A 71,547-nucleotide genomic window follows, 5' to 3' on the forward strand; every position below is an offset into this window, starting at 1 on the left:
TGAATATTCGTATACATTCATTGAATTAAAACCCCCACAACTCCACATTTACCTAAGAGGAGAATGAATCTTAGAGAAGATGAACACCTTGTCCTCAAACAATCCACCTAGCAAATGGCCAAACTAGGTTTCAAACACAGGTCAGACTCCTCATATTTTTAGTCACTGACCGATAATGTCTCTTGGGGACCAGACAAGGCGGATATTTTATTTATTGGGCTCCCTCGCTTTTCCCTTTCCTTCCTCTGCCTTCACCGGGTCTGGGTTGCTTTGTCTTCTGTCTGCTGAGTTTTCCATGTTCTCTCAGCCTTCTCAATCTCTTTTCTCTTTTACATTTCTTTCCTTCCCTCTCCCTCCGCTATTCATCCCTCTTAGTCTTCTCCCTCCCCGGCCCTCTTCCTGCATGCCAGCCTCTCTGGGTGAACATTTCTGGGTCGTTTCTGCTTTTATAAAGATGTTGCCCCATATTCCTGGGTGAATCTGTGGTGAAACTCCTGGTGAGGGCAGGAAGAAGGTGTCCAGGGGTGGCCTAATGACCAGGGTGGTGTTTCCTAGTCTAGTGCAGGAGTGTGCAAGCGTCAGGTGGAGGATGGCTTGCATTGGAACCACCAGTGGTGGGAGACAGGTATGATTCAAAATGCAGATTCCTGGGCCCCAACCCAGAGACTTTATTCAGTAGGATCAGGGTCAACACATAGCGCTGTGTAATTTTGAAAAGCTCTCCTGAGATAATTATGAGGAGTAGTAAGGTACCTACCTTACTGTTGGGACCTGTGCTCACAGGCCCTGTCCCTGGGGGTGAGCCACTGAGTGGCCAAGTGGCCACAGTGGTACCCGGAGGGTGGCCTCTGGTGGAGGAAGCCTTCCTTGTAGGTCACGGAACATTGTTGAGCACCTGCTCTGGATAACCCTGTAGCGATATGTGTGGCCCAATAGGGGGAGCTCCTTGCTTCCGTCACATTTGGGCAAGCAGAGTCTTCTGAAGTGCATCCCATCTATTTTTGGCTATAAGTCCCCAAACCAGAAATATGTCCATTCCTTTCATCCTTTTAAATAACACTTCCCGCTCTTATACAGTTGTCACCCCCTGTTATTGGCTGGAGAGGAGTAAGACGAAAGCAATTTTCACTCAATGCCTCTAATAGAATCTGAGTTTCCTCCTTAGTTTAATTAAATTAAGTTCCAGGACTTTCCCCCATGAGCTCTGTGGGGTCTGACGGCCACACGTGCAGAATTTGGTAGAATCTTTGAGGCCATCTAGTCTACCCCACACTAATGAATCCTTCTTGCCGATTATTAAAAGACAGACATTCTTTGAAGATAAGCTCTGTGCTGCATCACCAAGCTGTTTGCCAGTATGACGCTCTGCCCTTGGTTTTACACCATGTGCCTCAATGGGGACAATTTCACCCCCAAGAGGGTGAAAAAAATTGTGATCTTAGATATTACAATGGTTTGTGGCCCTCCAAAGGGCAGTATATCTATGGTATTAAATTTTCATGGGGGAAGGTAATGAGGGAACAACACATGCTGGAAAAGTTTCTTAGGGAGGACAGAAACTAGAAAGGGATTGAGAAACACTGGTTTATGCAAAGGAACCTGGGTCTCTCTGGCTGAGAAGTTACATGATGCCAAGTCATCCACATCCTTTCATTCTTCCTCTCCTGTGTCCAAGGACAAAGGAGTCAACGATAAAATTCTCTACTTGCATAGCTCTGATCATTTGTTCCCCTCGTTTAACTTCAGCTCTTAGCATTAGTGATCTTGCATCATTTGTATGTGTCTGTTCTGTCTTCATAACTAGATTATAAAGCATTTTAGGATAGAGACCACACATTCATTTGATAGTCCATTTATGTATTCAGTCTTCCATCCATCACTCATTGAGCATCTCTAGGCCTGGGGCTAGATTCTAAAAAGAATACAGGATATGGTCTCCAACTTCAAAGACTTCTCAGTAAAATAAAGAATGGTGAAACAGGGTGACAAGTGTGACAATAAAGATGTATATAAGTTGCACATCTTGGGAGGAGGCAGTGCTTGAGCTGAGGCTTGAAGGAGAAACGAGTTCCCCAGATAGAGAAAGAACGTGGAACAGGAAGACCATTGCAGACCAAACTGGAAGCTTCTGATATGTCTGGAGACAATGGTACATTGTGGGAAGGGACTGGAAATGAGGTTGAGCCAAAGCAAGAGGCGTCTAAGGGCAATGGGATGCCACTAGAGAATTGATCAGCTCTCTATCGACTGCAGTGTGGATAGGAATAGTTGAGGATTGGAACCCAGTTAAGAGATGTCACAGCAGTGCAAGCTGGTGATTCCTGAACAAGGGCAGTGGGTAGGGCTGGGGAGTCCAGAGAACTAGTTGATTCACAGGCTGTGGGGATGAGTGAAAATCGGTATCACCATCTGGAAGGGAGATTTATCACTACCTGTAAACTTAAAAAAAGGAATATTTATCACTATCTATTAAAACTAAAAAAAAAAAAAAAAAAAGGAATAGTCTTATGACTCAGAAATGTCATGTATGGTTACCTACCCTAAAGAAGAATATTTGTTCGGCATTGTTGGTTTCAAAAAGTCAGATGCACCAACATGTCCATCGATAAACTATAGAACATTAAAAGGAGCAGCACCTCTATGTAACAAAATGGTTCTGTCTCCAACACATTCTCTGACTGAGTGAAAAAAAGCCAGTTGTAGAATGATATATACAGTGGTTGATGTCTTAAAGGACAACTCATTTTGGCATTTGGGAGAGCCCCTCTGCAATCAGCTGCCTTTCCACCTTCTTACCCCAAAGTACACTTGTTAGATATTGTCTCACTCACCCACGCAACACTTCTGCTTCGTCTTCTTATTTCTTAACAACTTAATGTTGAGTAGATATAAAATAACATTTATAGAATGCATGTAGACTATACAGAGCTGGTATACAATCAACACTCTTCCTGTGCTCCCCACCAACTGTAAGAACAGAAAAAACATTGTCATTATTTTCAATGTCTTGTGAGTCCCTCCCAGATCTATCCTTCCCCTCTCAAAGGTCACCATTTTCCTGAATTTTGTTTGTAGTTCCACATATGTGGTCACGTTGTTCGCGTGTGTGTTTCTGAATTTTCTCCATTTGGAATCATGCAGTATATTATTATTTTGTGACATTCTCTTTCCATCTACAATTATATTCTTGAAGTGCTGTGTTTGCATTTGTCAGAGTTCTTCGGAGAAACAGAACCAGTAGGACATATGTGATCTACTAGGAAGAAATGGTTCGTGTGATTATGGAGACACAGAAGCCCCACCATCTGCTGTCTCAAGCTGGAGACCTGGTGCTATCATTGCACTCTGAGGCTAAAGACCCGAGAACCAGGGAGCTGATGGTATAAATCCCAGTGCAAGGGCAGGAGAAGACCTGTGTCCCAGCTCAGTAGACAGGCCAGAAGAAAGAGGGTCCAATTCCTTCTTCTCATGCCTTTTGTTCCATTCAGGCCCTCAATAGATTGGATGCAACCCACTCATGTTGGTGTGGGTAATCTAAATGCATCGATTCAAGTGCTAACCTCACCGATACACCCAGAAATAATGTTAAATCTGGGCTTCTCAGGAGTGAACATTTTTCTGGCAATCCTCAGATAATTGGGCCCTGTGTATGTTTGTTTACTTGGGGCTCTTAAGCCTGTTTATACCCAGGGGAATACATTTGTACCTTGTGTTTGTATGAGGTTATATGTGAGGAGTCGTAAGGGAGGCACCCTACCCTGTGTGTTCTCCATGCTTTCTCCGATTTCTTCCTTATGTTCTGTGAATTTGGGAGGGAAGTAAGAAAGGTAGCATTGTTGTCAAGGGCACGTGGGAGGAGAGGAAGGGAGGCCTGCAGCATAGTCTGTGAGGATGGCAGATGCCCAGGCATTGTGCTGGAGAATATTTCATTATTTGGCAACAGTTGGTTAGTTATCAATGAAGCAGAGCCGAAGACCAGAACGGAAACCATGACACCCACCCCACCATAAGTTTGGGTTTCCTCCAAAACCATTTCCCTTCTGTATGTGGATGCAGTGAGCTGGATAGAGGATATAAGTCGGCTTCAGGAAGCGCTCTGCACATCTAGAGTCTGAGGTGACCATTCCCGGGCCTCTTGCCTCCACCTTGGGTCAGCCCTACCTTCAGTTCCATGGGAGGCTTTGAGGGTCATCTGTACCCAGGGCTGTCTCTCTTCTTCTACGGACTTTATCACGCACGACTCGTTTTCAGGGCCTTGATCTGCAACTGCCCCATCCAGTCCCTGCCACACCATACCTGGAGCACAGGAAGATGGGCCAGGCTGTGGCAAATACACTATGTGGGGTTGGTGAAGATACTGAGCGCCTGCATTTTGGTAGCCCAAGAGCTGTATGCCGTTCATGGACAGTTCGTGCTTATTAGCAAGATGTACCATCAGAGAAACTTTTTGTACCGCAAACAGTGGCAGCATCTCACTCTCTATGTGACCATCTTCCTGAGTGGGTGTGTGAATGTGGTGAGCCAGAACCTGCTGTCCCGGAGGTTGGGCGCCGCTCTGGAGCGAGGCGCCCAAGCCCTGGGCATGTTTCTGCTTCTAACCCTGATGGTGTCTCACGTGCAGGACTCAGAAGGCGTGGAACTGCAGTCTCACCTCCTGCTCGTCCAGGCCATCTTCCTGCTGACACTGGTGGTCACTGCAGAGCTGTGGGCCCCCGACACGCCACAGCTCGGTGTGATGAAGGCCTTTTGTTATATGATGATAGGCTCCTGGCTGATACAGATAGGCTTTATGCTGTACAAACCAATCTCGGGCCATAAGTGGATGGATGATGACAAAAATGACATTATGTTTGTCACCACCTTCTTCTGCTGGCATGTGGCTTTCGTTGCCATGTTGATGATTTGGATCTATGGCTTCTCCTGTCTGTGGTATTGTTACATTTGTTGATGTCTGAACCTGAGTGAGCCCGGAAGGGTCCCCGTCACCTGCACATTCGGGAACACTTGGTGGAGAAATCGAGGGAGGTGGAGCTGTCAGAGAGCAGGAACGGGCGACTTTTCTTCAGAGGTCCCACCTGAAGCAGCAGACTCTGCTGGAGCAGGCATGCCCCTCTCTCCCCTTCTGGCTTCTCTCAGTGTCGTGTGTGGAGCAGAGTGCAGAGGAAAGGTGAATGACACACAAGAGGCATGTGACTATGACCTTCATCTCAGCTCCCCGAGTATTTCCCTGCCTCCCTCACTCTCCTCAACTCCAGCCAAGGCGATCTGTTCGCCCAGCTCCTCTCTGCACTGCTGACTTCCCTCCAGGAGAATGTAAACTCAATGCACTATATCCCACCTTTGGGTCTTTATAAATACCCCTCACCCACCACGGAATACCAACTAGTCACCTTTAGTACATCGCGCACATTGGCGTGCTTTCGTGCACCACCATCTTTTACCTATTGTAACAACCAGCTCCTCCTCCTTTCTCTTTCTGGGTCTCTTCAATACTCATACTAAATCTGAGCTGCTATTTTGAATATATGGAACTCATGGAACAGTGGCTGAGTTCTTTCTGTTGATTACTTTATGATTTATGCAGAGAAAAGTCAGATCCTTTTTCCCTGCTTTATGGAGGTACACTCAATATACAAAGCGTTGCACATATTTAATGTATGCATTTTGATGAGTTTGGACCTGTGTGATGCTGTGATGGCATCACCACGATCCTTAGAGACCATTTCCTCTGCAGGGTGTACTAGAACAGAGCAACACCCTGCACATAATGGGGCTCCAAAGGGCTCATCTGCTTCCAGAACGTCTCTGTCTCTGAGCCCCCGAGTACAGCCTGTCACGTTCTTCTATCTTTGCTCTGTACACACCTTAATCAATTTCTAAGTAGTAATCTCACCTGGACTCTTTCCAGTTCTCATGTATAATAAAATCCAACGGCTTGTTTATTCCATATACTTTTCCTTTTATTCGTACAACTACCCCTTCTGGTTGGTTTATAGATGATAATCTAAAACTCAAAAAGGATAAGAAACTGGCTTAAAGTGGCTGGACATTTTGCTATATCACATAACGCTATAGCTGGATGTCAAGGGAGGTGGAATTCTGAAGAGTGGAGTTAAATTGTGGGGAACTCACAAAAGAGGGTCTTTGTTACCCATTCTGCTTCTCTCCCTGCTGCCCCCAGGAGATGGAAAATCTGACAGGCTTCCCTTACTCCTGGTCACGGCTAAAATATCTGGGCTTAGGACAGAGTGAGGCTGGGGCAGGAATTCTAGAGGATCATTATCCTTCTAGTTCTTCTCTTGCGTCTAGTTCTTAGGAGAACTCTGTGTATCCCTCTTCCTTTGATTCGGGCCCTACTCTTCCTTGTTAATTTTCTGGTTCAAGAGTTAAGGTTCAGGAGAGGTGAATTATTGTCTGGGGCTCTACCCTCTGGTTTGGGGGGCTGGTGCGCGTTCTGAGTTATTGCAAAGGCAAGAGGTGCTTCCCAGTATCATTTAGATGGGGCTCAGCAATGTCTCAGAACGCGGGGTGGCATGCATGTGCTGGACATCCGGTGTGTGGCCAGCAGGCAACGCTCCACGGAAGGCTTACGCTTTGTAGCAGTGAGGCAATCAGATAGCAATGCTACTCTTCCCTGGAGATGAGCTGTGGTCTCTGGGATGGAAATGAAATATTCCTCAGGCCCCTAATCATCTGCAGAGCCTCTCGTGTGGAGGGAGCCCACCCACTGAAAATCGTTCTGAGGTCACAGCTTTGAAATAGTGGCATTCAGTCCCCATTTGGACTTGCTGCCTGATGGGGTCCCAGGATTCTCCAGCAATCAAGCCTCCCAGTTATCTCTTATTGGAGGAGACCCTGGCCAGCCCTCCTGGCCCTGCCCTTGCGACGTAGTCCAGATTTCTCCAGCTCTGCCTTCAGTGGGAATGTGTTTATTTGTGTAGGTTAGGGCTTGGAATTAGGAGATCCCTCATACCCCAAGAGCCCACTCCTGTGACGCAGACACTTGCCCTGCTTCTGGTCCCTTCCTACCTTGAGCTGCTCGGCCCTCGCATGCACAGTATGTACCTTGTCTGCCAACCTTGGGAAGCTGGGGCCTCCAGCCTGTGGAGTTCAGACCCTTAGTTCAGCATCTGTGCTTCACCTTGGTCCTGGTGACCAGAAGAACTCAGCAGTGTCCCCTGCTGGTTCTGCTCTGTTCCTGGTTGTCCCTTCTGGTCCCATCTCCTTGTTTCTCCCCCACAACCTTGGAGATCTTTCCAGGCCTTGCCCTGCCTTGCAACTCCCCCTTCCTATAGACCAGTTGATCCTCCTCTAGTGTCTTGAAGTTGGGGTGGTAGGGAATCTGGTTTTTTTCTACAGCCTTTTATGGCAAAACTGGTTTTCTACCTCACTCAGGCCTCCTCTTTGATACTAAGAACATATTTATTCTTTTAACCTAAAAATTGATAGTTTTTAGCATCTTGAGGCAATATCTTTCATTAATTAGAGGAAGTTTAATGCAAGGGCAGAAAAAAAAAGCCAAATATTAATCTTTCAAGATAGTCTCTCTCTACCAAAGGTAAACATGGAAGAGTTACCAAAGCTGCTTGTTGACAGATCTGTCCCATTTCAGAGTACTTTTGAGGTTCTGTTAGATACTAATGAACTCAGGCTTGTAGTAAATTAATGCCTCCAAATATTATTATACCTCACAACGTGTATCTTTCAGGAAAATTAATAAATATTAACAGGGGCCTACAAAGCCGCAAAGGATTATTACTGAGGCCTGATATAATGTGGCATGGACAGGCTTGCTGTTTAGATGACGCGGCCCTTTCTGTGTTCCGACTTCACAGTATGGATGAGTATTCTGATAGCAATCCTAAACTTTGAAATGTAAAACCAGCTGAAGATAAATTGGGGGAAAAACAAAAACTAAAAAACCCACATCGAGTTTTGGAGAGAAAGGTGTAATCTTCACCATTATCCACCAGAGGGCACCATCTCTACATGAGCCTGGAAATGGCACTCGTTCTCTATTTGATATTGAAGTACGTATTAATTTAATAGGAATGGAGGAAGGATGACGAGGAGGGCAGAAAAATACAGAAGTAAGTATTGTCCAAGCATCCAGTAAACATAATGAAAGTCTGTTTGTTTCCTGCTAAACTTAGATGTGTGCGCATGAATCAGCACAGTATTCAATTGATAGATACAGCTTATATTTATAGATCTATATACACAGACACATATATAGATCTATATTATATCTATGTATAGTACATATAATAGATAAATAGACAGGTAGGTAGATTTGTGTGTGTATCTCAAAAACACAACAGTGTCAAAATGCCCCTTGAGCTAAAATGGTTGCTTTTTAGTAATTTTATGAAAATTATCAAAAAGCTCTTTTTAGCTCATCACATAATAAGCAGGCAGTAAATGGTTCATGAATGAGTAAATAAAGAATCTATTATAGGTGTAGCACAAGTGAAATGTAGGTTAAATTCTGATCTGGGCTTTGGAGGATAATAAGAGTTTGTTAGAGGAGTTCAGAGCAGGCATTCTGAAATCTTCTAAGTTCCTGTACTCAAAATTGTTTTATGGAAAGTTTGATAATTTTCTTTTCACTTTGAAGTCTGAGGATTATTAATGGTCTCTTATTAATTGAGGGGGAAGCTTCTGCCAACAACAACAAAAATGCTTGCAGTTGTTTGGATTATAATCAATATTCAATATATTATGGTACACATTTAAAAACCTAATTATGGAGCTTTTAAACTTGACACATAGCATTATTGATAATGTAGTAATTTTATTTAAAGTTGTTCCACTTGTTCATTATTTTTTAACGAAATCATACATTTGATAAATCAAGTTTTCCATATTTTGTGAATGAAAATTCCTTAGACATTTGATATTATGAATTTAAAATATGATTCTTTTAAAGAATTTAAATATCTAACAATGCGTATTTACAAACCTAATTAAAATTCTCGTAAGGACTTAAAATGGTTTTGAATTAGACCTGAGTTCACATCTCAGCTCTGACGCTTACTATGTGTTGGGTCAGATCCAGCATCCAGTGATTTCCCAGAACTCTGGGCATCTCCTTTACCCTGGAATTGGCAGGAGATCTCTTTGACAAAGATTAGGAAGGAGACTCACAATAAATACTTGCAAAAATACTGCAAGGTATTCCCACAGGGCAAAATGCTTTTCTTTTTTTTTTTTAATTTTAATTTTTTTTAAATTTTATTTAAGAGCTTCTAGGTGAGACTCAGGACTGAAAATAGGGTGAAGGACCTGATATTCTACCATGATGGCTCATTATAGCCTCCTATTCATGTCCATTCATTCACTTAACAAATATTGATCGAGCACTTCCATGGGACAGAAACTGCTCTAGAATTTCAGGATGTGTCGCTGAATAAAATACTCAACAATCCCAGCCACCATGGAGCTTCTGTTCTCAAGTAGAATCTTAGTGGACTGTCCACACATCCTTTTTCCAAGGGACCTTGTAATTAATAGCCACAGCAACGGATCTGTGGATTGGGTCATCCTGATACCTACAGTACCATAGCTGCTAGTGTGATATCTACATAGACTTTGTCTTTGGTAGTTAGTACCACCTCCCTTTGAAATCATGCTCATTTTCAATGACAGCATCTTCTTTCAGCCTTGTGGCTGTCCCCGCTGTGTCACTACTGCTGGTACCACCATCACTGACCATGTGTCGTCATAGACACCACCTTGTATAATCTCTCATTTCCCCTGAGCTTTGAGTCACCCTTTCAAGACAAAAAGTTCTGGGGAGGGTCTGCTTGCTGAGTCTAGGACAGGTGTCCATGTCCCTGCTGCCAGAGCAGGGAGAGGGACTGCCTGGCCCCCTCTGGCATCCATGGATGGGAGACTCACACAATATTTTACCCCAAATAGAAGGGTGGTTAGAGACCACCAAGACAATGTAAAACAACACAAAACCCCAGTGAGTGCACTTAACCCTTACGGAATCAGTGTCCAGCAGCACCCTCTTTGGGCTCATTTACATACGTCCTATGACATTGCAAGAAGGGATCCAAATGTGTATATCAGACCCAAAGCCTGGACTAACCAAAAACGATGGACCTATTTTTGACGTGAACAAGAACTTAATCTTCAAGACTGTTTAAGTTAATAAAAAACGAATAACAGAAGTTGATTTCCATGTTAAAATATTCTGAACATCTTGCCACAAGTCATTCTCTGTGAGCCACTCGTGCTGAGTTCCAAATTGCCAGCTTTCAACAGATGTTTTAGGCCTTGGTAAATTGGAAATATTCTACAAAATTTTGTCTCCTTGTCATTTATGGTTGTTCTTCATTTCTAGGACTGTTTCTCTGTGGATAAAACATTTTCAGGTCTTTTCTTTGAGGTGGTCATGATAACCCATTAACTAATCCTGGCCCACTTAACTAACACTGTATCATCTTGAGAAAAATTAAAATGGAAGACAAATATAACTTCTTTCCCATAATTGCTTCTATTTTTTCTAGAGTGACTAGAATGGAGGCCTGACCTGGATGAGAAAAATTTTGGTCAGAATTGGTCACAGAAAATCTCCAGTTGTATATCCTATGGTTTGATGAAAATATTAAATGGCTTTGTTTCTGTCTTCAGGTAAAATTCTTAGATATGTGGGATACCTTTTTTTTTAAAATAGCTCCTTTCCATATAGATATTGTTTATTTCTTCTTTTATACCATCTGTGGGAAAGTAAGTATAATTAAACATATAAGGATATACACAAGAAGTGGTGGGGAAAATTACACAGAAAATTAGATTGTTGTGAGGAAGTCCAAGAGATTTAAATTTTAAGTCCATTAAAATGCTCTTTTTATGTGAAAAGAAAGTTTTCATGTGATTTACTGGCATATTTGAAATGACATGGGCTCTTGAATCAAATAGGCGGAGCGAATCTCTGTTGCATTTACTATCTTTCAGTGGAAAGGAGGTAATAATAACTTCTATTTTGCAGCGCTGAATTGAATGAGGACAAAGTATAAACACCTACTCTAACTTCATTGAAGACACTCAGCTATTGTTTATTCCGTCCCTTTTCAAAGTCAATGGAAAATGAAGTAATCCACAGCCAACCAGAGGAAACTATCTGGGATGGAAGAGAAGGGGTGGAAAACAAAATTGGATTTTAGGTTGAACTTACCAGCTTATCTGCAAGAAAAGTCAAGTTATTAAATATTCATTGAGTACTAGTTAACTTTCTAGAAGGATGTTATCTCCAAAAGACACATTAGAAAGAAATAAACAGATCCCTCGTTTCCCGAAGCATAAAGTCAAATTAAAGAGACAGAACTTAAACTTGGGATTTATATTTGGACAACAATTATAAAGAAACTGTCAATGCTCATAAAATAGTGTGGACTACGGGCCTAAGTATAGGAAGAGTCTGGTACGTTGAAGGGGATCCTGGAGATCAGGGAATGTAAGACTGATGGAATCTGGAACCCCTAGAGGAGGTGTCACTGCGCATTCACAAGGAATGGGGTTCTGTTGACTGCGGGTAATTCTGCCCCAAATCAGTCACAGTGGCAGGAAGAGCATGGCAACATGAATGATGTCGGTGAGTCTGAGAGGGAGCTCGGAGGCTTTGAGCCTCCCAAAGAAGGTAGACCTCTCATCTTCCCAGGGAGTCATTTGGGGAAACCACATGTGGCTCTTCTGTGACTCATGCCCTTTGTTTTCCTTGTCTCTTCTTGTTCCCACCTCCACCCCCACCTTATGCCACCATATCTTTGAGGATAAGATAGGACCCCACTCATACGACAACTAAGGGCAACTAAGAGGGAGGAAGTAAAATTCTGCTCACATCATCGTGTGCCACACCTTGTTCAGGGAGAAGGCTAGTGTGAGGTTTGGGGTTATCCAAGGATTTGTTTTGTTCCCAAGTCAGTATTATTATTGTGTGGAAAGAGTGTTGAAAGCCTTCCCAACTTGTTGGGAAGTTTGAAGGCAGAACAGATGGGAATGGAAAAATACGAATGAAGAACCAGTAGGATGAGGAAAGGGAGGTAGTGGAGAGCCTTGTTGCTAGACCCCATGAAGACTGGCTCGTTAATGGCAAGCCCTGTCACAGTTGAGCCCTTTATTACCAGCAGTGTGTGTAGCTATGGAACACCATCAATTGGGAAATTTCTGCCAAATTCTACTTTCTTGTACTCAGATGTCTTAATCATCTTATTAAACAAATCCATGCCAGGCTCTGTGAATGACCAACCAACAAAAGCCCTAAAGATTGAAGATCTTCTCTTGAAAGAACAATTCATTCAACATCTCTGGAACTTAGACATTGTACAAACCCTGTTAGTGCCTAGAGGAAGAACAAGGAAAAGGCCAGCTTCCTCCTGTCATAGAGTTCAGTCTGGTGGGGAAGACAGATACATCAATGGATGAAAACAATGACTTGTCAGTTATAATGACGGGAGATATACATGATAGTGGGGGGGTAGTGATCAATTTCACCATGGCCGTATATTCTACCGTGCTTGGTTCCCCTTGAAGATTTTATGTAAATCGGTTCTTGATGGATGACTAGTAATTTGTGAAGCTGACTGGGGTTGAGAGGACATTTCAGGCAGTGGAAATGCAAGAACAAAGCCATGGAGGTTGGAAGTGAGAGTACATAACGTGAGTAAGAGCGGGCAGTGTCTTGGCTGGTAAACGGGAAGCAGCACAGTGTGGGGTGCTGGGAAATGAGCCTGGCAGGGAACTCAAAAGCCAGATCTAATGGTGGTTACCAGAGGGGAAGGGAGAGGTGGGGAGAGAGCAAAATGGAGGGAGGTCAAATATATGGTAACAGATTAAACTAGACTTTTGGTGGCGAGCATGCAATAGAGTATATAGATATCAAATTATAATGTACAGTTGAAATTTATGTTGTTAACCAAGTTTATCTTAATAAAAAATAAATTGATTAAAAAGGAAAAAAAAAAGCCAGATCTGGCGAAGCCTCAGGTACTCTACTAAGGCGTTTGGACTTCAATGGACCTTGAAAAGTCTTTGAAGGGTTTTTAACAATAATAGCATCAAAAGATTATGGTGGTCGTGAGTGGAGACTGCTTGGGAAGGAAAGAGGCTGGAGCTAGCGAGGCCATTTTAAGACACTGATGTAATAGTCAGATGAGAGATGACAGAGGTCTGAGATAAGGGAGTGGCTTTCTGGATGGGTAAGAGAGGACAGATTCCAGAGGTGTGTAGAAGGAGAAACCACAGAGCACAGCCCTCCGTTGCACATGGGAGTATTGGAGAGAGAGAGGACCAGAGAGAAAGAGAGGAATCAAAGATGACTTTCAGGTTTCTGGTGTAGATAATTGGATGAGTTGTGGTCCCATGAACTGAAATTGGGGATACAGGAAAAGGAGCAGGTTGGAAAGAAAAAAAAAAAATCAGATCAGCTTTGAAAATGCTGAGATGAAAGTGCTGGTGGATACCCATATGGAGATGTCCCATAGCTCCTTGGATATTTAGAACTGGAACCAAGGAAAGAAGTCTGGACTAAAAACATAGATTTTGGAATCATCCATGTGGCATAAAACCAGGGAATGCTTATAACAAGAAGAGCAAAAGGCTGAGGAGGGAGACAGAAAAAAAAAAACAAACAAACAGAAAAACACAGAAAAATGTATAACTCTAGACAGCAGAAAAAAAGCAGATATCTGTGGAACAGAGGGCAAGAACTGACATCAGCTCTGTTACAACTGTGTTTGATTGTCTGGGTTTCTATTGCTTTTACACAAAGACAGTAACCACCAGGTGTCATCAGGAAAAGTGAAGGAGACTTGCTTACTTGTCATATTATCATAATGACCTGTGAGTGACACTTATTCACATCAGACGTTCGACTAGACTGACAGATAGGACTAATGTGTGGTATTTAGGTTGCTTATTTCATAAATCTTTTATTATAATTCTGGGTATGTCGGGAAAATGTTGGGCCATTGATAAAACAATTCGCTTATTATTCACTAGTTGAACAGTGTGCTCTAAGAGCATGGACAGTGAATTAGAGTTCACTTAGAGGGGTCACCTAGTCTACCTGTGGTCTCTATGCTTGGCTTTGTGACATTCAACATTTCAACATTTATCTCCTCAGAAAAACTCAAGTAACACAACAATGAAGCCTGAGGGGAATAACAAACCCTTTGCATGACCAAAGCAATATTCAGAAAAGCTGTTGTTGGGTTCTAATATTGGGCCCACACCAACAAGATGAAATCTGATTGGAATAAATGTAGATGCCTGCCCTTGGTTTCTGAAAAGTGACTGCATAAATAAAGGATGATGGAATTCATACCATAATGAGAGACTACCCAACGCTAACCCCATTTCTGGCCACAAGAAAATACAGGCAGTAGTAGGTTGTGCTCTTCCCTGGGGAGCGTGCAGAGTGTTTGAGGTGTGGGTGCCACTCCAGCCAACAAGAGAGGAACCGGCTGGCAGGGAGGCCATGCGAGGAGTGGTTGAAGAATGGCTTAGTGCTTAATTAGCCAGAGGAGTTGGAGGGAAACAAAAGGCTGTGATGTCTTTATAAATACGGGAGCGTTGTCCCACTTAGGAGCACTTAGAAGAATTCTGTCAAGCTTCAGAGGGCAGAATTTCTATAAATGGAAAGAAGAAAAAAGAAGGCAGTTCATAGTAGGAAACATCTTTCGAAACATTGCGTATCTTCATAAATGGGACGGGCAGCCCTGTGAGGCAGTGAGCCCCCCACAGCTGGGGGTGTGTACGCAGAGTGATATTGCAAAGGAGAGTTCTGGAGGGGGGCGGATTGAGATAAATGACCCACGCTGAGATTTGGCCCTGGGGAATGACCTGCTCAGTTGCTGCATTTTCTCATCCTGAGTGCAATCCTGGCTCATGAGAGTTTTTTGTGTTTTGTTTTCCCTCCTCATATAGAGATAATCAGATCTACAAATCTCATAATTCTGCTAGAGGATGAAATCTTTGCCGATTTTTTCAACACATTTCTTTCTCTCCCGGTAAGCATTCTCAGACTTAGATGTCCCTGTGTCATCAATAGCTGAATAGTGACCCTCACTGAGCTGAGTGCCTTTCAAAACTAAATAAATAAACTCCTCACCAAATCAAAACTATTTCAATTTGAGCAAAGATGACTCCGAGTCTCCTCTAAAATCTCTAGGAACTTGCCATTATCCCAAATCCCCAGCCTCTTAAACTGCCTCTGCGGGCCCGTCACCCCCTCTGCTGGGACCCAGTGCCCCACCTGGCGGGAACACCTGCCATTCTCCCACCTCCGCACCTTTCCTTGGCAGTGTTCTTGGTTTCCACAGTTCCACCTGCTAATGTTTTAACCATTTTTCTCCTCAAATCCTGTTCTCCTTAGGAATTCCTAGGTCCTCCCAATCCAGCTTACTTCTCCCTCCGTCTGTGCCCCTTAGCACTTTGCAGCTCCCTTATTCTTTACGTGTGTGTCTCCCCCACTGGAGGGTGAGATCGTAAATTCCTGCTGGACAGGGACTGTGGTTATTCAGTGTGCTCTAGCCCCTCTCACCAAGTGTTTAGCACGTCACAATTCCTGACTTATTCCCTGGAACCAAACCGATATATTTTCTCTATATATACAGCGAAAACAACCCAAAACACATCAAAAATATTCTTTAAACCCAAACCTAGACTAATAGTGTGTCTTTTTGGATTCATCTTTGGTTATATCTTAACATGAGTGCCTTATAAATTGTGGCTCATTTCAGGGCACCCTTTTCCGTGGAATGCCACCTGTCAAAAGGTGTCATTTTCTACAACTGGCAAAAAACACTCTATTATCCCACAAACACTTTTTGGGTAGTCACTTTGTGCTAGCCGCTGGGTTTAGCACTGGGACACGAATATTAATGATATCATCTTTGTCCTCAAGGAACTGCCAGTCAAATACCAGAGACCGATATTTAAGAGTGACATGACAGAAGTCTCTAGCAGGCTTGGAGGGAGAGGCCACTCCTACCGGAGAGGGTCAGGGAAGGCTTCAGAAAAGAGGTGACACAGGCCAAGTCTTGAAGGAAGACTAGGTATTTGAGAAGAGGGGCGAGAATGTGGGTAAAGAAGTAGGAGGGAAAGACTGAGGAGTTGGGTAGCAAGAGAAGCAAAGGCATTACAGGTAGAACAGAGCAGGTCAAGGCAGCAGGGAATCCAATCCTATGGCATTTTGGGGGAAACCGTACATAACTCAGTAAGGCTGAAGAAAACTGTGAGAGGCAGACAGACAACTGTTGTGAGAGCAAGAAATAAGGCTGCACAGGCAGGCTAAGCCAGGCCTTGGAGAGCAGGCAGGCTGCTTAGGCGTTTGGATATCATCCTGAAGGCGATAGAGAACCGATAAAGGGTTTTACGTAACCCTTCATGATTGGACTTTTATTTGAGGAAATTTATTTATGCAGGAGTCTGGCCGTTAGAAGATTGTCTCAACAGTCCAGGTGGGAGGTGATAAGGATCTAATGGCAAAAGGTGAAGAGGATGAGACAAATAAGAGAGTTTTTTACAAAGCAAAATACAAGACCTTGTCACTGTTCGAATGTTGGGGAGAGGTGGTAACAAAAAGAGAGGAGACTGGGGTAACAGGCTTGAGTGCCTGGGTGTCAGATAGTGGTGCCAGCAACATGGTCAGAAAAGGAAGGAAGAAGAGGCCTCCATGACAGAAGAGAACAGTAGCCTAGAATTATCTATCAGTGTTGGACCCACTTAATGCCCCCATAAGTAATTTGTACCCCTAATCTTCATCTCCTCAGTCTTCTCTGCTTTCTCCAGCTCAAGAGTGTAGACAAATCCAAAGTTGTTTCTCTTTATGAAAGGGTTTAGGCCTTTACTTTGGCTCTCTAAGTCCATGGAGAAATGAATAATGCAATACACGAAGTAAACACCTTATAATATCATTGTCTTTGGCCTTTGTACACACAGGCAAGGTAACGCCCAGGTCAGGGCAGGGCGGAGCCAAATGAAATGAATCTTGCAATTTAGTCTAGTTTGGGTGTTTTTAAGCAAGGCAAGTTGACTCAGTGGAATAAATTTAAGAATTGATGTCCCTTGAAATAGGAAAGCCATGGAACCTTTCTTCCCCTGTGGCTGCAGATGGACCGTGACATGTTCGTGAAGGGAAACTCTACCCCTTTGGCTGTTTCCTAGCTTTGTTTTTCAGGTTTTTGGTCAGACACCATTTTACACAGTTGAAAATGCACAGTGGAGCTTGTGGCCAGAAATACCTCATGACATGGTGAGTAAGATTCTTGAATGGTGGAGTGTTCGGGGTGGAGGCAGAGGGAGCTGAATTGGAAGTGCGATTGGGAGAGGGAGGAGGAGAGGCCCAGAGGAGGACTATGGAAGAAACTATAAACAGAGCCCATAGAACAAACAGTATCAAGCCAGGTAGACATGTCTCCTTTTTGCATTTTTACCACTTGGGCAAGCAATGCTCGTGAATTCTTCCCTTTATATTCTAATCCACGGTTAGCAAATGGGATTCATTTCTCATGCCCCCTGTGACTGTTGGGTAGTAGATGCTTGGAGCATTGTGTTGAGAAGAACTCTGAGGCCACACCTAAACCAGGAAGAGTCTGGAAATTGATGGACAACGCCTGCCATGGCAGTGACATAGGAAGTGGCAGCCCCTGGGCCATGTAGTGATTATTTTGTCTTATAAGGTATAGCTCAAAGAAAGATGCCACTCTGCAATTCCTAATGATTACTCGACCATTCTCCTCCAGAGACTGTCTTTCTCTTTATATCTTTCTTCCTTTGTCTGTGTCCATTGTCATTCTCCTCTCCTTCTCTCCCTTCCTGTTCTCCTTGTCCACTGTGTAGACCTTCGATTTACAAATGGCTTCCACATTCCCGACCCATGTCATGTGGGATCAGAAAGATCACCGTAAACCCTGCTCACAACAAGCCTTTGTTTCTCTCTGGAATCTGGAAAGCTGAGAAAGACACTCCACTCTGATTCTTATATCTGGTTTCCCTAGGAGAACTCTGGAACTTAGGAATTTTATTTTTTCCCCCTCTCTTCTCTTGTGGTTTCAATCTCTCAGGGATCCATCCCATATTCTAAAGGGTGTTATGTGTGGCTTTTTGTACATGTTGTGTAGTTGATGTGAACTGGGAGCCTGTGAAAAATGATGTGTGCTCACAAAGAAGCAAGTCTCATAGAGTTATGATTTGACACCACAGACCCAAACCTTTTCTGCTTCTCTTCTATGACTCAAGACTTAGATCTTTTTAAGAAAAATTTCACCCAGGAAGAAGGAAGATTTTTTTTTTTGACAAAAGACCAATGCTGTTCTTTCCTACCAATCCATTGACTCCTTTGGGAGACTCAGCCTGTCTCCACTCCCCTTACATACTATTTTCAATCAGCACGTTTCTCCTCTGGGCCAGGTCCTGTGAGTGTGAGGTTATCGACTGCCTCTTGCTCAGTTGAATTTCTTAGCAGTTCAGTTCCATTTCTGTTTTCTTTTCCTATTTTGTTTGGACTCTAGATTGCAAAGTACAAAGGATTGTTGACCTGGTTGGAAAAATACCGGTTACCTTTCTTCTGTAAAACCAACTTGTGTTTCCATTACATTCTCTGTCAGGAGCTCCTCAGTTTCGTTAATTCCCCAGAAGGAGGTAAGCATGGGGGTGTACCTGTGGAGAAATATGGGAAGCCAGATTGCATAGCAATACAGTAAGGTACAAAGACTAGCCATCTTTGTAGCCTTAGACACACAGGTGGTTCAGCCTGTGTTGTGTCAATAGGTGACATCTTAGGCTGAAATATTGATACCTAGATCAATAAGCAAGAGTCAGAAGGGCTGGCTGTTTGTCTCATTGCAGCCGGAAATGAGAGAGTTAATGGTGGCCATAGCACGTGAGAAAATTGCCTGACATATATCCAGAATCAAACATATCTCTCCACCGTCATTACTACCACCTGGTCTAAGCCACCGTCATTTCTCACCTGGCTACTGAAATCATCTCTTAGACTCCTTGCTTCGGCTCTTGTTCTGCTGCTCAGAGCAGCCATGTGAGCCTTTTAAAATTTAAGTCAGATCATGCCAATTCTATGCTCACGGCCCCCAACCCCCACACCAATGGCTCCTATCTCAGTGGGAAATCCAGCACCCCTGCAATGGTCTTCAAGGTCCTAGAGACCTGGCTCCATTTCCTTTCTGACCTCCTCTTCTCCTACTTCCCTCTTGGCTCACTCCATTCCAGCCACACTGGCCTTTTTGACTTCCTCAGACATACTGAACACATTCCCATTCCAAGGCTTTGTACTGGCTGTTTACTCTGCCTGGAAGGCTCTTTCTCCATATATCCACATTGGCTCCCTCTCTCGTCCCCTCAAATCGCTGTGAAGACCTCACCTCTTCCATGAAGCCTACCCTGATGACCCTAATGCCCACTCGTCCAACCACTGCCCTCACACTCCCAACCCCGTTTACCCTACTCTATTTTTTCACTATTTTCTACAGTGCTTATAACTTTCAACTTTACTAGATAATGTACTTATTATGCTTATTGTTTATTGTTTGTTTCCTTCACTAGAATATTAGCTCCTTGAGGGCAGGGATTTTTGTTCTGTTTGCTGATGTATCTCAAACACTTACAATGGTACTTGACAATTAGTAGGCGTGTAATAAATATTTGTTGAAAGAATGAATGAATAAAATTTTGGTCTAGAGTTAAATTGATAATTTGACTTTCAGCTCAACCAACCAAAGGAAACTAAATGTGTTCCACCTAGGGAAAGTTAAGATTCAGGAGATCCCACTGAATGAAATGTGATAACAAATCACTCGCTACTTGTCTTTCTCCTGCAATATATGTATTGGGAAAATTGGATTGGCAAAATCACTGTCGTGTGGGGACTGTAGAAGGCAAGAGGCCTTATCAGGAGGATGTTTTTCATCTGGGGATTGTACGTGTACTTTTGCGTCCCTCACATGTCATTTGGTGCATGTCACTAGAGAGCCTGGTGCCTGGCTTCAAAAGTACCACACTATTACATCAAACTAAAAAGTTTTTCACAACAAAGGAAACCATCAATAAAACAATATCCTATTTAATGGGAGAAGACATTTGCCAATGATACATCGAATAAGGGGTCAATATCCAAAATTCATAAAAAGCTCATACAGCTCAACATCAAAAAAAAAAAAACCAATTAAAAAATGGTCAGAGGACATGAAGAGACATTTCTATAAAGAGGACATACAGATGTCCAACAGACATATGAAAAGATGCTCAACATCACTAATCATTAGAGAAATGCAAATAAGAACCACAATGAGATACCACCTCACCCTTGTCAGACTGGCTATCCTCAATAAATCAACAAACAACAAGTGCTGGCGAGGACGTGGAGAAACGGGAACCCTCGTGCACTGTTGGTAGGATTGCAGATTGGTGCAGCCACTATGGAAAACAGTATGGAGGTTCCTCAAAAAAATTAAAAATAGAACTACCTTATGACACAGAAATTCCGTTCCTGGGTATTTATCCAAAGAAATCCAAAACACTAATTCGAAAAAATATGTGCACCCCTATGTTTATTACAGTGCTATTCACAATAGCCAAAGTATGGAAAAAACTGAAATGCCCATCAATAGACGACTGGATAAAGAAAGTGTGGTACATTTATACAATGAAGTATTACTCGGCCATAAAAAAGAATGAAATCTTACTATTTGCAACAACATGGATGAACCTAGAGAATATTACATTAAGTGAAATAAGGCAGACTGAGAAAGACAAATACCGTATGATCTCACTTATATGTGGAATCTAAAGAACAATAAATGAGTGAACAAAACAAATAGACTCAGATATATAAAGAGAAAAAAACTGATGGTTGCTAGATGGGAGAGGGTTGGGGGATTGGGGAGAAGGTGAAGGGATTAGAAAGTACAAATTTGGTAGTCACAAAATAGTCACGGGGATATGAAATACAGTATGGGGAATATAATCAATAATGTAAAGATTTTGTAGGGTGCCAGATGGGTATTGGACTTATCAGAGGGATCACTTCGTAGACTGTGTAGATGCCTGACCACTGCACTGTACCCCTGAAGCTGAAGTAGAATAATGTTGAATGTCGACTATAATTAAATATATATATATGGTCATGGGATGTGAAGTACAGCACAGGGAATAGAGTCAATTGTATTGTAACAGCTATATATGACGTCAGAGGGGTAGTAGATTGGGGGTTATCACTTTGTGAGGGAGGTAAATGTCTATTACATAGCTTTGTACACCTGAAACTAATAATAATGATGATGATAATGATGATAAAAAGTACCACACAATCAGGACCCAACTCATTTAACTGGGCACGTTTCCTCACTCACACTGAGCGAATGGGGGTCTGCCTGTATGCAATGCCGAGAGATAGAGCTCACTGTCTCTCTCTTACCATGGACTTTTCCTGGCAGCCAAGATGATGAGATGGATAAAGGCAGACCAGTGGCTACTCCAGAAATGCATTGGCGGGGTCAGAGGGATGTGGCGCTTCTGCACCTACCTCAAGGGCACTGCAGGTGGGTTCTTAGAGTTCCTGGGGCCTTTGCATGTTCTTAGCTTCCAGGGGGCCCCCGAGCATTGATTGACAGTTATGTATGTCTATGGCAAATACTATAAAAATATTTTATAATCCAATTTGGGTAGAGTCTTGAAAACTGGGATCCATAGTATAAGTTAGGGCACAAGCAGTCAGAGTCCCATTCATTCATTCATTCATTCATTCAACAATGTTTATTGGCAGCCACTGTGCTGGTAGGTGGGGAAGCAAAGGTGAACAGGAGCCCTACATCCCCGCTTCACAAAGCTGCCACGATGGTGGGGAGACAGACGAGGAACAAGTCCATAAATAAATCCCTGTAGCAAAAGGGTTGGGATGCACTGCTTTCTGTTCTGTTGGGCCCAGTAGATGAGGAGGGCGGGGAGGCCAGCAGCTGGCACTGGCTGACACTCCAGTTTGGCAATATTAAGTTTTACCCAGGGACAAGCCCGAGTTTAAGGGTGAAATCCTGGATCTCCAGGGAGCCGGTAGGGAAGAACTAGACAGACTAGCTTTCAGTTTGTCACAAAGACTTCAGCTCTGGCAAAGTTGGAACACAGAGAATGTAGGCTTTGGCAGCTTTTGGATCCAGCATCTTTCTGCAGGCTGCTCTGGGTCCATGATCTAGGAAATGTTCTTTTTCCTCTGACATTTATTTCTTGGACAAAACTCAAATGTATCGTGATCCATCCTCAGAGTCTGGCAGTTTCCCCTGAAGTGACAGCTTTTCCAACAACAAAAAAAGTCACAAACGATTCCTATCCATTCAGTCCTTTCTCCCCATGCCTCCCATCTGCCCCCACATTAGGACATTTCTGGAGACGGTGCTTTCGCCCACAGGAGTGATGAATGGTGATGTTTGAGGCAGTAACACAGGCTGCTGGGGTGGGGGCATCAGCTGCTACACTCAGGTGCGACCACTGAAGGAGCAAGGTTTGTGGTGTAGCTCTGTGTCTCCTCTGTCCGATCTGTAGGTGAAGAGCTGGTGGGTTTCTGGATCCTCACTGAGGAGATGCTGAGCATTGATGAGATGGACCTGGAACTCAGAGACCACTACCTGTCCCTCCTCCTCATGCTGAAGGCCACCCATCTTCAGGAGGGCTCGCGGGTGGTAACTCTATGCAACATGAACATCAGTAAGAACCATAAAGCATATCTGAGATGGGACCCCAGGGACATGAAACCAGAAACACAATCCGGTGTCTGATAGCCCTCAGTCTCTTGCTTTGCAAACTGCCACCCTTTCCATCTTCTATGTATCAAGGATGCCAGTGGGAACCCCAACCCCTACCCGGGGAGGGATGAGAGAGACCAGTTGTCCTTAGGCTGGTATGGGCCTCTTCCTGAGCGATTACTTGCCAGGGACGGTTGGCTGGGTGGGATAAAGAGGAATTAGGACAAGGTAATTAAACAGCTCTCCATCTTCTGGGCTTATCTTTTGGGGAGATTTTCTAGAACAAACCATAGCTCACAGGCTAATTGAAGTCCATGTAGCCTGTGAACTAAGAATGTGTTTTATATTTTTAAAGGAGACTGTGCAACACAGACTGTGGCCCATCAGGCTTAAAATATTTATTAGCTGGCCCTTTACAGAAAAGGCCTGCCGACCTCTTCTCTAGAACATCAGGTTCATCCAAATTTATTTATTTATTTATTTATTTATTTATTTATTTATTTATTTATTTATTTATTTATTTATTTCCTGAGGAGGCATTGCTAACCCAAACACAAATGTGTTCCAGAAGATTTGCTCTTTGGAAGCACTCACACTCTCCTCTATTCATAGAGATCATTGAGTACTGATGACATTAAAATCAAGGCTAGTAAGGACTCCTCGATCCAGTCCAAACCGTTTCCTCCTGTCAGATCTGCCCCTGAGAAATCCCAGTCAGAGCTCCACGTGTCCTTTTCTTAAACACATTTTCTCGTGCCTTTTGCTTTTCTTTATAATCACGTTCAATAGTCTATAGAATAACTTGAAGTATCCCATAAAATGACTTCTTTCTATGGGGAAGAAGGAAAGTCATCAGAAAAAGGGATCACTCTGTGCTGAACGAACCCTAAAAACATGTCCATGATATATTTGACCTGTTCACAGCCCTGGATTGCATGAGGCATGAAGGAAATGCAATCCACAAAAACATTTGGAAGAATTAAAAAAGCCTCACCACATCATGTTCATCTTCGTCTCTCTGTATTCTTTCCAGAGTCCCTCCTGAACCTCACCACCTGGCATCCCAACAAGTCAACCACCAGGAGGGAGACCCTGAAAAACATGCAGAAAGTGGCTGTGTTCAAACTCCAGAGCTATTGGCTCCCCAACTTTTACACCCATGCCAAGACGACTTTAGCTAAGGAGGAGTCATGCCAGGGTCTGATGCAGGAATACGAGACTCGCCTGTGCAGTGTTTGCTATACCCACGTAGGGGGGCTCCCTCTAAACATGAGCATCAAAAAGTGCCACCACCCCCAGAAGCAGTACTCGAGCAGGAGGAGCAAATGGAAGATGCGGCAGTTGATAGATCATGCCTCTCGGTCTCTAGAGTTGGATACCAAGCCAGATGCCCACACTATGTCCCCCCAGGAGATGTGTCCTCAGGAGAAGGTGGTTATACAAATGGCTTCCCTGAAAGAGGCCTCTTCGAAGGACAGAATAATCGATTCCCTGGAAAAGGATATGTTCTGTGCCAGGAAGTCCGACGTGAAGATGAAAGCCAAGAACCACCTCCACATGGAGGGCCTCTTTGAGCCAAAGCTTTCTACTCACCTGAGGACTGCGACCCCCATCATCAGTCACTCCCCCCAGATGACAATCAAGAAGGCCCTCAAGCAAAACCTTTCCTTGGGGTACACCCACTGGGCCTTGTGTGCGGACATCTATGCAGGCCGCCCCTTCCGGGACCACCTGAAGAAGCTGAATTTGAAAGTGGAAATCCAACTCCTGGACCTCTGGCAGGACCTGCACCGTTTCCTCGGTGTCCTGGTGACTAATAAGACGAGCGGGAATGCCGTCTTTCGGCACATAATGGGCAACCGAATCTGTGAGCTCTACTTGAATGAGCAGATGGGTTCATGCCTACCACTCAAATCCCAAACCACTGAAGGCCTGAAGGAACTGCTGCCTTTGGGGGTTATGAACCCCTGGATTCCCAGAGCCCAGAATGAGATCTGCCAGGTAGGCGATGCCTCACAAAAATGGGTTAGTACCTGGAGATTAGGTTAAGACTGACCCCAAATCCTACTTGGTCATTTACGCTAAGTTAACGATAGAATTATCCATAGAATCCTTCACATAGTGAAGAATTGGTTCATCTCTTAGGAGCAAGCTGTACAAATTCCCAACAACCAGCCAAAACTCCCAAGTAGAATGGAGGTGGGGGAGTGGTCAGTATCCCCCTTTTAGTCCTTCTTCAATTCCCCCTTATGTGGAGTCTCCCAAAACCATGAACCTCAGAGTGTTCCATTGAGGGAAGTCTCAATAACTCTGTCCTAAACATTATGCATTGAAATGCAGGGTCTTCTTTTCCTATACTAGCCATCAAGGAAATAACCGGTTGAAAAGTGTTTATTCTTATCCCAACACATTAGATAAAAGCATGAGACTATCCTGAAGCCTCGCATGAAGTAAGGCCCCTAGCTTCACTATAGTATCAAGCTCTTGGCAGAAAACAAATGGCAGAGTCAAGTAATAGATGAGAAAGCCCAATAAAAGGGACTACAGACAAGGAAGTGGGCATGACGGTAGGGAAACCACACAGGACAGCGCAGAGATCCCAGGGCCACTATGGGAGGGTCACCTTTTTCATTTCTAGGCCTGAGGAGTCAAGGAGAGAGATTAGTTACCAGAACCAGGAGAGAAAGAGCTGTATGGAATGGAACACTTGGCAGGAGCTGTAATTGTCAGTATGTCAGTAGAAGGTTACAGCCAGTCCACAGTGATCTGCATGGGAGCGATCGGGGGGATAGATACCCCAGGCTCACTCTATTCCTGCTTTTCCATCTTCTGTCAAGATTCCTGACTGGATCAACCCTACCAGAGATCAAGGGAACCTCTTGATATGGTCCGTACAGGTTAATCTCCCTCCCAAGGCATGAGCAGGGTGAAGAAGGGTAGAGAGTAGATGTCAAGGGACAAGTGGATATGAACAGCAAATTATGTAGTGCATTATAATATAGTTACTTTATAGAGCACATTCACGCCGTTATCTCCTTGAGGCGTCTTAGCAACTCCAAGAGGCAGACAGGGTAGTGTTGTTGCTACTGTCGTGCAGTTGAGGAAAATGAGACTCAGAGAGGGTAAGGGGATTAGCCCAAAGGCACACAGCAGGCTAGTAGAGGAACCAGGGTCAGCACCCAAGAGGACTTGGTTCTAAGTCCAACACAATTTCCATTACATCATAATTACCCAGGGTTGGACATCTGGGTAATCTAGGACCACATCAGTCCAATGGATCCACAGCCAAAGCTGTCCTTTGCACAGTTCTTGAGTAACGGAAGCCCAAAGGCCCCTTTGTGGAGGCATTTAGACTGGGGCTGTGCTTCCTGGATGAGCAGATCTGGACAGCAAAGCCCTGTGCCTGGGCCTTGGTTTTCAGCAAAGATAGTGGAGGTATTTGTATATAGATGAGACGGGCCTCGTACGGTTTCACAGATGAAAAATCTGGGTATCATCCATGACTCGCCTTTGCTTCACACCCATGTCTAATCTATTGGTGAATCCTGTTGGCTCAACCTTAAAAACATATCTGGAATCTAGCATTCCTCCACTCGCCTGTGACAACGACTCTAGTCCAAGCCAAATCGCATCTCCCCTGATTCCTGCAATGGCCACCTCACTGATGCATCTGGGTCTGTTCCCTAGCCGTCCGCAGGCTCATTTCCACACCGGCCGCAGGGATTCTGCCAAAACATAAGTTGTGTAATTTAACTGAAAATTAGTAAAAGGAAGTCAGTGAGGACCTTGAAAACCGATGGCTTTCTGTCTCCAGGAAAATTCAAAGTCCTCGCTAAAACTGACAAGGCCTCCACGGCCTGTCCTCCACCTCTCCCCTCTGGCTTCATCTTCAGGGTTTCCTGAACTCAAAAGAAAACTCATTTTCCCTCCTCTCTGCTCCCAGAGAACTTTGTTCACACCTCTTTGGTAGCATGTGTCATCGTGCCTTTCACCATGCTAGTAAGGGAGCTCCTTGAGAACCAAGGTTGTCGCATATTGATCTGTCTGGCACGTGGGACACAGTAGAACATATTTGTCAAATCAATCAATCAATGAATGACTGTGAGAGAACAGATATATAAACCTAGCTAAGCACCAACCCATAGGTTTCTGTTATTGTTATTGTTGTTTCGTTGTTTGTTTGAAGGTAATGAAATATTCTTCACAAGTGGGTAAGGTCCTCAAGGGGGAGATATTAAGTGGGAGATGGTTGGTTTTCAGGTCTATGTTGAGCATCAAATGAGACAGTACTTTTTGAAGGGAACAAAGAAGTATGAGACGTCAAATAATTGTCCTTCTGTAAACTGTTGTATTCGTCTTAAGTAAGTATCAATCGCTCTTCTCTGAGATTCAGAGGCTTGGGCCACCATATTCAGAAAGGCAACCGAATGCCCCCTGGTTGGCCATAGCTCATGTGTGCTGTTCCATTATATTTCCAAATTAGAGAATTCAGAATCTGGAGCCTACTCGTCTCCTCCGTAAAATTAGCAGGAGAGATGCAGCCAACTGAGCACCTCCTCCTGACGCTTGCGTCGTGTTTGATTTTCAGATCCTCAGCCCCTGGTATGATGGGTTCCTGGATGAAGAGGACTACTGGTTTCTCACTTTTTCAGTAGGACGGGCTTTGAGTTGGGGAGGAATCATGAGGTTGAGGGGAGAAAAGAGAGTAACTGCTCTTTCAGAAGCTTTATTTGTTAAAGTAAATGACATTTTGGTTTTTTCCCTAGAGGCAACCCGGTGGTAGGGGGAGGTTGACATGGTCCCCGAAGTTCTAAATATAAACCTCTCAAGGAAAAAGACTCAAGTGCATAAGATGACTTTGAAGACGTTTCATTCATATAGAATTTCTCCCTCGTAGAAAATGTGTTTCATTAGAAGTGGAAGGGGAATGGTGTGTCAGGGAGCAATGGTTCTGAACAAATTGAAAAGGATCAGCCTATGTCTGTGTGACAGGAGGAGGCGGTGACAAAAATCTGGCCTCTGGTCTAGTTCCTGTAGCAAATATTGCTTGCCCTCCTCCCCACTTCTCTTAGACTCAAACCAAGTACCTCAGGACCAAATGGCATAAAAGAGAATCTATAAGCCAAAAAGAGAACATTCTTCTTTATAAGAGGTTTGAGGAATCGCTGGAGTTAAGCCAGGGTTTGGCAAACATGGAGGACATGGATTCTATGCAGTGGCAAAAGATCGCTACCGAGGACCTCAGACAAGGTGGCTCTCTCTGGGTAGAACTGAAGTCTCCAGTGTTTCTGGCAGGTAAGGGCCATCGCCACTGTTTTTCTGACCCTTACACGTAGGCAACTGAGAAAGATTAACATTTAACATTTCGTGATCATTTACTACTGTGTGTCAGCTGCGTGCAATGCAAAGATGACCTCATTTGATCTTCGAAATAACCTAGGAGGTAAGGCCTGAGACAGAGAGGATAAGTGACCTTCCGAAGGTCACACAGTAGGTGGCAGAGCCAGGATCTGAATCCAGACTGAGTGCAGAGGCCCCTGCTGGCTGTGAAGGGAGCCAGAGCACCAAGTTTGGCCAGACTCCTGGTCCCCAAAGCATCACCACAGCTGAACTGAATACTTCATTTCGTGCAGCCGATAAGCTTAGTCCACCTCAGCACTCATCCCCCAGAATCGGGTCCAGAGCATTTTTGTGAATATATTTTTGACAGCCACCGTCCTCCCCCAACGTAACACACCAGCCCCCCAGACAGGCGTGAGGGGGCACAGGCTCTGCTGTCCCAGAAGTCTGGGTCATATCCTAGCTTTACTAGTGTCTGTGTAAACGTGAGCAATATATTTAACCTCTCTTTAAGCCCCCGTTTTCTCCTCTGCAAAGTGGGAAAAATAACAGGCTTGTTGTGAGATGACTGGAGATCAGCTATGAAAGCTATGTGCACAGTGTTTGGCAGTAGTACGAGTCCGGTACATGTTCGCCACTCTTATTCTACGTGAACAAGCTAATGCTGTTTGCTGACGCAGTCAGAGTAATGCCGGGTTTCTCAAACTTCAATCCACAGTAAATATATTTGACTTCAGGGCACCTATACCTGTACATATGCGCGTGCATATAGACCAGACCAAACTGCGGCCAGTGGGCCAACTGCGGTCTGCGATCCATTTTTTTATTGGCCTGCAGCAAATTCCAAAAATATACTTAGTTTACTTAAATAAACCAGGTGAGGCAATACGTACTTCACCTCGAGTGAGTGGCCCGGCTGTTTGTGAATTTTACCACATATGGCCCTTGGTGGAAAACGTTGAAAAAAGTTTGGCCACCCCTGAGAAAAATATTTTCACAAACCAATACTTGTCCTTGTTACATAAGATGATGCACTCTAATATTCTCTATTCCATTTCATTTTGTAAATGCTGGCAATGATTCCATTTCGTTTTTGACACACTGTAGAGTCGTGACCTACATTTTGAAAAAACGTGGGTAGGGTAGGAGTCGGCTAGAGCTCTGAAATTCCAGTTCCACCACTCACTCCCTCTGTGAACTTAGGCAAGTTACCTCCTCTCTCCGAGCCTTGTTTCCTCATCTACAGTTTGGGGAAAACGGCCCCTACTTTTGCAGGCCTGTTGAGGGGACTGGAGGTACTGCAAGCACGGCAAGCAGATGCTCAGCAAGTAGCACTTGTTAGATTACACTAAAAAAATGTAACACTCAACTCTTTTAAAACTTTGACGCACACGCCATATACAGAATGAGGTGCCCTGGATGCCTGCCCCTCGGAGCCATGCCTGGGCAGGAGTTATTTAAATGGATCATGAACAGGCCCTCTGGTGTACGTCAGGGTTTCACCTTCTCTCTAAGTTCTGAACCGCTCCCAGAAATCAAGAGAAAAGTGGAAGAAAGAGTAACTGGTAAATTTCACCGCACATCCACTGGGCAACAGGCATTCCGTTGGGGGCCATGGAGTGTCATGGATGGCGAGGAACAGTGGGAACCACCCTCCACGGAAGCGCCTCCCCCCTCCGTCCAGCACACATCATGACTTTCTCTACCATTGCTCTTTCGGAACACAACTATGACCTGATACAGGTGCCACCTGTGTGCATTGGCCCAACCCAGGGCCCTGACTGCCGGGTAGGCGGGTGCCTCTGCTCAGACTGCACCATAAACTCACAGAGCACAGAGCATTCTAGAATGCTCTCTGCTTTCACCTGGGGAAAATTTGTCCCAGGGAGGTGAAAAGACTTGCCCAAGTTTGCTCAGCAAGAGAGAACTAGAACCCTGGATCCATTGCGGAAATAAACCACTGCTCTTACAACTTATAGCCAGATGATGCCCTTGGCAATAATGGTGACAATGGCAATGCTGGCATACTGGGCAGTGCACATTTGTGTGTCCACACCCTCGCATTCCTTCCAGACTTCACCAGTATAACGTCAGAAAGCGCGGGACTGCCCTGGACGGTTCCAGAGCAACCCTGTGTGACTAAACTTACTTGAAACCATAGAACTCCAAACCTAAATGAACATTTTCACCTGGGTAAGAGGTGAAATGTGGCTACTCTGCTTTCATTTCCTAGTACCTGGTGAAAACTTCTCTTGCTGTGTCAGCCTCGCTGTCTTACCTCAGTTTGGATACAAAGAAAAGCGACTCCTTCTCCATTCACCATGCTTGACTAGAAACAATGTGTGGCTATTTCTAGAAAACATAGTTCTCTCTCAAAGGACAATTATGTGCACCTATTGATCATATTCAGATATATGAGGTGTCAATTCTGAAAGTAATTCCCAAAGACAGAGCCAAGAAGAGAAAGCTCCTTGCATCAAATTCTTTGAGGCAAAAGCAGAATGCTTGAAATACATTTGCAACTGCTCCCCACAACAGATGGCTGCTTGGGAAAGGTTGATATTCATTTGGATTAATTACTTCTTGTGTCTGTGTTAACAATTAGTGCCTTTTTCAAAGCCATACATATCTCAGTTACCCGAGTGTCCCCTCAGGCAGAAAATCTCCATGCGTCAGGTGTCCCCAAGGAGGGCAGAATCCTCGCATGGGGGGTGGGGCATTGTATTTCCTTCTAACTTGGCCTGGGGAACTTGTATTCCTTGTGTACACACATTCTGTTAAAACACTACTTAACATTTCAAAGGCAACACCTTCAACAAAAGTATATGAATTTTGAACCCAGAGTGGACTACTAGAATCTCCCCATTTTTCCCTACTTGATAGACACAGAGAAAATGACCTTTGAGGAACTCTGCTATAAATATCCAAAGATGGCCATAGAGAAGATCAGTGATGACTACAAAATATATTGTGAAAAAGCACCTAAGACAGGTAAGTGTTTGAACTCACAGAAAGATTGGAGACAACCAGCTAAGGGAGAAACTCCAAACTCAATGGATTGTAAGCCAAAAGAGGAACCATGCCCTGTTTGAAATGAGGAATAGTCAGACCATGTCTGTTTTTTAATCCTACAAAGCTATAAGAAGGCATCGTGAAAATGAGATGCGATTATACATGAATGAGGAGGATGATGAAAATTGTTCCTTACTACTTTCTTACCTAGTTATTACTTTGAGGTTTTACATAATGCAAATTTGTCTTCTTCGAAGTGTCCTGGAGTCAGAGATGTGTGAAAGGAGGTTTGTTGGGGCGTGTGCTTAGGTATAACACCTGTAAGGGAATGAGGAATGTAGGATTGGACACACACAGGTAGACGCTGAGCTGCGAGGCAGTTGCAAAAAGACCTCAGCAGATCCCAGAGGAAGCTCTAAAGCCAAGGTGGCCCTCCAGTTGTCCCTCATGGAGTCAAGGGACCTTTGTACCTCCACATTGACTTATATGGGATGTGGCTCCCCTAGGGAGGATATAACCTTGGGTAGGGCAGTGCCCTTTCATGGCGGCAACTCCCAGAATGAGTTTCAGGACTTCTTTCTTGCATTTATGACTTGATGTACTTTGTTAGTTGTAGGAAAATTTCAGTTATTATCTCTTCAGATATTTGTCGTGCTCCGTTCAATTTCTATCCTCCTTCTGTTAATCTTACCACACTTATTTTCGACATTTCAGCCATATGCCATATGTCTCATATGCTTTATTCTGTATTTTCTATTCTGTTCTCTTTGGATCTTACTCCTAGTTCAGCAGTTCTCACTTCAGCTATGTATAGTTTGGCATTCTACCCATTTATTTATTCTTAATTTTCCACATTTCAGTCATTAAACTTTTTGTTTGGGGAATTTCTATTTTTTTTCTTTTTATGAAGTTCAATCTTTGTTATATTTTTTCCTCTTTTAATTCCTTAACCTATATTAATAATAGTAATTTTAACGTTCATATTTGGGTTTCCTGTGTGTATTTCAAATGTCATATTTTTTCGCCTTGGTTTTTGGTCAAATCTTTTTAAATACCGTGTTATTTCAGCTTTATCTGTGAACATTGTCAGTACAAATTTGTAGAAATAATGTGAGGCTTGGGTGATGGTTTTTCCTCCGGAGAGGGTATCATTTACTTCCACCATGCACTGAACTAAGAGCATTCAGAGAGCTTTAATGTATTTAGGGTTTGGGTTGGTTCAAAGCCAGCGTTCATTCCCTTTAATGGATGAGCTGGCTCTGGTTTTCCTTACTTTTTGGGGTCCTATTTGAAAGGCTGGGGTGCTTCTCTTTTATTGTTTTGCATTTTTGCCCTCTTCTGCCCTGAGAGTGTGCCAAATTTGCTGTATTTCTCGGTAGCAATGATCATCATTGTCAAATACTTTGGAAGTAAAAGCAGTGCCCAAAGATTTTTTTGCCCATTTTCTAAGTGCCTGTGGCCTTATCTCCTGTCGTGTTGTGGCTTTGACACTGCAGATGCCTCAAGGGCAGCATCAAGTATTGGTGGCAGCTTTACCTTTCTGGTTTTTAACCTTCTCTTTATTTAGAATCGCTGTGTTTTTATTTTGTTTTGTATTAATTTCTTACAGGCTTCCTTCTGAGTTTAAAAGTGTGTTATTTTTCATCCAGCATTTCTAGGTGTTTTTTTTTATTGGGAGGTTTCTTGGGTTTCTTTTGGGGTTCTTTTGATGTCTAGTCTTCCATAGCCTGGATTTTATTTTGTCACCAATTCAATTGCATTTATCGAGCTCCATTATATATTGTTTTCGATCCTTTTTGTATGCTATCTGTCACTGAAAGTATTACCAAACCATACAAAAATTTCCTGTGGAGGTACATTCTATTTAAGAAATAGTTTAATGCATTGACTATACACCTAGGCCACGTTCTAATTTCTGGAGGTGAGATGAATAATATACCATCCCCCCCTTTAATGAGTCGATAGTCTATATTTTCTTCTATAATATTAACCTCAAAGGGCTTTTCAAATAGTAAAATCCTTAGACTTTATCATTCTTCAGCAGTAATGTTTTAATATATTTTTTGAAATAATCGTTTCTGAGTGGCAACAGGGAGCCAGACACCCACTCTAAATTGTGTACGGTGTGGTAGAATACCACTTGAGAAAACTGCAGTGGAATCAGGGTCCGCAGGAAAGAGAATGGTTTTAATTAAAGCAAGAAGAGGGAGGGAACTCTTAACAAAAAGATCAAGAATCTGTGAGAGTTTGCTGATTCCGAAAGAGGAGTTCCAGAGGGCAAGTGGAAGGGTTTAAGATGGGACAGCAGAGGTGTATCCAGGGGGACTGTCATGTGGAGTATGGTCCAGTAAAAATGGCTGACTGGGGGATCAGCACCAAAATGACATTTGGTGTTGAAATGATAGGGAGACGTATGATGGACTTGGTTTCAGCAGTCTTCTAAGGAAGGTAGGCTGTAGCCCTAATTGCCAACAGACTTAAATAGCACAGCCTGGACTGATATTAGTGTCAGGGATGAAAATCATCCCTACGTCTCTTCTTAGCATGAATGGACTGAGATGACAGCAGTTGTGGGGACTGTGGTTTTCCCACATACCCTTAGTGTCTAGTAAATGTCCTTGCTACTTTGCTCCTTATTCTCTGCAATGTTCTTTGTAACATGGTGTTGCCCAACTGTGTGATTTTTTTTTCCATTAGATTTTACAGTGAAAATTGTCAGAGAACCAAAGATACCTTCACCCCCTGTTAGGAAAATGTCTTTGAAAAGGACTGGCGTAAGGAAGCCTTCGTTACGACCCAGGTAAGACACAGGATCTGGCTACAGCAACGTCTCTTGGCCTAAGCTCTCTTTAATCTCAACATGTGTAATGCTGCACTTATTTTTCTATGTGTAGGTTTCCATACTCTTTTCCGTATATCACACATACAAGCACAGGCATACTTTGTATTTTAAATCATTGTTTAGTTTCTCAGATTGGCACCATGCAATGTATATTATACAATAACTGTTTCTTCATAACAAACTAACATGAACATCCTCTCATGTCAGTGTGTGTGAATCTACCTCCTTCCATAGTATGGATGTAGCGTGATTTAATTAACTACATCTTTTTATGGGCATTCACATTATCTTTCATTTTTCATTGCTATCAATAGTCCCACCATAAAAATCTTTTTACATGTATCCTTGCCTATTTGTGTTTTTCTGGATTCTGTACTTCTGTAGTAGCCTCCTAATTAGGAGTAAGTAAGTTCCTTACTTCATGTTTCCCCCCTTGTAATCAATTGTAGAGTCAGCCTCTGATAAGGTTTCACTGCTCGGCAAAGACTCTGTCACCCTTTCTTTCAGGAGTGCCCACTCACCTTTCTTTCCATTTACCTTAGTGCTACCTCTATGTAAAAAGTTCTCCTAATGTATGTCTTCTATGACTTCCCTCTCCTCTGAAACACTAAATCCCTAAGATACAGCACCAAGCACTTATCACATACTAGTTTTTACTGTTCTTTATTTTTCACGTATGTTTTCTACCTTTTTGACTGTAATTTTCTTGTAAGCCATGCCATTCATTCAGTAATTCCTTGTTTTATTCAGTAATTATCTATTAATGACTCACTATATGGAAAGTTCTCTTCTAGAGGATAGAGAAATATTAGCACATACAAATTCGGTAGTCAAGGTCACTGGCAGAATATTTGCATATAGAAAGCTCCCAGAAGTATGTTTTTAGTTACCGTTAACATTCATTGGGAGTGATAAGTCCTCTGTCTCTTCTAAATACTCTAGATAGATCTTCCACCCTTTCAAGGAACTGACATTAATCCCCGAGGTTCAGTCATCTATCCCGTTTGCTGTTCCAATTTGTACCACCCATCGCTTTCCACTATGTCTACAGATATACCTGTTTTCCACGTTAGTTGAGTATGAGTATCACAGAAGTCTTTTCTAAATCATATATTCACAAGATCATTAAATTCTAGAGGGAATTTGCAGGATTATATAGTCCAGTTTCATGTCCTCAGTTAAAGCCACAGCAGAATGGCCTAGATATACCACAGGTGCAACTCTCTTAAACCTTGTCCCTAGCCCTCGTTCAATGTAACAAACAGTTATGGACCATACACGGTGTCCCAGACATTCTTTGGGTGCTAATGATACAAAAAGAAAAAAATAAGAGATGGTCCTTGCCTTTAATCTAATACATACTAAATAAACTACAAAGCTCGCCTTCAAATGCTACTGTAAAATATTAATTAATTACTATGAGAATATTGTGGAAAGAGGAAGTTTTGAGTGAGGATTCGGAAAAGTCAGAGCATCAGAAGAAGCTCTGATCTGCATGTAAGAATTCAATTGCAAAGAAATGGGAGTATTTTGTTGGTAGGGCTAAACCTTCCAAACTGGAGAAGTGACACAAAGATATAAACTCAGAAATATGAATGTGGTATTTAAAGAGCTGAAAATAGTTTGGTGGTATTAAAGTGCAGAATGCATGGGGAGAAGGGCCGTAAAACATAACATTAGAAAGCTAGACCGAGACCAAAATAACTGAAAGAATTCTTGAGTCTTGAGTGAATGATTAAGGAATTTGTATTGATTAAATGGTAATAAAGATTCATAGGGGTTGTTGGAACAGGAGTAGCAAAAATATCTATTATATGGATTTTAAAAATATTACTCTCACAGAAAAAGAAAAAGTATGAGGAGTCAAAAGACTCAGAAACAGAAGACGGAAATAGTAGTTAGAAGGTTGTTGCAGTTTTTGGACAAGTGATCTTAAAGGCTTGAAGTAAACAGTGGAAATGGGTATATAAGGGAAGATACAGATTTTGAAAACACTGAAGATAAGGAGTTAGATTTCTGGAACAGTGGAGTAAGAACCTCCCAAATTGTCTCCCCATAAAAACCATGATAAAACTGGACAAACCTGTCAAAAAATTTTAGAACTCTATAAATTATATTACCTAAAATTTCAGTTAAAAATATTATGGTACCTTACCCCCACACCCCCAAAGAAAAAAAGAATACCCACAGGAAAGTATGGCTCGTACACAGAGGGAAAAAGCAGTGATTAGAAACTGTCTCTGATGTGATTCAGATATTGGACTCACTAAAGACTTCCACATAATATGTTCAATGAACTAAAGGAAACCATGTTTAAAAAATTAAAGGAAAGTATAATGACACTGAAAGACTGCCAATTAGGAAGGGGTTTGAATCCACAATGTAAAAAGAGTGTTTCCTTAAGAAAAAAAAAAAAAAAAAACTATCCCCTTTAAAATACCTCTCTGTCTCCTCTATTGGGGTTATCCAATGATTGGACCAAGCTTAGGATGGATCCATAAAAGTTTCTCTCCAAGGAAACAGAGTAATCAATTCCTTCATCTTGATCTTCACACACGGTGAAGACCCCCAGCCTGGGAGAAGCCCTTCCCCATGGCCTAATAGGAGCAGAACCCATGGTCACCATCCCATTCTCTCCACCAATGATGCCGTTTTGTTTTCCAGAAACTTGGCAGAAGTCCTCCTAAATCCTCAACACTTGGAGTTTTTCAAGGAGTTCCTCAAAGAACGGAAGGCTGATAGCCCATTGCAATTCCTGATAGCCTTACAGAAGATTAGCACTGAGACAAATGAAAAGAATTACAAGTCTCTCCTTGAAAATATAATCAATACTTTCTTCCATGGCAAAGTCTCTCCCGGTATGCATCGTCTTCTCCTGATACTGTTGGCTTCTCCCTTTACTACCTTCTCGCGTCTGGAAAAGAGCCTGTCTTAACGTGAGCCCCCTGAGAGAGCAGAACAGAGCAATGGCCACACGAGGCAGTATTGAGACAGAGACGAAGGGGGACCATGAAATCCGAGTACAAAAATAAGTCCCACGTGTGTTACTAGTAAAAGAAGCCGAGTGCAAGACACTTGCACTTGTATGTGAAATACGCTCATCTATCCTCTCATTTAGCTTTACTCAACCCTGAAAATAGGATTTTATTTCATCTTTATAAGGTATGGATCAATAGCTCTATTTTATTAATGACGAAGGTGAAACAGAGAGGCTAACTAACTTATCCGACTGGTGGAAGTTGAATTTAAACTCAGGTCATTTGACCTTCAAATCAACTAGACTGGAGTTAGATCAAAATCAAGAGCTAGCTGTGTGCAAAACTGGAGTGTCCATCACCCATAAGATGTAAAGAGAGCTGTACCAGGAAGGAGAACTGTATCCCTGAAAATCCTCATAAATTTTGTCTTGTTTTCTTGCCTAAGGCAGGAGGGTAAATCTGACCCCTGTAAATTCATCTTGGCCAGAAGCAGATGGTGCCAGTAAAGTACTGAACTATAAGTCTAGAGGGAAACAAAAGGGGGTGGGCACGATCCCATCCTGGGGGTAAACACATCTGTAGCAAAGTCCTGAAGATAAAACCTCCTATTTTGGCACAGATGACCAGAGGGACTTGTTTTTGGCTTGTGGTAAACCAAGATCAGGTTATAGATTTTATAAAAATAGAAAAAGAGGTAAAATGGGCAAATCTTTATTTGTAAGAAATATTGATTTGTTAAGTCTCGGAATATCATGTTGTGTATATTGTTTTGAATGAGCTGGAAGAAAAAAAAGAGTATGCAGATCCGGAACCTGGATAAGTTTTCAAGTCTTATGAATGAAAACAATAGTCTTTGAACACCTGGAGAGTCATGTTCTTTTTACAATCCTCATCTGCAATCTTGGATTCCCCATCTCTCCCAGCAATTTAACTTGAATCCTTTGTCCTATTGCTCTCTTCCTAAACCCAAAACTTCGAAGTCGCCGCAGAAATGAATCTCTTAACCATTTCTTCCCCTTTAATACACTTACCCTTGAAATTTCAGTGGAAGTAAACCAGGACAGGATTTGCTCTACAGATAAACTTGCACGTAACATGCCAAAGATGCTTTTGAGATTGAACTAAAGGAAACCATGTGAAACAAATTGTGGCAAGCTGAGCCTAACCAGATGGAGAATAAGGGACTGTAAAACTCTAAAATGAAAAAAACACAAAACAAAAACCACCAGCTGCCTCAGAAATGGTAGACAAGGAGATGATGGCTTTCTCTCTCTCTCTCTCTCTCATGTTTCTTAGAAGAAGTGCTGCAGTGCGATGCCCCTATTATCAAAGAAATTGGTCAGATGCATCATGTCAGCATGCCCTCCCTGGTAGTGCTCCAGGGCTGTGTAATGAAATCTCTGGAGGCAAAGTGGTGAGTATTGCCTGGAGAAGGTGGTAGGCCTTTCCAGAGCTGCTCATTGGCCCCGGAAAGCCACGTTATTCCAGGAGGCTCATAATTCATCCACAGAATTTATTGCCAGAGCTTCCCTACAAAAGAAAAGCCACTTATCTTGAACCTTCTTACCTGTCTTCTTACCTACCTACCATACATGCACACGCGCACGTGCACACACACACACTTCTGTTCATTTGCCTGAACAAGGAACAATACGATATTGATCAGGAAGGATAGGCTGACATTCGCAAAGGATTGAAATGGTAAGCAGGGTGTTTTTGAGTATCTCCCCATTCCCCACGTCCCACTTCAACTTCCTCCAAAAGCTGAGCTAGGTTTGCCGGGACTGTTCCTTTTTACGTGCCAGGTGTTTGTCTTGTTTGATGCTGTTGGTCTCCTTCCGGCAGGTTTAAACATTACCAGGACCTGTTCCCGGCTGGTTCCATTCAGGAGACGCAGCCTGAAGCACAAGCTTTGTCAAGGCAGCTCTCGAAGGCGGCAGCCACGTACTTACAGCAATCCAAGGTTGGTGAGGAAGACCGGGCGAGAAAACCATTGCCTGAGCGGGCATTGTAGATCCGACAGAATCGTTAATGCTGGTAGCTTATGCAATCGCCAAAACAACTACCCTTTGGGGTAGGGTTTTAAAACCCCATTGTACAAAGGAGGAGCGTGAGTCTCAGAGAAATTGTTACAGGGAGAATTTCGGGAAGTCCCTCTCTTCACTATCTGTGTGACAGGCACAGGAGGACCAAACTGTCAGGAATTTTTTACAGCTGAAACTTAGTTTGGAGGACATGGATGGGCCATGAAGCCAAATAGGTTTGATGAGCCTCACATATAAATTAAACTAATTTAACATGTAAATTAAACTCATTTACATGTCCAGGCACTGGCATAATGGAACAATTTTGGCCTCCATGTACCCTGGTGAGCCCCTCACTGTATGACAAAGGGCAGGCCTGCACATGTGTCCTGCAGACAAGCAGCTGCTACAGAGAGAATGCAAAGGGTTAAGAGCAGACCATTTCTTTCTTCCACACTCATCGATTATCTCTCATTCTTTCTCCCGTGGGAGAAGAGAAAAGGGAAGAAAGAGAAGACTCCGTTATTCAGGAAAGTCTTTTCATGTGACTTGAGAAAACAAAGCCATACTTCACTGAGATAATCCCTTGCTCAGTATGTTGTAGAGTTATTTCGCATCAGAAAAATTTGAGCCCAGCTCTGACTCTTAAGAAGCTTGCTCGGGTGTCTCTGATAATAGCACTTATGTTCATTGGTCCAATACTCCAGATAGGGAAATGGGACGCTCTGTCCTTTCTCCTTTTTATTTTTTTTGTACACAAATCAACTCCCTGTCAGGGTACCATGAACGATCATGTAGCATATTAAAAAGCATACTGCATCCAGAACCAGGATGCTTTGTTTTAATTTCAGGTCTTCCTGTTCTTAGGTAAGAAAAGATCAAAAGAAACCAACATGTATATAATGCCTACTTTGTGACAAGCATTGCATGAGTTGTCATATATCATCACTAACCCTCACCACAACCCAAAGGCAATTTTTTCTATCTTACATGTGGAAACATCGAGACATAGGTTGAGTAAATTGACCCAAATGGCACAATTAGGGTGAAGCTAAGTTTCACCCTAAAGAAGTTTCTTTTTTTCCTTTTTTCAATAAACATGTAGATTTATTTTAAATCAGTGACACACGATACAGATCGGTTTTGCAGTTTTTAATGAACTGAAATAGAAATTTCTAAATACAGCAGTGTCTGCCTGTGCAACAAATATCTTAAGGTAAAATAAGGTATTTTGATAGGACTACATCTGCATGAACCAATCAGATGAAACATCTGAAAAAGTTTCTATATACCTTCTGGATTAAACACCCCCCCACACATTATTAATGGCTCCAGATGTTAAATTGCTAAAGGAGATGGGGGAAAGTCTGTGAGTTCTGTTGTAAGAGCTCTTCTTGCAAAATCTAACGAGTTTCCTATTATATGATTTTGTTGTTAGAACAGTATTCAAAATTACAGACAATGACAGTCTTCATCAGCTACATTTTCACAAAAATTGCTATATGTGTTGACATTAAGGTGTGACAGGTAAATGTATCTGGTTAAATGACAAGTATGCCACTGTAGCTAATTTTTGCCACTTTGGGAGGAATGAAAATTCTGCATACTTTCAAATGAATCTTATGTCTTAAAGCACTCGCTGTAAACTTCAGACTGAAAGTTTCTAATCCTGAATCCAGTGGGTGTTGTCCTTCACCACTGGCTCTCTGAAGCCACATTGAAGGTTCCTCTCTGTAGAATGAGACAACTAAACTAGTTGATCAACAAGCTTCTTTCTGGTTCTCAGTATAGGTTTCTCCAGGGGTCAATAAACTGGAGAATGGTGACTGGGTATCTATGCAGAAATGGATGAAGAAACTTATAAAATGCATTTGTGTGTGATGTATGAATGTGTGCATATAATGATGTCCCTTTATTTCTAATGCTTAGAAATGGTTTTACTCATTTCCTTATTTCTTCAACATTTCAAAATCTGTCTGAGCCATTATTTCCTTCTCGTGAGTCACGCTTACCTCTGCCCTCTGTTTCTTCCTGTTTTCAGCACTCACATTCCCTCTCCCAATCACGGCATCTCAAATCTTCACTGTTGAAAGACCGTGGTACCAAGATCATTGCCAATGGCCCCAGACACGCCTGGTTGAAGCCGGAATCTTCTACCCACCAACTGCTTAACCTGGGGAAGGTTATATAAATTCTCTGACCTGAGCTTTCCTCCCCTTTAAATTGGTGCTGAAAAGTATTCCTTAGAAAGGAGGTGTTGTGAGGATTGCATGTAATGAATGTCAAGTTTGGGGCACAGAGTGGACTCTCAGTGGACAGCAGCTGTACTGATGAATATGTCATACCCCTCCCTCTTTCCCCAGAAGAGAGGCTGGCTGAAAATGATCAGCTTTATCAAGAGCTTTTGCAAGTACCGCCGATTTATGTCTAATGTCAATAAGCGCCAGGAATTTGAAGAATATCTTCACCAGGAATTAAACAACAAGGAAAGTGAGTCACTTCTCTATTTACTCCCCTTACCTGTTGCTATTTCAGTCACAAGGATTAGCCCAGATATGAAGCTGCAGAGCTATTGCTTTGAGCCATGCCCGTGTTTGCCTGGGGTCTAGCAAGAACCCTAGGTCCTGAATGCAAAGTCAAGTCCAGACCTAGAGAGGGTGGGACCCCTACTGGCTTCTGCTCAGGGAACCAGAAAGGGAGGGGAATGACTGAACTAAAGCTCTGTGAGAGCTCACATTTCACAAAACTCTTTCCTTATGTTGTTTGTTCATAGCAGAGATTTATTAAATTCCTTCCTTCATTCATTCATTCAACACCCTTTTTTGAGAATGTGGCAGGCACTTTGTGGGGTGCTGGGGATGCAGTAGTGGATATGTAGCCAATATGTAGGCATATGTAGGTGTCATCAAGGCACCTACAGTTTTGACAGCAAGACAAAATAAGTGCGAGAGATGTTATAGCCAGAGTGCTTGGGTTTGAATCTGCCACTTTCTAACTAAAGAACCTTTTGAAAATGACTTTGTACCTCAGTTTCCTCATCTGTAGAATGGAAATAATAATTGTGCCTATCCCCTAGGGTTGTTGTGAGAATTAAGCAAGTTAATACATGTAAAGCGTCTTAGAACTACTCTTGGCAATAGTAAGTGCTATAGGATTAGCCAATGTTCTTGCTGTTCCTATATGATTGTGAGGAGGGATCCCAATTATAATTTCAGGGAGACCCTAATTAGTCAAGGGAGAGGATCAGGGAGGAATTCTCCCAGAAAATGACATAAAGTTGAGTTTTCAGGAATGAGCAAGTTAGGCGGGCAAAATAGGAGGGGAGCGATTTCTAGGTCTGCATAGAAGCCTAAAATAAGAGGGAGGATGGTACAATTCAGGAACTGCAGGGCCAAGTGGACTAGAGATTAATGAGACAGGGAAGTGTCTGAGATAGACTGGAGGGATCGATAGTGACAAATCTCATCTCTCTTGATGACTTTTGAGTTATTCCGACTTTCACTTCAAGATCTCACGTGTGGAATCTAAAGAACAAAATAAACAAGCAAACCAGAAGCAGACTCATAGATACAGAGAACAAAATGATGGTTGCCAGAGGGGCGAGGGGTTGGGGAGCCATTTGAAAAGGTGAGGGGATTAAGAAATACAAATTGGTAGGTACAAAATAGTCACAGGGATGTAAAGTACAGCATAAGGAATATAGTCAATAATGTTGCAACAACTATGTATAGGGCTAGGTAGGTACTAGACTAATTGGGGGGGATCGCTGTATGAATTATATACGTAACTATCTAACCACTATGCTGTACATCTGAAAGTAATATAAAATAATGTTGAATGTCAACTGTAACTGAAAACAATGTATTTTTAAATGCTGTAAAACATACTTATTTTGCAATTGTGTGTTTCTACGAAATAAATGACTTAAAATTCCTTTTTTAAGGAATGGGTAAATGGTTTAAATAGTTCAGTCGTGGCCCTCTAAAACATTGCATTGATCATCCTGGCACCAACAGTATAAATGAGAGCCACACTGTCACCAACTCTGAGTATTATACATGTTTGAAAAACTGCCAATCTGGCAGCTGAAAAATTATGTACCATTCTTATGTACATTTCTTTAGTAATTGAGCACCTTTCTTTATTGGTCATGTGTGTTCTTTTTTTTGGGGGGGGGAAGGGGAACAGGACTTTATTGGGGAACAGTGTGTACTTCCAGGACTTTTTCCAGGTCAAGTTGTTGTCCTTTCAGTCTTAGTTGTGGAGGGCACAGCTCAGCTCCAGGTCCAGTTGCCGCTGTTAGTTGCAGGGGACGGAGCCCACCATCCCTTGCGGGAGTCAAGGAGTTGAACCGGCAACCTTGTGGTTGAGAGCCCGCTGGACCATGTGGGAATCGAACTGGCAGCCTTCGGAGTTAGGAGCACGGAGCTCCAACTGCCTGAGCCACTGGGCTGGCCCCATGTGTATTCTTTTTTGAACTGTTTATATCCTTTGTCTAGTTTTCCATTGAAATTGTAGTATTATTATCTTTATTTTTTTCCGATTTGCAAAAAGGTTTTGTATATAGGTTTTATGAACTGCTTCACAACCAAACATTTTAAGACTAGATCTTTGGTTTCTTCTTTTCAATGAAATCAGCTCAAACCCTTATGCCCAGGATGTAGGAAGCCCAAGTTCACCCTCCTTTGCCTTCCTGCATCCTCGGCAGTACAGGTGAGCCCAAGAATGGGGTGCTTCTGCAGCTCAGTGGGAGGTCTCGCTGACCAGTGGTCTGCTTTCTATCCCTACAGGTTAGCCTTTTCCAGAATCGTCATGTCCTCCAATTAATGGCACATTAACGTTATGAAAGGACCTTCTTTGTCCTTGGCAATATTCCTTTCTCTGAAATCTACTTTGTCTGGTATTAAAATAGCCACTCCAGCTTTCCTTTTATTAGTGTTGGCATGCGTGTAAAGTGCTTTTCTTATAACCAGCATGTAATTGAGTCTTCCTTTGAAAAAAATTCCAACCTGATGATAGAGCCAACAGGTAAACATTCACGTATTTTGTGAGCCAGTTGCCAAACCACCAATAGCTGAAAATCAACCATGGTGGGAGTACTTACTATGGAAATTGGCAAATAATAATAATCAGGCCTCCCCCTCCCCTAGCAGAGAAGGTTTATAAACATACCACTGCTAATAGATTTCTTGGGTGGATTTAACTTCCTCTTTTCCTAAAATCCCTCCCTATCGTAGCAACTTCCACTGTGATTCAGAGGGTTTTTTCCCTTCAAACACAAGTCTCAGAGACAAAGAAAGGTTGTAAGATAGTTGGGAGAGACCTTATGTTTTCTTCAGTGCTGGAACCCCAGGACCTAGCACAGTGTCTGGGACACAATAGGTGCTTAATGTTTATTAAATGTTGTAGTTACCCCACTTACATCACACGGAGCACCCCACACCCGTATCAATATTCATGAACAGATATCCAGAATAAAGGATTTATATGAGAAATAGTAAATTCTAGAACTAGATTAGACGATTTTCTTAAACCCAGCCAGGCAATTAACTAAGGGTCTCCTTGTGAGATCCAGCCCCAAACTGTTTCTTCTCAGCCCCGAATCCCTGTGAGTGGATTTCTTGGAATATATACTAGTGAAGAAACTTTCTAAAATAACTGTCTTAGTTTTCTGAGACACAATCCAAACCTTCTAGAACCTTCTATGCTTTCTTTTAGTCATTCCTGTCTCTAGTCTGCTCTAGCTTCCTACCACCTGTCACTTAATAAACTTCTTCTTTACTCTTCACATTTTGGCTTTTTCTTTGTGCTGCTTTCCCAGTGTACTTCTAAATTACTTCCCTGATAAACCTTGAATAAGCATTATCAGAACCACGCAGTCCATTTTGCAGGTCACCTCTTTATATTCTGTTTCTGCAGAAATGTTCGGGATTAGCATAACTACAACAAGCATTTATTTCTATTAGATAAGCACCAGGAAAACACCTTTCAATATTCAGTTGATTTTTTTTGGGGGGGGAATGTCTGTTGCCATACCATCTGAGAAGATGGCTTTTTCAGCAGTCCTTCAAGTCTAAGGGAAAGTTTGAGTCCAATGGTGGGGAAATCACTATTTCAATGGGCCCAAAAGTGGGTCCACAGTTTCTTTTCTTCATTTTAGTTATGCCCAGGTCAAAGGCTTCAGGCTTGAGTGACTTGACCTAGCTAGATGTTAATTTTTTCCTCTCTCTCTTTCAGATATGTCTGCATCACCAAACATACCAGTACGCCAAACCCCATGTCACTCAAATGTCCGGAGTGCAGACCAGGAGAATGGAGACATAATCCTTACAAAGCGACGCATATTTGGCCACAGGATTGTCATTGTCAACTTTGCAGTCAATGATTTACATTTCTTTTCTGAAATGGAGAAGTAAGTTCCCATCACTCCTTCCCCTTGTGGCTTTCCATGCTTAATACCTCCAGGCAAAGACTGGAGTGACCTATAAGTGGCACAGTGATTTCTGAAAAATCTTCACTGAATGCTGTCATTGTATCAGTTTCCACCATTCTTTCCTTTGGGTCCTAAATGATCTTCAGTATTCTGGAATCCCCAGTATTGAAATGCACTTACTTATTTATACCCAGGAAATAGAATCCTTTTTTTTCTATTTTTCATTAAGCCCTCTTAGGTAGCATCATTGGACCAAAGTTCTTTAGTTAAAGCAAAGAATTATAATAATAAAGCTTTTGTACATGACATTAAACAGATATTTTAAAGTTGAAAGATATTGATGTACGTTTACTCACCTGTCAAACTTTTGATGTAAAGCCAAAGCCATTCCACTATTGGAAGTCCCATATTTTTTTTGTATATACTAATCCCCCAAATGCTATCTACTAATTCTAATTTTTCTCTCTTTAAAGTGGCACAAGAATTTAAAGATTACTGCAAAGCAACTTAATCTTTCTGGATTTTTATACTTGTCTTTGCAATTTTTTAAATTGCCTTGTCACACTTAACTCAACAGCAATTTTTTTAAAAAAGCAACTTGCCTTTGTTGGAACCTTCCAAAGCATTCCAATTTGTTTTCACAGAAACAACAAATACCTTTCTTTCCTTATTCATAGTTTGTCAATTTTCGTCAGTTACAAATTACTGTAATAAGTGCAGCAGGCAAAAATATTTGGGAAGAAACATGAATAGCTCTCAGTAAATGTCTGCCTCAACGAATTGGAGACATGTCAGAGTGTTCTAGAGAAGGTACCACAATATATGGTGCCAACATCAGTCAGTCAGGGGCATCGGTCAGTGCGTTTCGTGGAAGTGCAGACCCCTGGTAACTCAGCACCTCAATTAGGGGCATTTGGTTAAGAGCCCAAGGAAGGACTTTGCTCAGTTCTACAAACACTTACGAATTGCTGGATCATTCTTGGGCACTGGATTTGGTATTGGAGACACAAAAAACCACCAACTCATGCTCTCTGTCCTCCAAGATCCCGCAGAAATGGGGGTAGCAGAAAAGACACAAATAAAATTAGGACATGGGATGATATGTGGTACGGTCGAGTCCGGCCCAGGAAGTGCATGTAGACAACTGAGCCCTCAGGTATGGCTTCTTGGGAGACAGGTCACCTAAGCTGAATTGTGAAGAATGAGTAGGGTTAGTGAGATATAAAAAAAGAAAATGAATGCAAGAGAGAGGCACGTGGGGAGCAGAAAGCAACACCAGTCAGGATGAACAGCCTCCCCTGCTGCTCCAATTCTGTCGCCATTCGTCTCTATGTTCTCACTTGCCCCTACGAACCGTTCCCTGCACAGCGGCCAAACCGCCTTTTAACAGTGTCAACCTGATAATTGCACTCTCCTGCCTAAAATGTTCCAGTGGCTTCCCATGGCCACTGGATTCAAGTCCAACCTTTCTCCGGTTGCCTAACTAGCTCTATGGGAGCAGCCCTACCTGCATCTCGGAGCTCGCTTCCTGCCACTGGCCACTTGCCCCAGGCTCCAGCTGTGGGGCTCTGCTCCCCCTGTGCCCACTGACTTTGCACTCTGCTGCTTTTGTGGGAAGCCGCCTCTGGACTCAGGTCTCCCAATGACTGTCCTTTCTCATTGTTCCCAGTCTCAGTGCCCGCTCCCTCCCCAATTACCTCATACCCTTTTGTTATCGTCATAGCACTACCGGATATTTAATTGTTCACTTATTTACGTATGTGTCCTCTTCCCCTCATTGAGTGCGAGCTCCGGGAAAGCAGGACGCTGTTTACTTTGTTCACTGCTGAATCCCTACTCCTGGGACTGTGCCCTGCCCACAGTAAACCCTTAATAAATAAATATTCGCTGACTGAATAAACGAGTGGACATACAGAACGGGCTTAGTAGGAAAACCTTGGTCTCCCACTGTTAGGAAGACTTTGAATGGTTAAGATTTAAAATGGCCTGAGAGAAGTGAACTGTGTACTTCAATCAAGATAAGGTATAACCGACAGATATTTGATGGCTAGTAAAATAATACGTTGCTAGGAGACAGAGTGTAGAATGGCGGTTGCCAGGGGCGGGGGGTGGGGGGGAAGCGGAGAATGGGGGTTAGTGTTGAAGGGAGTTTTAGTTTGGGAGGATGAAGACGGGTCTGGAGATGACGTGGTGATGATCATACAACAGTGTGGCTGTACCGAAGGCTGCTGAACGACATACTTAAAAACGGTCACGCTGGTCAATGTTATGTCGTGTATAGTTTACTACAGTGAAAATCAGTGAAGAAAAGGAATATATTGCTTTGTAGAGGGGTGGTAATTGTGAGCAGGCCAGCACAGGAGGGGAAAGAAAGAACAAGACAGCCCTTAGCCCTTGAAACTGGTGCAGGGGCCAGGAAGGGTAAGGAAGGGAGGATGGGGTAAATTAGGGAGCTTGGGGTGAAGAAATAACACTTGAACACACGTTTCGCATATTATCTGACATGTGCTAGGGGCTCAATTAGTATTTGCCAATAGAACAACCTGGCCCAGGATTGGGCCCTGTCTTTTTTTTTTTTTTTTTAGGCCAGATATAGGTCTGGGCTAGCTGCTCTCTTTAGTCACGGCTTTCATCTTTGCTGACTTCCTACTCACTGCCTCTTTGTAGATTTAACAATTTGGTGAGTTCAGCTCATGTGCTGCAAGTCAACCGGGCCTACAACGAGAATGACGTGATCCTAATGAAGTCCAAAATCAACATCATCCTGAAGCTCTACCTGAACTCGGAGATCCCTCCAAAGCTAAGGGTACGGGCGACTTCCACTCCTCTCTGGCCTTGTGCCAAGAAGCATTTCCCCCACAAGAACCCTGAAAGCTAGTTGCCAGGTACCTCCTATCTTGGGTCAGCCAGATGTCTTTTACCTAGCAGCCCCCAAAAAGCTTCTGCCTTCTGGGGAGGGGGTGGTTTTGAAGGTCCTTGGGGGCCAAGAGTGGTTTTCTGCTATCCCTGGAGCCTCTGCCAGTGACAGCCTCCCCCTCTGTGGGTAGGTGAACATCTCGGAGTCCCACAAGGATGCCATCCTTGCTGCCATTGTAGAGGGCCACCTAGATCGCAGCATCTTCCACGGGGCTATCATTTCCCTCTTCCCCGTCATCATGTACTTCTGGAAAAGGTAACTCTCCCCTCACCTGAGGACCGTGAGGTCCTTGGACTTTGTAGAGAGTTTTCTGCCTTCCTGTAGCCCTCGGTTTCACTGTTTCCAGGTTTGTGGTGTGTTGTTCTCCTACTTGTACTCCATCCTCACACTCCCACACTGAACACTCAATCTTAGGATGGAAGGCCACGTAACACTGGGGAGCAGAATGCCTGGCTCCCACCTCTCTCGCCCCCAGGCTTGCTAGGAACAAAGGTGCTAGTTAGGTTTTCGTAGCTTCCCCTGCAAGGGCTCCAGTGGACCCCAGCCATTTGGGAGAAATTCTGTCAAGGCTTACACAATGGCGCTCGTGCTTAAGGAACCTCGTGGGGCCGTGAACCAGAGGAGTTTCGCTGTGTTATGCCTAGATCCCATAATTACCAGTAAGGGCACAGTTGCTAGATATTTCGATTTTCAAGAGGCACTAGAAATTCAGATGTTTATATCATATCTCCCAAGGTTAAAATAGCAAATGGGGCAACTAACTCCAAACTGAAACATGGTGAGGAGACTGTCAAGGCCAAAAACCAAAAATGAAACAAAATACCTGCAGGACAAATGCAGCGGTGCCCACTGGTTCCTAACCTGTCCTGTCAGGGTTTGGGCTCAGAGACTGGCCTAGGTCCTCCCAGCTGACTCATGAGGCTATTCACTCCTGCGGTCTGCTGTGGCTCCGGCTCAGACCCTCCACACGCTGAATGGCAGGGCCCTGGGTAATAATGACGACAGGACGACTGGCTGAGATGGACCCAGACCAGGCTAATGGGGGAGATTAGATTATTACTGTGATTCCAGCTCTTGGTGGTTTCCCTCTCCCACAAAACAATTATTATTAAATAGAAGTGTAAAGGTTGCCTACCCATCACCAACCTATATTTTTAAATGCCTAAGGTAAGTTATCTACTACAGGATTAAAAGAAATTAAAAAAAAAAAATCTAAGGTCAAGATAACCCGTTGAGCCTTTGGAGTACCCATTGTTATCTAGCACTTTCTTCTAGACTTGATTCTATTTCTGCTAACCAGATCTAAATAGAATTTCATCCTGAAACTTTTCGGAGGACCAGGAACCCCTGGGAAATACGTCTGTGCTACTTCTGGCTTGAGTCACGCTCAGCTCTGCCTCATCCCTGTTTAGGACGTGTAAGGGTCCTTCACAGAGGCTGTGAATTCTAGTCCTCATACAGCTGGTTCTTTACTTGCTCTCCTATATGTTCAGAGAGAGTTTTATTTTGTGCAACCTATGTCCACATCTATGGCCGCAGACGAACCTCTCCACAACCCTATGAGTGGGTGACTCAGAGTATTATTCTCCCTATTTTGTAGACGAGGAAACTGAGGTTCAGAGTGGTTAAGGGACTTGCCTAGGTAAGTGGTACCACTGTGTAAGTCGTAAAACCAGGATTAGATACCAGGGCTCTTGGTCTCTTAAGCATCATTAAGAATGAATCCATGGCATATTGGGAGGTCTGTGACAGGAGGGAGACCCAGGTCAGCGAATAGAATAGGAGAAACCAACTGTGATCTGATAGAGTGCCCCTTGGGGAGGAAGAAGGAAGGCAGCAGTCAACACCACCAGAGCCAAGGCTGGATAGACAACAAATCCAGTCTTAGCCAAGACCAGCCTCCAAGGGGTCCAAGCCAAGGGCAGGCTGAGGGAGCAGGGGGTTAGGGACTAGGGAGGAAGAGATGGAGAGTGTTGTGTAACAGTGCTCAGGCTGCAGTGAGTCTGCGAGTCTGAGTTCATGTAAGGAGCCAGGTCGACTCCAGGGAGGGGGCTGATGGGAAGGAGGCGAAGGAGTCAACGTCCTCAGTAAGGGACCGGGTGGAAACCAGAGAACGGGACCTGAGGGGGCCAGTCAGACACGCCGGCTGCACCAAGCGGGGTTCGATCGGGAGCTCAGAGTCTGATTCTCAAGCAAGCACCCAGGGTAGATTCCTTACAGACTCCATTCACTGGTGATTCCCGAAGGAAGTCCCAACGTACTGCCCATGGCAGGCCCTCCCTGGAGCCGTGCCTGGACAAAGAGGAGGCCGCCAAAGACGGGCCTCTGACAGGCAGCACTCTGCGGCCAGGTGCTCTCGTCTTCTCTGCTGGACACCCCACTCTCTGTGCGGGCTGGTCCTCACCCCGTTTCCTGTGCTCAGTGCTCCAGCCCCCTCAGCGGTGGTTTCTCCCTGGGACCAAAAGCCATTCTTCTCACAGGTTTTGCTCCTGGAAGGCAACCCGCTTTTACTTCCAGTGCAGGGGGAAGAAGCCCAAGGACAGAAAAACTCCTCCTAAATCTGGACTTGTAAACAAGTACCCACCTTGGAACGGAGGTAAGCTCCACCACGACCCACAGCCCCATTCTCTAGCAAATGGGACTCGTAAAGGGAAAGCAAGGGCCTGCAGGCCCGGCTGTAAGACTTCCCAGAGGGTGTTTGCTGGAGCGGTGGGCATTGTAGTAACTTGGCCTCAGAGAAACATTAGGTATATTTTATCTGTGGCTACCAGTGCTGGCAAAAGGATGTCCCACCCATGGACGGCTTGCCGGCAGTACCTCCCAGGATGCCTCTGGATATGGTGGGTAAACGGAGGTGGTGACCTGCTTTATTGCTCTTTAGGAAGATCCTGCTCCAATTCTCTCCCTACCATTTGAAAACCATCTGTGTTATAGTGTTAAGGGAGAAAATTAAAAAGCGGATGTAGAGTATAATTTTAATGTGGTAAATAAATATATATATATATATTTTTTAATGCAACCATAGGATAAGCTTAGAAATAAAGATAAAGTGTTAATAGGATTATCTCTGGGTGGTGTGGTTATGAGAAATTTACATTATATTTACATGAAATTTATATTACTAACATATTATTAATCGTACGTTATAATGTTTATAAATGAATAAATGTGTGTTTGAGAACACATAGATGTCTTCTTAGCGCAGGGCAGTTACACCCAGGCCCTTTCCCAATGCCTGCACTGAGATCAGTACTTGAGCGAAAAGGAATTTAAAGACAGGGAGGAGAGTGCATGGGACAGTGTCTGAAGAGGGTAAGGCTGGGTCTCTGCAGTGGAAAGTTCTGGGAACCAAAGAGCACAGGTCTGTGAACCTGGGAGCAGTACTGGCATCAGAATAAAACGTGGATTTAGGACAGGAGTGTTAAAAACGGCAGCTCTCTGTCCCATGATGCAGCTGAGCGTTCTGTTGTGTTAGCTCATACTGGCCTGATCCACATGTCCATGTCCCCAGGTGGTCACCCCTGCCCCCACTCCATCCCTCACAAACAAAGATGCCACCCCCTTCTCGGAGCACAATTGAGGGCCCTGGAGACCTAAATCCATCTCTGGCTGTCGAGCCCAGCTCACGCCCCGCTGAGAGGGTCCTCACCTCAGAAGGAAACAACTCATCCACCTCCCTGGCTGCAGCCACCCCGATGATCAAGGAACATGGCTTATTATCCTTGTCTCTGCCTTGCGACATGTCACATCAGCAGACTGAAGTCAGCAGTCTTTAAGGATGTGGGCCTAAGGATGTGGGCCACGGGTGCAAGGGCTTATTTAGGAGGGAGGGGTAGGGGAAGAGGAAGGGAGCAGTAAGAGGAGGAAGAGAGGGAAGTGGACATTCAGGGCAGGCACATGACACTTGCTCCATTTCTTGCTCCAAGCAAGAAAATGCCCCTAGTGGTAGCTAAAGAACCCCCAACCTTTGGTTCATTTCCTGTGCTGAGTTCCAGGGAGGTCAAACCCCAAGTCTTTTCTGGTCTCAGAAGTTGCAAACGGGCCGCAGGACACTCTGAATTAAGAGGCCAGGCCACTCGGGTTTTAGGCCTGGAGAGTTATGTTCGTGTATGAACTGAGGGACCTTAAGCATCTTGCTTCCCCTTCTGCAGCCTCAAACCCCTGATCTCAGATACAGAGGTTTCGACTTAGATAATATTCTATCATTCGCATCCTGTAATACAAGGAGTGTGAAACAGGAGCCTTCTTTGCTTACTTAGAAAGATTTATTTTGTCGACTATTGCTGTAAGGACTTTTAATGCTCCCCCTTTTTTCTTCCCCAGGAGACCATACCGTCTTAAGATTCACCTTGCTCAAAGGTATGGAATGGCTGCAGCCTCAACAGCGGGATGTAATAGCAAGTCCAGTCCAGAATTGTGAGTTGGAGTTGGGAACCCCACTGATATCAAAAGCCCACTACTCAATTAGAGGGTGACCTTAAGGCCAGCTTAGCCAATCTCCTTATTGGCCAGGAGGAGACTGAGATCCCCAAAATGTGAAGTGACTTGCTCAGAATCACACAGCTTGTGAATGGCAGGGATGGGGTGGAAAGCGGGTCTCCTGACTGTCTTCGCAGGGGTCGGTTCGCAGCTCGCAGTAGAATAACCATATCTTCTTGATTCTCTTATAGCCCTTTGGAAGGTGGGGACCTTAAAGTTCTCTGTGTTTCTGCTGCCTCTTCTGCCCATGTCCAGGTGTGGTGTGTGACCTTTATTAAGAGACGATCATAATATCCCAGTTGTTCGTTTCCTCCCCACCCCCCCAGGAGGGCACCTGCGGGATTGAACAGGACCTCCAACCCATACTTCCTGCTTCCTGGAGGCTCCTGCCACTGATCTCCTTACACCTGTAATAAGCACTCTGGTGCTAGCATACCGTGTTGGGGACATGTTATATCCTTTTTCTTCCCCATCTTCAGCCTCTAAGAGTCAATTCCATTCCCTTGTTTCCTCCTGGTCGCTCCCAACAAGCCTTTCCTTTCTGTCCCCCTTGTCAGCTTCTATTTCCATGTTAGGGATACTCCTCTGAAATACCAGCTCCCTTGGCCTCCCCATTTGCATGTATCCCCTCGTTGCTTAATGGAGAGGCCATTATGGAACATTGCCAGTGATCCAGAGGGTCCAAACAGCCCTAAAGTCTGGTGATTCTAGTGTTCATCTGGCCTAATCTCCTTATTGTACTCCCCTGGGTCAATGGGGTTGGTGTCATGACATTTGCATCCAGACGAAATGTCTCCTAGGACAAAAATTTCGCAGCATACAAACCAGGCCTCCTTACTCTCCCTGGAACATCTCTGTTTGACCTTCACTTTCCCAATTCCTTCCCTGAAAGCTGTCCTGGGCTGGAGGTCCTCCAGTAAGTGTCTGTGCCCTGAGTTCTGATGGAGTTTTTCTCTGTACTTGTCTTTAGCTTCATCGACCAACCTGACCCAGCCAAGACATTCCCTTTCCACTGTGCAGCTGAGTCCTGTCCTGGGGTAGGCACGAGCTGGAAGTCTCGTCTTCATCCAAGCATACAGTGGGAGGGGAGGGAGAAGCTTCCCAGAGACCTAGCTCCCCCTCCTGACACTCCTGGCATATAGACCCAAGAAGCTGAGCTTGCTGCTTCCAGAGAGGCTGTAGTCGGGGTGTTTTCTCTAGGGGTGTCCCCACCCACCTCCATTAGGACAGGCATTTTTAGGAAGTTGAAGCCCCCCGACCCACCTTCTAGTAGAACACTCTTGCTGGGGGAAGAGTGTCTCAGATGGTTTTTCACTGATGGCTTCCCTAATCCTCCAGCCTTCTGGGTGAGATGCATAAGCTGGAGAAAAACGAAGAGGTATCCCTCTGCTTGGTAGGATATTGGCAATAAGAACAGAAAGGACTTGAGCCTGTCCAAACCTGATTTCAGCCTAACTCACTTCTGCACAAGCATCAAAGTAGGACTGGTGTTATGTCAGGGCTCTGGGAGAATCCCTAGGGAGTCATGGAAACTACAGCTGAGCAGGGCTGAAGAGCTGAGATCAAGGTTACAGATCGCAAGCTCTGTGAATGGCGGGCCTGGTTTCCTCACCAGCCATCCCACCTTCTCAGACCTGCTGGAATTCCGAGGCTTTTGGAGCTTTCCAGGCATCACTGGCCAGTGCTGATGCCTGGAAGACAAGCCAGGTACTTTGGAGCTCTTTGTAGGAAAGGCAATGCATAGCTTCAGAAGATACAAGCTCTTAGGGGAAGAGGATGAGAATAAGAATGGGAAGGACCCTGTCCTGAAGGTGAAGGGTTTTGGTTTTGGCTGTTGCCATTCCTGACGTGAATGACAGCAACACACCAGCAGAGAGAGTATAGCATCAGTTACCTGATCGCCATGGTGATTCAGCACAAACTGACCACTACTTGCTTCCTTCAGACAAAAATTATACAGCACCAAAAGGGAGAAGAAGTAATCTGGTCAGGCCCCCAAGAGAGGCACATCATCTCTCAGAAGCCTCCTAACGCGGACAGAAGCTTTTCTGGTCAGAAATGAAATGCTCTGGTGCCATCTGCCCTGGAAAGATGAGTGGGGTGACAGCCCAGACGCGGCAGGACCAGACTGCAGTGGGTAAGATGTGGGGGGCAAGCATGAAGGGAGCACCTCTGCCCTCCCCAATCCGGGGGGTCCTATCAGAGATGGTCTTTCCACAGTGGCCATGTCAGGAGACCTGGTTCGAGTCTTACTCTGTAACAGCATGGCCTTGAGAACCCCTGACTCAAGGTTGTTCCAGAATCCTGTGACAAGTGTATGTAGATGGCATTAAACAAACTAGGAAGCGAGGTGCTCTTTTTACCAGCAGTGACGGATGGGGTCTCTTCGTGTTGGGATCTCCCATTTGGACAATGACTCACATCCATTGTCTGAGCAAATCCTCGGACCCCTGTAAGTAACCACGTCAGAAATTGTTTATTGTTAACCAGCTGAAGGCCTGACACACACGGAAGGTCAGTGACTTTCCCAAGAATGCTAGCAGAGTTTGGACTAGAATATACCACTTCTGGATCTTTGGCTACTTCTCTCTGTGGCCACCATCTATGCAATTTTTCCTGCACAAAAGGAATCATTATTCTCTGAAGCTCTGTTCATTTGCCAATTCATAGATAAAGAGACTCTTTGGAAAAATGTTTGACCTAAAAGCCTAAATTCTTGTTATAGTTTTGGAATGACTAGCCCCAGTTTCTGTCCTTTGAAGAAAACCAGGAGTAAAATGATAGTCAGAATATCCTAAACGAACCCTCCACCTGAGAGAATTGAGGAGAGGTTGGTTCCCGGACTCCATGGCTTGCAGAACAAGGAAAGACGAGAAAGCTTATTGGAGCATCCTTTCAAATTTCCAGCCAACATTTCCTGCTATGCTGATGTCCTTTATTTCCTAGACTCTTCTCAAAGAATGAAAACTGTGATGTTAAGCCAGGGCTCACAAAGAGGGACTCTGAGACCACGTGGGTGGGACTGTGATTGGGACCGGTCCATTGTGACCATAGACAGAGGTGACTAGAGGAAATCTGGATTTAAGTGAGGTGTGGGGACCCTCTCAGGTCACTGGGAGAAGGCCCAGCGAGGCAAGCATTCAGCAAAAGAAGGGCCCAGAAGTAGGGAGTGAGGCTAGGGTTCCGGAACAGGACTTCAGCTAACTGGAGGAGCAGAGGGCATGCGACAGAATTCCAGCACCTACAACTCAGGCAAGAAACTAGCGTGAGATGCCAGGCAAAGAGGAGAAAAGAGCCCTGTTACTGGACTGGAAGGACCAGACATGAGCTTGGTCAAGAAGGAACAGGTCAAGAGCCCACGTGTAGACCAGAGAGTGTGTTAGGCCAGCAACAAGGTGATTGGAGAGGATCTAGGAAGATCCTCAGAGTCTCGTGCCTAAACACCCTCACCTTGGACTGAGGCAAGGTGACCTACAGACTTGCCGTAGGTGGGTCCCCCTGAAGGAAAAGAAAGATCATTCAACGGACTCATTTGAAACTGTGATCTTTGCCCCTTTCTTAGTTCTCTCTCTGCACGCTCACCCTTGGATGGACTCATGTGCAGATATGCAAGCACAATACAAACATGTTATTTTAAAAGCCTCGCGATACTTAATAGGACCACACTGAATAGGATAAAAGCTCTGTTCTTTTATTGAGTCTTGCTGACTTCTTCCTTTGGTTTCTTATACCATCTCACCTCAGAGATCCCAGGTCTAGCATGTTCCAACACCAGATTTAGGCTAGTATCACCAAAATCAATCACCTATAAAATGCAGGCAGGTAATATAAATGAGGAAAGCAACCCGTGAGGGAGAAGGGCTTGGTAGAGACTGGTGAATTTGAAAACACATCTCAGAGGGGACAGCAACAGTTAGCTCCAGCCAGCCAGCCAACCCAGGGTTGCCAGAACTGCTTACTTGGGGTTAAAAAAAAGGAAGGAAACGAAGGAAGGAGGGAAGAAAGGAAGGAGGGAGGGAGGAAAAGGGGGAAAAGAAAAAGGGAAAAAGAAAAAAGAATGAAGAAGTGAAAAAGTTCTGTAATACTATGCAGGTCAAACAAAACTTGCAATCTTTGCTTTAAGCTTTTTCTTTCCCCTTGAATTTATATTTGGGTCTTGGGTCTATCTTAGACAGAAAATACGGGAGGGGAGGAAGAGAAGTCCCCACAATAGACTCATAGGGGCCACTGACATCTAAGGAAAAGACCAAGGGAGAAGGGCCAGGTAAGGAAGTTGACCGTCTCTGGTCCCTGTAGTAGTTTTCTATTGCTACTATAAACAATGACCAGAAACTGAGTCCCTTAAACTAACACAAAAATACTTACAGTTGTGAGGGTCAGAAGTCTGACCTGGGATGTAACGGGTTAATGTTAAGGTGTTGGCAGGACCACATCCCTTTCTGGAGGCTCTAGGGTGGGTCCGTTTCCTTGCTCATTCAGGTTGTTGGCGGAATTCAATCTTTACAGTCAAAGGGCTGAGGTGTGGTTTCCTTGCCAGCTGTCAGCCTTTCTTTGCCTGATGGAAAAAGCCTCAACTCCTTAGTGGCATATACAAGACCACTGACAATTTGCCCCACGTCTATTTTTCCCGATTCATCGCTTACCTCTCCCTGTATTAGCAACACAATTGTCTAAAATGCCCTTCCCTTTCTTCTCCACCTGGTGATGAGACATCACAATGGAGATACCTCTTAGTTGTCTTCTCTCTCCTCTCACCGTCTCCTTTTTGTTTCTGCAACACATTTTCCCCCCGCTTTGGAGATACCTGTTTGTGTATGTGCCTCGCCTACTAGACTATATACTTTTGTAGGGCAGAGCTCATGTCCTATTTTTCTTGTACCTCCAACACCAACCACAGTGCCATGCAGATAAGAGTTGCCCCATAAATACACCTTGAATGCATGAGTAAATGAAGTCTGCTAGGCGCCAGGGAAAACAGAATTTGCATTGTATGCCTACTACACTGACCTTACAATCAGTTATGCTGACTTTACAGTCAATTAGAGTAGACAGTGCTGTTTACCAGAAAATCAAATCAGTCATCAATTACAATTGTGATTAGCGCAATAAAGAAGAAACAGCAAATTTTTCTTATGAAACTCTTTTATGTTCCAATAACCCTTGACACTTGAAGAACTTTCTATTTTTTTTTTTCCACGAAGCTCATACAATCCATTCAGACTAAAGAGTGAGATAGAGAGGCAGAGGAAAACAAACCAAGAGAGACTGAGAGAGATCTGCCTTCCACCTTCAGGAACCTTTTCAGTTACGTACGTCAGGGAGTGACATGAAATCTCCCCTCTTTCTACAGAACTATGAAAAGATGTCTGGTCCTCGTGAGTGCCTCCAACTAATCCAGTGTCACCACAGAGGAGGGGTTGGATCATGTATAGCACCTCGGGGTACCAATCCCCATCCCTACACCTCAACGAGGCCTGCAGGTCATTAGCTAGAATAAAGGATGTCCATATTCACAATTTGCGAGCCTCCTGTTTTCTTCTTCAAGAAAAAGGCACAGGGAAACAATATGTTGCTCCCAGAGAGTGGAAATAATACTTCCCTTCCTGGAAGAATACCAAGAACAAGTTGGTCTCATTCAGAGGCTTTGACACGTGGGCCCTCCCCTGACCAGGCCAGGACACAGTTTTTCCATGACACAGGCTGCTGTTAAATCCCCTCTCTACTCTTTAGTAACTTGGTGATCATCAGCAAACGACTTAACCTGGCTGAGTCCCAACACCGTTGTGTGTGAAATGGACATGAGAATATCTCACTCATAGGGTTGTTTGGAGACTAACTAGAGATAACATGGGCCAAGTGCATGGCACGGGGCCAGGCACAGAGTTGGGGGTGGGGACATTAGTTGCTGCCCCTCTGTCTACCTTTCCCCTAAACTTCCCAAACCATGAAGGAAGTGCCGGACCAGGTGTGGTATAGTTGAACAGTTAATTCCTGAGGAAATTCTGAAGGAATGTGTCGTGCAGGGGATCCTGCCGACTTCGCCATGTGTCATGCGGGGTGTCGTGTGGGGCGACCTGCGGGGTGTCAGGCGGGGTATCCTGCCGACTACGCCATGTGTCATGCGGGGTGTCAGGTGGGGTCTCTGGTCCCACTCCCCACATAAGAACGCAGGACATGGTGAGGCCAAAAAGGAACACCCACGGAGCCATAAGTAGGGGAGTCATATCTCTATACTCTCGCTGGTGGCTGGGTTGGAGACACAGGAAACAGGAGCCACACTGTCCGCAACCCACCATCCTAACTGCAATCCGCGCTTGCCAGCTCAGCCACCATCTTCTTTCTAGCCCCCATTTTCTGCTAGCCTCGCCACGGCAGTTATATTCATGGCTAATGGGTCACTGGTAACAGCTGACGGCCAACTAGCCACAGCTGCTGGCCATTTGATCACAGTAGATGGCCATTTACTACCTGAGCCAGCACCTTTCTATGTGAGGCCGAGAGCCTGGAAACTGCTTTTTGGGGCTCTGTCCCCACAGAATGTCTCCCAACAAGTTAAATGATTCATGTGTGTGGGGGGGGTGGGAAGGGGATAGTGGCCAGGACAGCCACACATCTATTTAATTCCTTATGTATATGTAGGGGCTGGCTGCTCACAGAGAATGTGCTTCTAATGTTGGATGGGGTCCCAGTGAGTCAGCGGGAAGCAGAGCTCACCAGGCCAATCGGATTCAGATTAGGCCATGTGGGGGAGGGCTCAACACAGGAAAGATGGAGCCTGCCTGCCTGCCTACCGCACAAGAGGAGGACCTCTCACAGGGAAAATGGCAATAGTCCTCCAGCTCTCACTTCAAAGCCACACACCTCGGTCTGCCCCCTGTATGTCTCTGACACCCGCTGAGTTACTGTCCTGCTGCTGGAGCCCAAGGTAAGTGCCTGCAAGTGAGAGAGTCTGTGTGCGGGCCGTTTAAGAGGATGCCTTGGTTTCCCGTAGCCTTCTGTCCCACCAGGCTGGTCGGAATCCCCACTGTTTTTCACAGCCAGTTGTGGGGGCTCCTCTTCCCAGCACCAGTACTCCAGACTGGGGAGACTGGTTTGTGGCTGTGGTCCCCAGTTCCTCCGGAGAACATCTGTGGCTGAGATATCCCTCCCAATTCTCAACCACCACACGGAGGTTTAGGGCCAGCCTGTTTAGCGTCTCTGCCCCTCCTACCAGGCTCCACGTGGCTTCTCCTTTATATCCTTAGTTATAAAACTCCTGTTCAGGTAGAGTTCAGACGATTCTCCAGGTTGATTGTTCTATAATTTAGTTGTAATTTTAATGTAATATTCTGCAGTTTGAATAGATGTGGCAGTTATTCTTTTTGGTGTTTTCTAAGCTTCCTGGATCTAAGGTTTGGTGTCTAGCATTAATTTGGGGAAATTCCTAGTCATTATTGTGTCAAATAATTCTTTTCTTCCTTTCCTCTCTTTCTGGTTTTCCCAATAATTAATAACCTTCCAGAAATCATCAGGCCCAGATTGGTTCACTGTTGAATTCTACCAAACATTTAAGGAAGAGAGTATACCAGTTCTCTACGATCTCTTTCAGAGGATAAAATCAGAGGGAATGTTTCTTAACTCATTCTACGAGGCCAGCATTACCCTAACACCAAAACCAGACAAAGATATAACAAGGAAAGAAAACCATATTCCTTAAATGATTGGTAAATTCAACAGGGAATCCATCTGGGCCTGATGATTTCTGTTTTGAAAGGTTATTAATTATTGATTCAATCTCTTTAGCAGATATAGACCTATTTATATTGCCTATTCTCTCATTTGCGAATATTGGCAAATTGTGTCTTTCAAGTAATTGGTCCACTTTATCCAGGTTATCAAATTTGTGGCATAGAGTTGTTCATAGTATTCCTTTATTATCCTATTGTCTATTTTCTCTTGTGTGAATATTGGCAAGTTGTATCTTTCAAGGAATTGATCCATTTTATCTAGGTTATCAAATTTGTGGCATAGAGTTATCTGTAGTATTCCTTTATTATCCTATTTATGTCCATGGGATCTGTAGTGATGTCCCTTCTGTCATTTATATTAGTAATCTGTGTTCTTTCTCTGTTTTTCTTAGCCTGGCTAAGAGGTTTATTGACATTATTGATCTTTTCAAAGAACCAGCTTTTTTTTCATTGATTTTCTCTATTGACTTTCTGTTTTCAATTTCATTGATTTCTACTCTGGTTCTTATTATTTCTTTTTTTCTGCTTACTTTGGATTTACTTTGTTCTTTTTCTAGTGTTCTATTTACTATTATTAATAGTATATGTATATAGAAGTCCCAATGATTGTTAAGATAATTATGTAATGAATGTGCATCTTTAAAACACCAGAAGTTTAATGGGAATTATTCTAAGTGTTGAGATTAAAAGGAGGCATTTATTTTCTTCTTCTTCTCTAAAATTTCCCGCAATGAATTAAAATTAAATATACACACACACCTACCTTACATATTTCAAGCACCAACTCTGTTTTTTACTTTTAAAAGGATGAAGTTACATGCTTAAAGTAGTTCCTTGGAGTGTTATTCATATTACTAAGAAGAGGCAAACTAAACATAAGCCAAATAGAAATGTTTACACAGTCTTTGACATCTTAACTTCATAGAACATTATACAGTCATTCAAAATAATTACAATAAATCAACATGATGTTATGTTTATAATAAGTTAAAAAAGCATTTGAATAGAATAAGACACGAGGGTATCAATTATGTGAAACTCTCCTATGCATATACACAAAATCTAATATGGAATGCAGACATTTTAAAGTTTATTATCATAATGGGAGGATGGGGGTTTTTTATTTCTGATACTCCCATGTTATTATTCATCCAATAATATGAATTATAACACAAATTTAGATTTCTCACAAAACAACATTAATCTTATAATAAATTTTATTACTCATTTAAATATGAGTTTATGTCTCAAAGTTCAATTTTATTTTGATTCTGGTTATTTTTGACCCATCCATTAACTAGAAAACAAAAAACAAAAAAAAATAAAAACAAACAAACAAAAAGCCTAATACCTCACAAGTCTTGTTTTACTTTTGATTCACTTCTCATCCAGTAATATACAAGAATCCTACCTGAAATGTGGAAAAACCCTAGCCTTGCCACTAACTTTAAATAACCAACACTGTTTAGAATTACAAAGGTATTTATTAGAAGGTTTGAATTAATATATAAAAGAGATTGCAATTCCACAAGGGTGTGTGGCATCACCAACCCAGCCTACTTAAAGAAGGCAACTGTACTCCAGGCATCTGAAGTCACTAACATATGGGTAGCATTGGACAAATCACTGAACATGTCTGAATCTGTATTGTATCTGTTAAATGGGTATTACACTCCTGATTCAGGGGTAGGGGAAGAATAGGTGCTATTCTTACTTTGGGGCTAGTAGAACTTCATGGTGGGGACCACAGTTTAGTTCCTTACCTACTGTAAGTTCCTTAACTTGTGTCACCAGAGTGGAGAAACAAATTGAGGACACAGTTCGAGGACAGTGACAAATAAACTCTGCCCTCTGGGGGCTCTTTGCTACCATGAATGCCAGCATAAAAGACATACCAGTATACACTGCCAATTTTTTGAGGGAGGGAATCTTCACAGATTTCCTACTCACCAGTCTTCTGTTTTGCTCTAAAGGGCATCAGGGAAATGTCAGTCAGTGAAGAAGGCTAATATGTGACTCTAGGCGTGGAGAAGGAAGCTGCTTTCAAGGCCACTGGCCTGCCCACCAGGGCCTCCTGAATGCTAAATTAGGTACAATGTGGGTGAGAACGTGCTTAGAGCAGGTGTTGGGAAGGTGATTTCCAGTCTAGAGCAGAAGTGAGCAGAAGTGCACTACTGAGAAAAAAATATATCTCATATGCTAGTGACTTCAGATCCCTGGAGTACAGCTGTTGTCTTTTAAGTAGGCTGGGTGGTGATGCCACACACCCTTGTGGAATTGCAACTTCTTTTATCTATTAATTCAAACCTTCAAATAAATACCTTTGTGATTCTAAATGGTGTTGGTTACTTAAAGTTAATAAACAATATCAAGATAAGAAAGGAGGGAGCCAGCTTGGCATTATGTTGACAAGGATGGTTCAATGAGAGAATGCAAGTGTTCTGTGGGCTGAAAAGCACTGTGCAAAAATAATTCTTAGCCAGCTGATGCCAGTTGATATAAATGGTTGATATAGCTAGGCACTCATTACAAATCAGAAAACCAAGGCTTAATTTTAAAACCTCACGTAAGCTTGCCACTCCTAAAACCTTAAATAAAAGCCTTAAGTTTGTTTCTTCAGCACTTTTTGATTGCATTCAGTGACACCCATTTGAAACCGCTTCCTCTTCAGGAAGTACCTAAGATATTTTGGGTTTTCCCAGCTCTTCCCATTACAAAGCTCCTTTTTTACCATCACAATGAGGAGAAGTAGAAAGAACATCAGACTTAATGCCAGAAAATCTGTTCAAATCAAGACAGTGGCGCTTCCTAGCTATATATCAGAGTAAGTCAACATGTCTCTAACCTTAGTCTCCTCATCTGAAAAATGAGGATAACAGCACTGACCTTAAAGGATTGTTTTGAAAACTAAGAGATAAAATATGCAGGTATAATTATAAATTATAAAGCACCATAAAAATGTACGGTAGTGCTATTACTCATATGTGAAGAAAGTTCATTCATTTTTCAATGAATAGGTATTGAACATTACCGTATGGCAGATATTTTCCTAGGCAGTAATGATGCAAATCAAATACATATTATCCCTAGTTGAGAACTACTACCTTAAGGTCATAGAAAATCAGTGCAGGTGGTTCTAGAAGGAAGGGAGTTCGTACAATTAGTGCTTAGACTTATACTAGTGCTCAATAAATGCTCAATGAATGAATGAATGAATAAGCCACCTGGAGCCCCTTTGACAAATTCCTTTTAGAGTAATTAAGTTCTAATGTGCCCAAGTGAGAGGTAACTGGAACACCACATGCATTATACAGTGCTCTGGACAAGTTGTGTGATCTGGGGCAAGTAGTTCAAACTCTCTGAGTCTCAAGGTCATTAGTTCATAACGTGGGTTATTAACCCATCTTGCACGATTACTGGGAGAATTACATGAGATAATTGATGTAAAACATACAGCATTAAAGGTCTAGGCTCTCACCCCTTTGGGGCAATTTACAAAAGGAATCTTAGCAGGATGCTCTCTCAGCTCCTGCCTCTTAAGCTTTTTTTTTACCCATAAAAAGGGCGAGGGTAATTTGAGCATATACTTTTTTTTTGTTATAACCGTGGGGAATACTGGACATAGTGCCAGGAACTGACAATCAGCAACCTAACTCATCCCTCCCAAGCAGCCAAGGTTAGTTAAGAGGCCCAGAGAGTTGTGATTTGCTCCGGATTATACAGCTAATAAGGACCTCCCTGAACTCAGAAGGCTCGGTCAGCACTCCAAGCTGGCCCGCCTTCCCACTGCTGGCCCCATCATGCCATGGCTTCTTTGTGAGTTTTGGGAAAATGCTTTGTGTATTCTGTGTTCTGTAGTCTCATATACACATAGATGACCAGATCGGGGAATGTCTTCTGCAAATACTGGGAAGGGTCTCCAATTTTCGACTTCATCCTGAAATGAAATGTAAATATGTTGGCATGCTTGCCCCAAGTTCCTCCCCCTTTATAACATATGGCCCCCCAAGATCACCTTGGTCCCTGGATTTCTAAAGCAGAATGAATGAGGATTTGGGAATCTGACAGAGCAAGAGTTATCTCCTGACTCTCTAATTGTGTGAACTTTGGTAATGTGGTTTTTGTGAACCTCAGTTTTATCATCCATAAAATGGGCATAATATGATTCCACAATCCCTTCTCTACATTTCCAAAATCTAAAACAGCCCTGGAACCTGAAAGTTTTTTATGAGTTTGCAGCTAATGTTTTTGGCAGCAAAAGCTGATTTAAGTAATATGGGGCTACTTTTTAGACTTTTATAATGTTACATTCACGTTACCCAGCTGCCTGGTCCCCAGTGTTTCTTCACACAAGGGAATCACTACCCTTCTGTTCAATGAGACTCAGAAAAAGCTAAAAAGGAAGATGAGAGCTGGGCACATCCATCGTTCACTGTGAACGATGGATGTTCACAACATCACTGTTGTGATGGCCCTTTTCCAAACAGGGGAGGAATTACCTTTCTTTCATCAAAATAAATTTTGTTCTTCCCATGAAATAGCAGATATAAATTTATAGTTGGATTTTTAAGTCATCCTCATTTCATATATGACTTACCGGAATGAAAACAATACTTACTCTTTGTTCTTTTCTTCGTTAATGTGTTCCCCTAAATTCCGGATGAACTTTAGCAGATCACCCACAGTGTCTGTGTAGAGGTTGCCTTTTTTTTTATAAAATGCATTCATTTCATCCATAACATAGGGGTTAATCTAAACAACAAAACATTACACAAAAACATGGCAGCAACACAAAATAAATCCTGGCGTAATACAAAAAAGGCAAAATACAAATTTGAATATCTATCAAAATTACCACTCGTTAAAAGAAAATAATGGGAGTAAATACTACACACCAAAATGCTAACTATGGTTGGTTGTGTTTGGATGTGGAATTACGAGTAACTTTAAATTCGTGTATCTATATTCCAAGTGAATTGTTTTCATGAGAAATTCAATATATTAAACACGGTTTAGAACATCTTTGACTACCATACTAGGAAATTTGCTCATTATACTTGACAATATTTTTATTCTTGTGGGCACCCTTCCAAATTCATATTTGATTACATTTTCTCCAGCTGGAAAGCAGGCCTGGCTGCCATTGCCAAAGTGAGCGTAGTTGTCTTTTGTTTGTTTTCTTTTTAATTATATTTCCAAAGTTCCATGTTCCTCCTTGCCTCTAGGTGTCCCTGGGCAACTTCTGTCATATTAATGCCTTCCTCTTTGTAGGTGGCTCTCATATTCAGAAAGAGTTTGGGGTAAGAGCACAAGATGCAACAGCCATAAAGCCAGAGGCTCCCTTAGGAAGAGTGACCTGTGATTGCACCAAGACTAGTGAAGAGCCCTGAGACTGCCCACACGTACTGTGTGGGGGGCACATGTGGGAAATGCTGAGCAATGTATGTGTGGCAGCATGGGGCAGCCCATGGAAAGAAGGCAGGAGTATGCACAGGAAAACTTGGCTCTGGACCTGAGCCGCCCAAAACTGATTGCACGACCATGAAAATGGGCAAGTCACTAAAATCAACAGAAAGACAAAGTCTAAAATGGGAATCAAAAGATAAGACTTGACGTCAACCTAAATTCACTATAAGTCAATGATGTAAGGGAAAGACCCAATGAATTAGGAAACCAAAGAAAGGGATTCTCTTTCCAACTCTGCCAATCTCTGGCTTTCCAGTCCTGGGTATTTGGGGTTCCACCTCTGAGCCTCAGTTTCCTCAGCATTTAAATGAGTTAGTAGACTGCACGGCATTCTAGCTTTGTGTAGTCAGTGGCTTCAGTGTATGACCTCTATAACCAGACTGCGCAACTTCAAATCCTCCTACACCCTTTACTGGCTCTGTGCCTTTGGAAAAAATTGTTTGTCTGTGTCTCAGTTTGCCAACCTGCAAAATGGGGATAACTGTCTCAGAAGTTGTTATGAAGATTGGACTGTCGTAACTCACATAAAGTCCTGAGAAGTAACGCTACCATACAGTCAGCACTACATAATTATTTGCTATTACTATCGTCTGCTCTGGTTTCAGATTTCTCTGTTTCTACAAGTTTAAGTTTTAGCTGAAGTTTTATCGACACTCATTCGGCAAAGAGTCATGGCATACTTGCTCCGTGCCAGGAATAGAATAACAGACAAGACAATGGATGGTCTCTGCCCTCAAGAAAGAAAGATGGAAGCCAGCAATTATCAGTATGATGTATAGTCTAGAGGCAAGAGAGGGAAGGAAAGCAAAATGAGATCCAGAAACAAAGAGGTGTGAGAGAAGCAGAGTCCTATGTCAGGCCTAAGAGAGGGAAGCTGTTAGTCTTTAGTGAAAGACCTGAGGATCGTGGATTCTCCCATAGTGCTTTGCACCTATCTCTGGGTACGCAGCCTGGATCACACAGCCATCTTTTCCATGGTTCTCCAGACACCGCATGGACCATGCTGTTCTCTGCTTTTTATATCCATGGTCTCACATGGGCTTAGCATATCCCTGGTACTTGACAGGTGTCTGCTAATTAATAATAATGTAAGTTCTGGTACTACTGACTAGAGCAAGACGGTGATTAATCTTTTATGTTCCATAATCTGTAGTTCAAGTTAGGTGGACCTTTTCTTGAAGAGGAAGAGTTGGAAAGATCATCTCCTCTTCGTAGCCTGTTTTCTCAGACAGAAGGTAGGTATGTTATGTGGATCCTCAAAAGTGGGATATTCACAGGCAGTGAAGGCCCTGGACTGAAATGCCTCACAGTGGAGCACCTCTATTTGCTCTTGTCACAGTGGTAATGGGCCCTTCTCAGAGGAGGTGTCTTGAGGGAAAGAGCCACAGAAAAGGGAAAGGGTCACGGGCTGGGACAAGGCCATCCTAAAGGGGAGCCTAGATGAGACTCTGTCAGGAGCGCTTGGACTCCAAAAAGGAGAGCAGAGACCCAAAATGGCAGCGGGGGACGAGGAGGAGGAGGAAGAGAGAGGAAATCCCCTCTTTCACCACTCAGCTGGGCCAGGCCAATAGTATAAAAAAAGTTACGTAGAAAAACTATCATAAAACATTACACAGCTTCTTATTCCTGGAATAACTCCCCAACCGAAGGAAGTGTTCATACCTTACTAGTCCACTGGTCAAATTTTCTGTGACGTTTTGATGTTCCAGGGTGGATCTCATAATCCAGGAGTTGGAGGATCTTGCTACTCCGTTTTCGTACTTTGATGTCGGATTCATTCCCCACGTTCCTAAGGGTCCTATAGCGGCTGAAGATGAAAGAGTTACCAAGGTCTTTCCATCCTTCCCACTCTTTCTAGAAAGAGATTCTTTCCAGAATGTTAAATTTTGGGTTTTAACGAAAGTAGTAAAACCATGTCTTTAAAAAATCTGCATGATGGGAGAGACAGACATCTCTCTCTCTCTCTCTCTCTCTCTCTCTCTCTCTCTCCCCTCTATTTTTCAGAGGAGAGAACCATAACCCAGAGAGGTTAAGTCACCACTCCAAGGACACACAGCCAGGAAATGCCCAGCTGAGCAGAAAGCTGATTCACAGTCTGACTCCTGCCCGCACCACTTCACTGTGATGGCTAATTGTATTTGTTAATTGACTGACCACAGGGTGCCCAGGTTAAGCATTATTCTGGGTGTGTTTATGAGAGTGTTTCCAGATGAATCAGTGGAGTTGGTAAAGCAGATTGCCCTCATATATATATATATATATATATACTTACACACACACACACACTCTGTGTGTGTGTGTACATATATACATATATAGGTATAGATTTCCCTATTGTTCTGTTTCTCTAGAGACCCTGACTAATACACTCACTCTCTCCATTCCGGAAGCCTGTGATATACAGTCAAGTTTTACTTACCACTCCCAACTCCAAAAGAAAGGATGGCTCAGCAGGCCAGTCAGATGGTCCTTCACATTTTCCCCAGGGTAGAAAAGGAGATGAATGAGGTTCTCGATTTCCTCATTTGGAGAATGTCGAATCACCTTGTCATGACTTTGAGTCTTCAGCGTCTCGAAAGGGATTTTTCCTCTCTTTATCACATATAGGACCAGCAGTCCAAGGGCCTGGACAAGAGCCATCAGTCAAGCTGAAGGTGCTTATGAATTATCACTCTATTTGGGTAACCTTGGAGCGTGCGGTGCAGGCTAGGGGCAAATGGAAAATGGGCGGAATCTCAAGGAGTCCACAGGCTGGTTAAGGAGAGAAGACACAGGTCTGTACATAGAGAACTCTTCACGGCAGTATATGGTCCCCACAGTTTAGGTCTGTAAGGAGCAAAAGATAACCCTGGCCTAGAGTTGTCAGAACAGACTGCTTAGAGGTAGAAGGATTTGAGCTGGACCTCAAAGTAGGGGCAGAAATTAGATAAATAGGAGAAAAGAAGAATGTTTTAAACAAGTGGAATGCCAGGAGCCTGGCTGGGAACTGGGATTTTTGGTCGGGCCTATGTGAGGCCGGAGGTAAAGGAGCCCATCCAGGTCCAGTGGGACATAGTGATGGCCCCAGGAGTTGGGCAATGGCAGGGAGGAAAGGCCAAAAAAGGGACCAGCATAGAATGCCTGCATCGAGCAAGACACCAGTCAGGGGAGGAGCTGAAAACTGGAGCCGCTGAACCACAAAGACCAGACCCAGCGATGGAGAGCTTTGGCCCTTTGGATTGAAGATTAACTCTCCAGGAGAGATCTGCCCTGACAGGCTTGGAACCAATGGGGAGCTTTGGTCTGCAGAGGCCAGGTGCTGTCTCTTCCGGGAGAACCAGTTATTTCAGGATCTTCACCTTTTTGGCCAAGCATAGCCTCTTTCGAACTGTGGATGGACCCCATCCCTCCCAGGTGTTTCAGAGCGCCTTGGGATCTGGCCATGTTTGGTGTTTGAGTGACATGAGAAAAGAAATCCCATTTGCTTTGTTCTTAGGCAGTGAATTCCTCCTGCAGGAATTTTGGAGCTGTTTTGGAGAAACCTCCTGGAGGTAATTTGAGAAAAGATGTGGATTGCTCAATTTATTTACATATAGAGCTCGTGGAGAAAGAGAGAGATCCAAAGAGACACAGAAAGAGATCACAGCAGCAACCAGCTCCACACCAACCCAGGGAAATGCCATTGTCTGCTGGGGAGCGAAGGCAGTGACCTCTGGGAACGTCCCCTAATTGGCCCCAGGAAATAAGGTAATGAACGAAAAGGGAAGCAGAAAGATGGAAAAATAAACCGACTATCGAAATTACCTTTAGATCGCTCTTGATTTCCTCTGGGTCTCCAGCCCACTTGATGCTTTTATCAAAATCTGCCAGGCGAACAGTGTTCTTGAAATCTAAGGAATAGTTTGTAGAGGTGTGTTGAAAATCCTCATTCTCCACGTTGGGAGTAACTCATTTAAATAATGTAACACAATGTGCAACCCATCATCTCTAAAGAAGGCAACAATAGAGCTCATAACTGCATTGTTGTTTACTCCTCAGAACGCCGGCGTGTGTGCTGTGTCATGTGACCTATTAGGCATCTGCCAACATCAGATTTTACTTCTTCCAGGCCAGGGGGTGGGGAAGGCCGAGGATAAATTTAACTAGCATCCATCCCATTCATGCAATTCCTGGAGGCAAAGAGCACAGACTTGTAACAGAGCTGTTGGCGGACTTAAGGGTACATCCTATGACAAACCAACAAGGCTCCAAACCAAACCTGCCCACTAGCCACAGCCCACGATGACATCGTAATCAGTTATTGTGGATCTGCCATGTGCTTGTGAGGAGTCACTGCTTCCTTCAGAATCTTTTTTCCTTGAAGGAGGCCACTGAGTCCTCAGAAAGAGGGATGCATGGCTGAGAATGGTCCGGAACAAGATGACAGGACGGCAAGTCAGGGATGCCTGCTTCTGGCTTGGAGGAGTCTGAGAAGGAAGGCTGGGTAGCCCCAGGTAGGATGACAGCCAGAGTAATTGTGTGCTTCTCGAACTCCTTTTACTCTGAGCGTCGCTGTTGTGTGGAAACCCACAGTTGAACAGAAAATGAACCCATTACATGATTCACCAAGCACTGAGTGCGGAGAAAAGGACAGTGAAGAAAGAGCACACCGTCCCAGCCCTAGGGAATTCAAAGTCTCCGGGTGAGGAGACCGATCCTGAACAAATAATTACACAGGGAAACAAAGAATTCATTGTAATTTTGAAAATACTAGCCAGAAGCGCAGAGTGCTCTGAAAATATATTACAAGAAGAACTACAGGGCTATTTGGGGGATGAGAAGAAGAAGTCCTCCTTAAATAAGAGACACGTAGGCAGAAAAGATGAGTATAGTTTGAGTAGGTGAACAGAGTGGAGAAGAGAGGATGGCGTGTCTCTTCCTAGGAATTCCTGAGACAGAAAGGAACCTGGAGAATTCCACTGTGACAAAAAGAAGCCCCGAGTGCCCAAAGAAGAGGGATGACGTCAGAAAGTGGCCGGTAATGAGGTTGAAGGGGCGGATGGGGTGCAGATCCTAAACCACAGACTGTTTCAGTCATTTTGAACTGATAAATTCCCTTCGCTTGTTTAAGCCACTTTGAGTGGAATTTTCTGCTACTTAAAGGTGAAACTGCCTAACGGAACTCTTCACATCTCTTCCAACACTGAATTCCCCCCCGCTCCACAGGCCCCAATTTTTTTATTTTTAGATTCAACAGACACGGTTAAAGTGCAATGAAAAATTGTAAATGCTTACGCTTAGTTTCTGTACTTATATAATCACGGACTGTTCACAAACAATTGATGGGCAGAGTTCGGACGAAATCTGCCCACTCGCCCGCTGCCAGTAATCAAGAACCTCAGTCCTCTTTTCTTTCACTCTGCAATTCGTCCTCACCTCAGTGATATCACCTAAGATTAATATTTTTTAATGTTTATTTTAAAGAAAACAATCCATGTTTCGGTTACTTTAAAAATGAATTATTTTTCTACTCATTCTTGCTCCTTAGAAGTCATTGTTTCCTCCCAGACTCTTACTCTCCTCCCTGACGCATATCCTTCAGCCGTTCTTT

At 43.6% G+C, this 71,547-nt stretch overlaps 3 protein-coding genes across 6 annotated transcripts in view; 2 read left to right on the plus strand and 1 right to left on the minus strand.

Moving 5' to 3' along the window:
• Window positions 1-4,171: 4,171 nt before the first annotated feature.
• LOC117014446 (transmembrane epididymal protein 1-like) lies at window positions 4,172-4,948 on the plus strand. The gene has a single exon (XM_033092330.1). It carries the CDS (start codon window positions 4,172-4,174, stop codon window positions 4,946-4,948), a length of 777 nt encoding a protein of 258 aa, XP_032948221.1.
• Window positions 4,949-11,589: 6,641 nt separating this feature from the next.
• On the plus strand, window positions 11,590-58,241 carry RGSL1 (regulator of G protein signaling like 1). Its single transcript, XM_033092720.1, has 23 exons — window positions 11,590-11,602; window positions 14,935-15,017; window positions 17,189-17,263; window positions 18,522-18,651; window positions 21,462-21,566; window positions 22,561-22,722; window positions 23,794-24,761; window positions 27,349-27,411; window positions 27,833-28,055; window positions 30,984-31,091; window positions 33,810-33,912; window positions 36,619-36,812; window positions 38,229-38,346; window positions 38,778-38,895; window positions 41,320-41,446; window positions 45,194-45,368; window positions 48,057-48,195; window positions 48,437-48,561; window positions 50,787-50,902; window positions 52,630-52,722; window positions 53,756-53,822; window positions 54,731-54,922; window positions 58,136-58,241. Exons 1-22 carry the CDS (start codon window positions 11,590-11,592, stop codon window positions 54,765-54,767), a joined length of 3,342 nt encoding a protein of 1,113 aa, XP_032948611.1. The 3' UTR covers window positions 54,768-54,922; window positions 58,136-58,241.
• Window positions 58,242-62,429: 4,188 nt separating this feature from the next.
• Window positions 62,430-71,547, minus strand: part of RNASEL (ribonuclease L) — a 17,972-nt gene continuing 8,854 nt past the window's right edge. For all 4 annotated transcript variants that reach the window (XM_033093802.1, XM_033093799.1, XM_033093800.1 and 1 more), the window contains 5 exons: window positions 69,762-69,847; window positions 68,398-68,603; window positions 67,641-67,785; window positions 65,131-65,264; window positions 62,430-64,449 (listed from right to left, as the gene is read on the minus strand). In XM_033093802.1, the coding sequence (XP_032949693.1) occupies window positions 64,311-64,449; window positions 65,131-65,264; window positions 67,641-67,785; window positions 68,398-68,603; window positions 69,762-69,847 (710 nt within the window). In that variant the 3' untranslated portion in view covers window positions 62,430-64,310. The remainder of the gene's footprint in view (window positions 64,450-65,130; window positions 65,265-67,640; window positions 67,786-68,397; window positions 68,604-69,761; window positions 69,848-71,547) is intronic.

This window comes from Rhinolophus ferrumequinum, chromosome 22 (genome assembly GCF_004115265.2).
Source record: "Rhinolophus ferrumequinum isolate MPI-CBG mRhiFer1 chromosome 22, mRhiFer1_v1.p, whole genome shotgun sequence".
Lineage (NCBI taxonomy): Eukaryota > Metazoa > Chordata > Mammalia > Chiroptera > Rhinolophidae > Rhinolophus > Rhinolophus ferrumequinum.

What these genes read in the sequence shown, in the direction of transcription:
- RGSL1 (XM_033092720.1), top strand. An exon ending in ACACATTTCTTTCTCTCCCG is followed by an intron (nt 15,018 to 17,188) that starts GTAAGCATTCTC and finishes TTTGTTTTTCAG; the next exon opens with GTTTTTGGTCAGACACCATT. An exon ending in CGTACTTACAGCAATCCAAG is followed by an intron (nt 38,896 to 41,319) that starts GTTGGTGAGGAA and finishes CTCTTTCCCCAG; the next exon opens with AAGAGAGGCTGGCTGAAAAT.
- LOC117014446 (XM_033092330.1), top strand. Translation starts at nt 4,172, where the DNA reads ATGGGAGGCTTTGAGGGTCATCTGTACCCAGGGCTGTCTCTCTTCTTC.